The following is a 72089-nucleotide window of genomic DNA, read 5'->3' as shown; positions in this document are numbered from 1 at the left end:
TCCAATCCGAAAAAAGGCCAATCCCAGTCCCCTGTTTTGTTGCATTTCTGCTGAAGACCAGGAAAGGTTATCCATGTATTGCATGCAATCTGCCATCGCCATGTGTTGCTCTCAAGGCAGCGCAGTGAACTAAAATCCCCAAAGGAGCAAAAGAGATAACAGTGATGCATGGAGTGGACCGTGTGCTTGAACACAGCGAGGTCACTGTTGTCGAGGAAGGAGCAGCTTTCTGATTGTGTGGCATTGCTCCAGACACGGATTTGGATTTCTGCTAGTATCCGCCTATAACTTTTATCACGAAGAGCTTTGTTACAGAAGAAATAAACAGAGAGGAGAATACGTGGACTGCATGTTCCTGTCACCTGCGAAATTTCATCATTGCATGTGTGGCCCTACTTTGAAAAAATATCATGTCGGGGGACTTTTACATTATAAATTGTCTGCATATCTGATTTGGGTCTGAGTGGTGTGGTCTCAAGTGATTTTTGACATAAATACTCAGGTAGAAGTGGCATTTTTGACAAATTATCATTTTAGAAAAAAATCTTAACACGATTGCGGTACACTTTTTGTGCTTAGAATACAGGTTAAATCAGTGATTTCTCAGTGGAATTTCAATTTCATGCAAATGAGCCACTTCTCTTCTCAACGCCAAGTATAGCCCCCATTACCATAACAACTGGAGGTGAAGCAAAGGCGTTGTGTCGGATCAGGCAGCGTGTGCACACCGAGGCACACGTCCTTTTTCAAATCCAGTGGTGCTTAATGAGGGCAGCTGATGAGTGGAGTGGATTCCGAGCATTGCAATCATCTGTCAGGCCGTGTTCCGTTGCACTGATTGGTGGCTCAAGCAACACATAAGAACCACAATTCAACGAAGAGCAGCCGATCCCAGCCGAGCACCAGGACATATAATTGACAGACAAATTGCAATTTACAATTATTTTCACTAATATCAAATCATTCTTGGAAATTAGTTTGTGGATACAGGTGTGAGACAGCACCCAACACACCTTTCATTTCCTGAAAATGGCACAGCAAGCCTAGTCGGGGGTCGAGAATTTTGGTGTGGGGGTGGGAGGGGGGCGCTATGACGGAAATAAGCTGTCAGCCACAAAATTCTGACAGATTTGCTGTTTCAGAAATAGGCAGCTGACAAAAGATCCAGCTTGTTTAATTTCACACTTCATGAGTGTGCAGGCTCTCTAGAATTCCAACGGTTTGTTTACAAGCAATTAAAAGTCATATATTGCCGCCATTATACGTCCTCTTTTCTGAACCAAGTGTGCCAGACAACCTTGGATTGAACTGAAAGCAAGTCACTTTCAATAATAACGTGCCTTATTGTCAAATCAAGTCTTCAGTTGGCCATTTGAGAGAATGATGTCAATGGCTGGCTTGCACAGAAGGCTGCAATGAACAATGTGAAGTCTTATATGCAACGCTGGCAAAACAAACGACTTCGAGAGGTTCCTCGTATGAAAGCAGCATTTAATCCCAAAGGTGGTGAGTGCCATCAGCACACTAAATGGATTTGCAACCAACCAATCGTGCGATGAGCCGCTTACACTGGCAATAAACCGGCACCTCGACAGTGGCGTGGCTCTTCATGTGAAAAATCTCTGACCAGAGTGAATCATTCACAGCAAAGACAGAACTAACAGTGTTGCTGTGGACATTATTTGACGGTTTACAGCGCTCCCTTGCACTGTCATCTGGTCAAGGGCTTGTTTGTCCTCTGCCGGATGTTTCTCCCTCCAGCCTGACTCTCTTCATTGTATCTCCTTGTGGCACTGTCAGTCATCTAACCCCTTGACCCGCAATATTTCTCCCGGACCTATTCCGACAGCACTGCGCAGCTCCTCAAGACGTCATATTTCCAAGACAACTCGTTCCCTTACAAGTGCGGAAGCTGGCTTCTGACACCTGCGATTATTCCAGACCTTTAAACGATGTGCCATAGTGCTCGCAGACAGTGGGGATAGATTCAGCTTTATCTTCCCCGCCACATGGCACATCCTTTTTTTCTTTGTAGTGAATTATTTATTTTTTCTTGCAACACTATCTCCTGGGAGCATTTTGTCAATATGCCTTAGATTAAGATTGGGGCAGCGTGAAAGCTAATGGATTTCCATTGCTGTTAGCCTTCAATTTCACTCCTGAGAGTGCATTTTTACTTCATTCGGAAGAATATTATTTTATTTTTATGATGTTCAAAAGCAGGAGTCATTACCTGTCAACACAAAAATATGTGCCACGCTATTTTCCTTCAATTTTATTTTGTATTTTGTTGGTTACTGCGCCTGCATTATTACACTTAAAGGAACTGGAGTGTGCAACTTTAACGTGTCAGTCAGTGTAAAGTTTCCAGCCATTTTGAACAGAGAATTATTAGTATAAAATGAGAATTATTATTATTATTTTGCTGCATTTTTTTTTTCATTTGATGTGTCTTTCCTGTCAATTTTTTATTTAAAAGGTGGGTGTACAGTTACGAGTGAAGCCTAATGACGTGATAGAGAACGGCTGGCCTCGGAGTACAAGGTCCAGTAGCAACGTGACCACCGAGCCGTCAAAAGACTAAGAGGAGAAGATTCATTTTCAGCATCACTTCACCCGAGATGATCTCATTACTTTGTGTGAGTGGACAATCACAGCAATGAGCTGAGCATCCGCCCCTCAGAGGCGCTCCTCTGCTGCTTGCATATTGATTCCACGTTCTAATATCAGGACAGGACATGTACCAATGTATTCACGGCATTAACACTGTCAATGAATAGACTTGTTTTGTGACTACAACATTTATGATTGGGGTCATAGTTTGTGGTAGATTTAGGGCTATATTAATACAAGCAATTATTGTGGTTGGGCTTGGTCCCTAACCCCTGTGAAATTGAAATTGCGTGTGCGATAGTGAGTGTGAATGATTGTCTCTTTATTAGTCACACTTCTTAAGTGTGAAGTGGGGGAGACACAATCCATTGGGCATTTGTGAACTTGATCTGGTCACCTGATCAACTCTGTTGTATGGATGATAAGAATTTTATTCGTTTTTCAAGGACTATAAATGTCATGTTGTCTCTTGTCCTAGTCAGAATATTCCGCATATCTTCCTGTTTGATCCGTTAATTCAAAGCATCATAAAAACTACCTTGACATTCAGGTCCTTCCAGCACATGGGAGTTGACAGTATATTGCAGTTACTTTTCACACAATTTCATATTTAGTTATAGCTCCAGAAATTGCATCCACTAGTTTATATTTTTGCTTTAAAGCAGGGGTCGGGAACCTTTTTGGCGGACAGAGACACACATGCCCATTTTTTTACAAATAATTTCCCGTGAGAGCCATACCAAAAAAAAAAAAAAAAAAACGATAGGCTCGATACAATTAAATGCATGTATTTTAATTAAGACCAACGATTTTTTGAGTGTACTAATGTATTCTTTTTAATAACGTCACCAAAAGAGCCATGTCTGGCTCGCGAGCCATAGGTTACCGACGCCTGCTTTAAAGGAAGTAGTAGATATGTTTTACGAATTCAAAGTACAAAGTTCTAAAAGTAACTACTTGAACATAAGCCACTTTTTGACACTATTTTACTTGAGTGATTCCGAGAACTTTCCATCAATCTGACAGAGGTCATTCAAATGCAGACACTTCTGTACAAATAACCAGTGTAACGTGTAAGGGGTTGTTATCTTACCTGTCATCTTACTTTTTGACATTGAAAGGTGTCAAGGGTTACAACATATCCACTTTAAACAAGCAGACTCTCAGCAAAGGCCATCGAGACCTCCAATGTTACCAAATCCAATTACAGAAGTTCACCATACACATCTAGTGGACAGCCATCTGTTTGAACATATAAGCCCGGGGTATGGAACCACGGTCGTACGAGAGCCATGTCTTACCTGTTTTTCATCCCTTGGGATCGTTTCAGGTTTCTACAGAGCTTGCGGATGAGCTGATCATTTGAATCAGATGTGTTGCAGCAGAGAGACATGCAAAAGAGGAGGACCGGGCTTCCCTACCGCTGATGTAAGCAAAATAATCATATTAAATAAAATAAAAATAAGATAATATAATATAATATAATAAAAAATAATAATATAATATAATGTCATTTTTAATACATTTTTAATGTGCAACATGCAATGCTCTCCATGTCACTGTGAAGAGAAACCCTCCCAGCTTTACATAATTGAATTGCAAAAGACTGCTTCTGTCTTTGAGGTCACATCAATCTCTGTAGCGATTAGAGGGAATGAAGTTAATCTTATTGTCATTTCAATTGTCTTTTATTGAAAGCCTGCATCAAAAGTGAGCATGCTGGATGTCACACTCCCTGCTCGAAGTATCTCCTCCTAAGAAAAGATCCAATGAAGTAAACAGACTCTGATGGATGGGCTCTGCATGGTGAACTCCAATAGCCTACAATTTAATTCACACTGCAACTGCATTTGTAAGCATTTAAAGAGACATTATTGTTTTGTTTTTATGAGTGTGTATATTTTAACCATTGAATTTAAGTAGACTAGTAATGGCAAATATTTAAATCATGTGTCTCGATCCTATCTCACAATTTACATCTGAGCACTTTAAGACTTTTCCACAAATGGGTCGGTCACAGACTCATTTTGGTGAGGTTGTTTGCGAGGAATTTATCATCCGCGGTCAATATTCTCATCAAACGATTGCAAGAATGTAAGCACCAAGGCCAAAAACCAAAAAGCTGAAGACTTGCACATCTGTGAAGACACCATTAATATGTACACACACATTTTGGAGCAACATATGCTGCCATTTAATCAAATAAAAACATCTAAAAGACAATAAACATATGAAGATCCATATTAGTGTCCCGAACAATACATCAAAGTGAGCAAGACTTTCTGGTAATGGACCAACGGATCATTTAGTAATGATAATGTCACATTAGAGTGATGTCTCTGTGGGATTGCTTGCAATACTCAACGCCGCGCTTATCTTGGTATAGTAGCTGTGCCATAACACCCGAGAGTGACGAGAGCAGGGACAAATCTAAATTAACTCTCACAAGGCTGCTGGAGTTAATTTCTCATGTCATGTCTAAGCAATTATTCGGAGCATAACGAAGCGGAACATGGCTCCCCGTAGTTCACGAGACACCCCCAACACTTTTTCCCCTGAGCTCGAATGCTATTGTCGTCTGGGAATTCTCATTAAACAAAATGCCAGATGTACTGTACATCTATTTAAGTACGTGTCTTTATACGTTTGAATATCACTGCCTTGAATTGTATTTTTCCGTCGCTATCGGCATATCAGTGCCGAGTAGTAGGCGAGGGTGGTGTAATATAAAATCAGGGTGTTATCGTATTAGGGATTATCCTAGGTGGGTACGTTCCCTTCTGGGCATCATTAGCTTGGCCTCATCTCATTTGGCGTATCTAACACCTGCGACCACCATCCGCAGGGTAGAATAATTATTACCATTGTGTTTTTTCTAGGCTACATAAATTAACCATGGGGATCACTAGCATCTACTTTAAATTTCTGAACTGTGACCAAGAAAAACATTTTCCCCATGAATGCCATCGGCCTCTACATCATTAAAACAGAGCGCTGCTATGTGACAGACGAAAAGTGCAAACTTTTCTTTTACACCTCACGGCTTCATGATCACTGCAGGGGTTGATCAATGACTGTGGACAGCCTGGATGTGCCCTGTGGGGTCATGCATTGCCTTGGAAGATGATGGTGCCTTTTCACTTGATAGTGAGGCGATGTGGCACGAGATAATCAGTGACTTTGGGTAAAATTTTAAGATTTACAATATTTAGTCCCAAATGCAAGCAGATTGCAAGAGTACTGTTGCAAGGAAGATGAAGGGAAGCTATCAACTAAATTCCTTTATTGATCGGTCCCTCCATATTTGATCGACTCAGGACAAGACTCTGGGAAGGAGAACAAACAAAATGGCTAAAGGTTAAAAAAAGTGGAGACCAAATCAATAATGATGAGTGACAAGATAAAGCGTGGCAGAACGGCATTGTGACCTCTTTGAATAAATTTTGCTGGCGTCAATGAATATACTTCACGCTCCACACATTTGTTTTTCTTTTCTTTCCATCATTGTCAGTTATTTTTGCTATGTCCGCATGTCTGCTCCATTGACATCATGAGAAGAAAACACTTTTTCAAATTAAACACACTGTATCATCAAATCTGAATCAAACATATATATATTTAGCACAATAATTAAGATCGGGCATAAACAAAGAAATGAGTGCAATTATTATGTGCCAGGTGTAATTATAGCAATGTGATTTCAACGTTCGTATCCTCAACTAATAATACAAATTGGCTATACTTGAGCTTTTAAGGTCTTTTTGTGAGCTGAAGCGCTTTATCACTGTTGGCCTCACTTCAAGCCATTTGAGAAACTTTTTAGTATGACATAATGAGAATAACCCCACTGACCCACAGTTGCTTGCTTACTTGCTTGACTGAATGTTTATCGATGTGTAGAAGTGCTACTGTACACATAAAACATGAAAAAATATCAGGTCTGATATTTAATGAGCAAAAAATGTCTTTGCTTTCGCAACAGCTAAAACCAGCAGGTTTCATGTTTTGTAAATTCAGCTCTGCTATTACCTGTCCTGTTGTTGTTGTTTTGTAATTCTCCCCAGAGTAAAACTGAAGAGGTTTTGCCAAGGAAATACCCCACATTCTTTGGCAACTTGACAGCGAGGAGACTCTTTGACCTTGGAAAATGAAGAAGCTGTTGCTATGGAAACTGTTAATCCTTCTGTCACTCAAAGACTGGCTGGCTGGTGAGCCACCAACTCCAGTCGCCTTTATGGCACCCCTGATATGCATATTTCTCAAAATGAGCGTTTTCCTCTTTCTCATGCAAGCCCTTACAAGTAAATATGTTTCAATAGGGACGAAGCAACTGTGTATATTCCAATTTATCTCAACACATTTCATCCAATTGTATCTTCGAGTATCAGAGTATAGAAAGTTTCGAATAATATTATCGAAAAAATATATTTTCATCCAATCAGGTCAGAGGTCTTACCAGTCTTCAATGTCAGAGGGCTCAATGTTCAATGCTGTTTTTTTATTTATAACTAACTCATATGTTGGGGAGGATTTTTTGCAAGACTGTCAGTTGTCTACTTTAATCCATCATAAAACAAACACTTGGCAACATGATATCTTTGACTGTCTGTGTCGACATAAGATTTTAATGCATAAGAAGATGGATTGGATTAAGACTCATTAGATCCCTTTCTGTTATCCATCTCAGTGTGTTTTGATGCTCGGCAAAGGTGTGATATTCTCACTACGGTATTTCCTCGAATGAATTGCACCGAGCCAATGATTTGCCGATGCTAGATGCTCTTTGCTAATCCGTGTAATCCAAGGAAAAGCTGTACAACCTATGTACAGCCACCTGCACGGTCTGACATTTAATTGTCTGGCTTTGCCTCCCTTCAATGAGTCGCTAAGAAGACAGATTCCGGCAAGTTCCTTGTTCTCTCCCCCACGGCAACATCTCTGTTAATTTTGAGATGCAGCATTCCTTGCAATGTTGGTTACACTGCCTTGGGAACTGCAGTGATTCTTGATGTGATCCCCCCACCTCCCACCCTAGGCCCCTTTAAGTTAGGTCTTGTTGAATCAATCTCTCACAGTCTACTCGAGCAAAGCGGAGAGCATGAGGATCAGCAACTGCTCTGCTCTGCTCACTGCTTTAACAGTTATCTCAATCTACTGAATATGATCTCAGACCAAGCATACAAAACAGCCCCGATTTGGCCCCAGCAGCTCGACTTTTAACTGACTTTGCCGTATACTGTATGTTCCAGATAATCGGTGTCTGTTTTGCAAATCTTGCCATCATGTCAATTTACATCTGGCATTACAAATCTGTGCACAGTATGAAAGACAAGCAATAGAAATGAATTTAGGAATCCAAATCAAATCCTGGTTTTAAAAAGTTAGAAGTAGAACTTCTTTCGAGGACATTAAAAATAACAAGGCCAACCGATGCAACAGCAACACTTCTCGACAATTCCCATTTGGTGTCACTACAGGAGACACATAGTGCTGGCACTTTCACTTGGAGGTATTTCAAAAGGCAGAATCTTACATTCTGTGAGCGAAAATACAGTCCCCGAAATATATTCTGTCATGAAAACAGTCATGTAGCTCACATACTTTGACATATTATGTGAAATACTGCCGTGTGGTGAAATGGCAGGCGTGTTAAGAATTTCAGAAACTTACATCACTGCATTACACTAAAAGTCAGTTCGACAAAAAAAAAAAGCTTTAGCTGACTTTAAGCTGCTTGTTCTGCCAGTGCAGAAATTGGCCCTAAATATGTAAAGCGACTGGAAGAATCAGAGCTTGACTCACAGCTTGGAGCTAATCCTTTATTCATAGCAATCTCATGAGAACGTCAGCAACCAGGGACTTGCGACTTACCTTGAGTGGGCTCAAAGTGTTGTGCTGCTTTGCTCTGCTCGTCAACATGTGACACGTTATAGGCCTCAATCCAAGGAAAGTGCCTGGGTCAACAGATAGGCACTGCTTTCTGCTATTGTTAAGAAAACGGAAGTATGGTGATGGACAGGAGATCAGCTTGGAATTAAAAAAAACATGATCCCACTCAAAGCATCAGGGGCAACTGACAGACAGCCTGAAGAACTTTGATCCCAAGTCGGTTCGTAAGGGAAATGCTGGGTGAGAAAGAACAAGGTTGAAGGCTCAAATTACAATTACAGGTTATGTTAAAATATGATTCAAGTCAATTCCGGCATGCTGATTAGCTAGTGATTGTGATGTGAGGCCGCTGGCGTTAGAAAGCAGAAGCAGACACTGATGAGAATGGATCAAAATAAGCAAACAAAACAGTGCACCTTGTGAGGATAAGTAGATGGATGGAGTAACAAACAGAGAATCGGGCGTGGCAGCAGCTGAGCTCGAAAATACGAAATAAGTCTAGAAGTAAAGGTCTGGGAGAACCCAAGATGAAACTCTCAAAGATATAGCAAGGTAATTAACAGAGTCCAATTCCTTCATGTCAGCATATGAGCAGCTGTTTAGTGCGGTTTCCAAAGACCTGTCAGCGCATGTCTGTCATGCACCGGCATGTTCACATATTTTCTTTCATATAAAATGCTTGACTCTGGCTCGTTTTATTAAAAGAGACATGACATTGATTAGCCCTCAAAGCCGTTTAAAAATAATCCTAGTTAATTGCTGCCCTGATACCGTAGTCCTTTTCAAGAAGGCCAAGAACCGCAGTAGTATTTTTGCATCTTATAAACGTTTGTAGATCGATGACTTTAAAAAAATATCCAAATGAGAAAAGCTAATGTTGACATCATTTATGCAGTTCAGCTAAATCTTCTTACAGGCTATTACTGAAATACTATTAACAATGAATTTTGTTGTGGCTGATTAAAGATGTAAATATACAGAAGTGCAGTCTTCAAAAATCTTTCATTGGCAGGAGGGCCCGGTGACTCGCCTTGATTATGATTGATGAAAACCTCGCGGCTCAAACATAAAGCAAGCTGACACTGAAAAATAGCTTACGTAAAAGGATTTTATTTTACTGAATGGATCTAAATTAGTCCCATCATCTCTTTCATGAGAAGATACCAATAACAAATCTTGAGAACCAATTTGCTCTGGAAATGTGCAGTTCCTTTGTCACTGAACTGTGATAATTTGTAATTCAACAAGTGGACATGAATTATCTTGCAAATCTTAACCAATTGGGACCTTGTGGGAAAGATCCCAGGAATGGGCTGGGCGGGATTTTTTTTTTTTCAGTAAGAAACACTGAATTATTTAGTTGGGCATCAGACCCTTAAAATAGACTCAACAATCTCTCTGGCTAATATGTTCTCTCTAAACCAATGAAAATAATGTGACTTTTGGACAAATTAATTCTGATATATTTTTAATTATTTTTACCGTTTGCTTTTACTATATGGTTGGCTGGTGATTTAAAAGTACATTGTCAGAGGAATAACAAAAGCCGTCTATACTGGCAAAGTAAAAGGGCAACCAAGAGTGTCGGGTGAAAACGGCACTCAGCCTGCAAAGTTAGTGCTGTGTAAAATAGGGTGCTCCTTGCCAATGCCATTTGTCAATGTCATTTATGGTCTTTGCCTGCCTTTAAGTTGATATTTCCATGGATGAAAAGGGGAAAACACGAAAAAGACTACAAGGGCCAAAGTGGTCACTCATAAGACATCACAAATACATGCAGCGGCCCTCATTATGCAACTGAGAAAAACAAATTGTCTGACTACTTCTTTATGATCCTGAAGCTTGGTCCCCCTTTTTTTTTATTTTGCATAATCACTCATGGAATTATCACTTTGGATTGTGACTAACAGCCTGCTCTAACACAACTGGTCATCACGCCCTTACACTGCAAACAGTGTGGAAAAGAAGCAGGGGGTCCTTTTTGCAACGAGGCTCTCAAAAAAGGTACACGTCGAAAGTCTGGAATGCACTCCAACTCTAAGATATGAAGAAGCTATGGAATAAATTACCTGTAACGATCAAAGAAAGTAAACACATTGCCCTATTCAAAGAACACTTTAAATATTTTACACTGGAAAATTATAGTAATTGAAATCTTTTGCTTGTCTGTTTTCAGCGATATAATCCATATCGTATTTATTTATTTTTCTTTCCAGAATATTATTGTATGAACTGTTTTTCATTTCCAAAATTATCTTCCTCCGATAAATCAAGTTTCTGTACCTCGTAAAAACTAATCAGCAACCATGTTGAGAATTATGATGTATAAAAGGGGTAGGAAAAAACAAGCAATAGCTTCTTCTTTCTCCTTTTTTGAACATGTTGATTTATTTGTCTTATTGGCATAACATGAAATTATGGGAAAAATGATTTTGTTTTTGGTCGATCTCATGTTCAAGAATAAACTTCAACTTCAAGATTGCCGTAGCTTGAAATTGCCGAGGCATTTTCTTCTCTGCACAGCAATTACATTGCAACAAGCCCTTCTTGGCCTTTGCTGTTGAGGATGCCATGTGGCTTGTGTTTGCATGTCTCAAGGAAATACTTAAGCGCCTTTCTGTAGTTAGTGCCTGTCTGGATGAAAGAAGAGGCCAGTGAGGTTCATAAATAAAATTGACAGCAGGCACCTTACCATGACATGAAAGGCATGTTTAATGAGAGGCAGACATGTTCTGAGCAGCTTGGGAAAACAGCATTCTTAAAACATTTTCTATAGTGCTTGTCCTCATGTTCATATGTATACATATGTGTATGTGTGAATGTATATATAATGTGTACGTGCACATATTACGTCTACGTATGTGTGTGTGTGTGTGTGTGTGTGTGTGTGTGTGTGTGTGTGTGTGTGTGTGTGTGTGTGTGTGTGTGTGTGTGTGTGTGTGTGTGTGCGCGTGCGTGTGTGTGTGAAGAGGGTACTTTGTTTTTCTCTCCCTTGTCTAATCTTGTTTTGCTGCCGTAAGACCTGCAGCTCAGTTGTTGATCCCTTAGACCACAGGTGTCAAACTCAAGGCCCGGGGGCCAGTTAAAAATTGACAGAGTAAATTGATGGAATGATGAGTTTAGTTTTTCTCGACTGCCATAGTTTGAATTTTTAAGTGTTTTGGACACACACTATGGTTTTAAAAGTCCAATAGTATTATTTGTATCATGAAATGCAATAGACCACAGGTGTGAAACTCAAGGCCTGGGGGCCAGATACGGCCCACCACAACATTTTATGTGGACCGCGAAGACAAATTGTGCATCAAATTCGTGTGTCACTACTAGAATTGTAAATTGTCTTCACTTTTAATATTTCGTCCCACATCCCAAAAACATGCATGGTAGTCCGATTGTGCACTCCAAATTGCCTCTAGGTATGAGTGCAAATGCGGATGGTCGTTCGTCTCTGTGTGCCCTACGGTTGGCCGGTAACCGATTCAGGGTGTCCCCGCCTACTGCTCGATGACTGCTGGGATAGGCTCCAGCACGCCCACGACCCCTGTGGGGACAAGCGGTATAGAAAACGGCATAGATACGCCGCACCTGACTACAAGCCGCAGGTTTCAAAGCTTGTGCAAAAAGTAGCGGCTTATAGTCCGAAATACAGTACATTTATACATAAAGCACTTATACTATTGCGATGCACACGTTCACATTAATGTGTATCAATAAAAAACCGTTACATTGTAAGTTAAGCAGATTTTCACCATGCAAACTGAGGTTTAACATTCTGTTGAGATATTAACATTAAAGTGCAGCCTGGGGGATGAAAGCTCTGCCCGTTTCCCATCTGCGATAACCGACAGTAGTATAATTCATAAAAAGAGCGACATCCTTCCTCCTTTCGAAGGACACCAGAGGTTAAACTAGTCCCGCCCTTCAAAACTTTGCCTTATTGCCTTTGTTCCCATTGAATGATTTATACATGAAGTGCCAGCCCTCTCGTTGCAGTCCTAGTTAGGCAGATATGCTGCTAATACCGTGAAAAGAAGGGTGGCATCATTGTATATGCTTAAAGGATATTTGGAAATTATTGACAATGCATGCTATTTAAAAGAAATTATCTGTCAAAGAAAAATATCCAGGTAATTTTCAAGACAAGGCAAATGCATAGGTATTGTATGTCTCTTTGGGTCAGAAGAATCCCAAGATCTATTACTGCCAAGTACATTTGTCATCATCAGTTTTATCCAATTGCCTGAGCACATCCCCCCCTTGGGGTCATCGGCCATGGACCACACTCTTATCCACTCTGCTAAGGTTGCTGGGCTTCAATCTCTCTCTTTTCGTTATCTTACTTTTGTGACTCTTGAGTGAACTGGCAGAGGCTCCCATACAGTCAGGCAATCTATTGTTTAAGACATCATGATGGATCCCCTTTGCCGTCCTGACAAGCCATCTATTATTAGCCTTCAGTCCTTTGCTCCTGAGAAGAATTCAGACTGTGTGAAGTGACAACTTAATAGCTTAAACTTTTGTTTGTTTTTCTCAAGACACGACACATTTATTTCAATGCTTGTTGATGATTCACTCAGGAACTATACGTACTTTCATACCAAGCCGGGTTTTCGGAATATATTGAAGACAAAAGTGATGAATGAGTGTGGATTGGGGTGTGTCATGGCTCAAGCTCTATGTGCTTAAGGTAATTGGATCTTTTTGCAAATAGAAGAAGAAACGTGTGACCCAAAAAGCACATTTTTCAACCTTGCCTGATGGTAGGGCCACATGATAAATAGACGCTCTGTCTAAAAGGAAAGTATACAGTAGAGTATAGATACTTTTTTACTTGTTGCTGTGATTGCATTTGTGAGATGACGTGAACAACGTAATAAGAAGCCATCTTCACCTGTTGACGCTTTGGCTAACAATGCAGCAGTCCGTCATACAAATAAGATCTAATTAGATGTCACAGTCTGCCACGACAGCCATACCCAATCAGCCTGGCACTCACACTCCGCTAATCCCCCTCCCCAATTTAAGATTCTGTTGATGACGTAATGTTGGTCAGAGTGTTATTGATCTGTACAAGATGCTACAACACTACCCGGTGACTCCGCTTCCCGCCCACAAGCAAGATTTCTGTCCTGTCAACTATCTGTTCCTGTGACTGAGCCTTCTGCTCCCATTCTGAAGTTCTGCAATAGCACGTTTGTTTCCCGGTACACGTGCTCGTTGGGGACACAACAAAGTGTGAATCTCGGTCTTGCTCTCAAAGAAATGGGCAAAAAAATAAAATAATAATAAAATACATTTGAGCACTCCTGGCTTGTTATCCGTAACAGCATTAATTGACTGGCCCAAGACACTTTCCCATTCTTATCAATTTCAAAATGGCCGATGATGTCATGTCTTGTCCCCAGCCGTTCCACTATGTGTCTGTTGTCATGGTTTCTGTCTGTGTGCTCGCCCCTCCCCTCCTGTGTGCCCATGATAAGTTTGATTATTCTCACCTGCCTCTTGTTACCTGTCGTGTGTATATAAGTCCTGTCTGCCCCTCACGCCCCGTCGGATCATTAACGTCTTGATGTCTTTTGTCTCACGTCTCTGTTCAGTTTCTGTTGTTGGTTTTGTTAGTAAGTTACGTCAGTCTGCCGAGTCTATTAGTTTTTCCCTTTAATAAACCCTGGTCCAAGCTGCACCTTGGTCGCCCTGCTCCATTCCGACCCGTGACAGATGACCCCTGCTTTGAATGATCTCTCATCATTCAAACGAGTCAGGATTATCAGAGTAAACAGGTATTTAAGAATTTACAGAATTTGTTTCTAATTAAATGACCTGAGAAAGAAATCAGTGCAATATTTTTCATAATAATAATAATAGTAATGATAATAATAATTGGGTCATGCATTTGTACATCCATTCACTTGAAAGTATTCAATCCAGTGTTATAAAGCACAGCAATCAATACACTTTTAAGAGTGGTTGAAGGGCCTTTATTGTTTGTGGTGGCTGATTTGTTTGTGTAAATTATTAATCAGCAGAAAGTTATGACCTTTGCTGAGGAGCTCTTAGGAAAGGAGTTGCTTTCGCTTATCATGTTTAATCTCGCTGCAGTAATGCAGTTGCTAACATTTGGCTTTTAACGGGCTGCCCATTAGGTAACGTTACATAAGACCATTAGATCTGTTTTGGACTGAAATTCTAAAGGGCCTTTTGCCTCTTATCTCTACCACTGGGCGCTTCAGAAAGCCACAGGAGGTGTGAGAAGATGCTTAAGTTTAGAGTCGAGTTAGCAAAACAAATGGAGTTGGGTCCTCGTCACAATTTGTGACAATCGCCTTCATCCATTCACCGCACGGCCACTGTTGAATTCATATGCCGTTCAAAGCTTAAAAAGCTTTTTGAAAGAATAACTTTTCATGAATTACATTTACAATTCAGGAGGGAACAGAGAAGGTTAAAGTGAAAACTGAAAGTCATATCCACTCATGGTGTGCCCAAAGCCACACCAAACTTGATCCTGAAGTTTAACCAGCCTCGTACAAAACGTGTTACAATACTTCCCAAACGCGGGCACTACTCACCCTCCGTGTATCCTTGTTAACACGTCCTCTCGCACACGCAGGAGAGCTCTTCAAATGCTGCACCTGCCAAGGCGCGATAAGATGAGAGGTGTCGCATCGGTGAATTGAAGATCAGTACATCACAAGTGAACAAACCCCCCGCCCCACGCCCACTTACCTTATTCTTCCTTTAATTGCGGTGGGACTCTCAAGACGGTAACACCTTGAACTTTTTGAAATTTGAACTGCAGGCAAAATTTCCCTGAAATACAATATGCCTCAAGTGATTGGCTGAAGTCGGATCACTGAAGTAGCAGCCGATTAGCAGGCAAATAGAGGACGACCTGCTTGTATTTCTATGCACACAAGCAGCAAGTTAACGCGTCAGAATTTTTCATGCGTTTGTGATGACAGTCGCTATAAAAACAGCGAAGTGTTAACGGCAATTACTTCCCTCGTTCTGTTAAGTAATTTAGTGTACACTGTTGTCTGTAAATATTTTCCACCCCACAGCTTTTGTCTTTTAAGTGTTGGCCAAAAGGCAAAGACAAGAACGTGGTGGTGGTCGCAAAAGGCTATGTCACCCTATAAAACAAGTAAGTTGCTAATGACTTTTTCAGGAACTAATTTTCTGCTTTGTGGCACATGCCATAAAACAGGGTTCTTGTGCTGCAACAGGGGATGGATAGAGATTTAACTGTCCTTTCTCTTTATAGTCTCACAGTGGCTTTTGCATATGCTAGCGACTGAACGGCTCTTTGTTGAACTCGTCACCTCTATATGTTTTCTTCCCTTCCGCCGGGATTACTTTGCTGATGAATTGCCTACGTGTATCAATCTCAAATATTGAATGCCCTTGAGGTTAAACACGAATGCTTATTCTAATTCAACAAAGCGCTTCACCTCCCCGCTCTCTGCATGTTGCATGTTGCTGTCTTGTTATTTTGCCCAAACTCAGCACAGCAGCAGTGAACATAAAAATGACAGTAATGCTGAAATGAGCTTTAAAATGCTGAAGCATGGTTCTTCCACTTGCTTGCACTCTCATAATTTTGATCCAAACCCCAGGAGTTGGCAACATGATGACAGGTGCACTCGATGATTTTCAATCGTGTGAGGTCGAGGGGTGTGTTAAAAGCGGGTGTACGGGTTTACACAAGACTTACTTATGGTAAAATACCATTTAGCTTGGAAAACCTGACTACATAAAGCCTTTCTTTCAAGCTAGCCTGACTGATGAATGGCTGCAGAAGCATGACTTAATTATGACTGCACAGGAAATGCAGTCCATCCCTTGTAATGATCCACACAGCCATCGATAAAAAGGCTTGATAAACGCAGACTTCCTGAGCCGGGATGGATAAATACAGCCTGAGTAATGAGACACGGCTTGGCTGAGATGATGCGTCTGCTCTATATCATATGCGACCCTGTGGTTGTGGGGTTGGGCTGGATGGAGCGGTCCGAGCGGGTGACGGACAGACTTTAAATCTCTGACATGTGCCATTACGTTTGCAGCAGTTTTTTTTGTAGTTAAAATACAAAACAGAAAATATATTGAGATACAACTCCTGTGCTCTCATAATGTGAAAAAGGCAATTGCATTAAGCGTGCTATTGAATTTGATGCCATTCGTGTTGTTCTGAAGCATACATCTAATCATGCAATTTATCTTTTCAATTTGAATTAATCCTCAATCATCTTATTGAAGCCCATTCTCATAGAAATCTTACAGGCTGAAGGAAAGCTGATATTAAGAGCCAAGATCTGAACGAACACTCATCTCAGTCTGTCATACAATAGGCAGGCTTGACCCCTCCTTTTTCTCCAGAAAGACATCCATGTAATGACTCATGTGTCCCATGAGATGATGTAAGGAGATGACAGAGAGCAAAGGTCCAGAACCATATTCAAAATGTGTAATACTGCCAGTGCACAAAGGACGATGATTAGTTTGTTTCCCCCCACAGGCGCTATTTGGGGCTCTAGCTTTTAGTTTTCTTTTTTTTAGTTTTGCATAAAAGTGAAGCACAGCCAACTACATCCAATGGAAGCGTGACATCCAAGTGGCATTGACCTATACATCTGGTCCCCCCCCACCACCACACACACACACAACTATTGATAGTATGGGCACATAAAAATGCATTTATCAAGAAACATGAAATAGACACTTTTATTTCAATATTGTAAGAGTCACATAGACTACAGTTTGGAATACAAATATAAAAAAAACACCCAAAGTGTTTACATTTGCATTTAGTACAGTACCACACTGGAAGTAGATTTGGACTATAGTTATGATGTATTTTGAGACACCAACAAATATGAATCAGTGTGTGAACCTTGTTACAAAACATTGCGCAGTTGACCAGGTAAAAGGAACACAGACAGTGAGAGAGAAAAGTGCATGTAGTCGTTCCCTAAATGGTGTGCGCCTCGCCTTTGCCCCTCCACTTCAACGGCACCCACAAGGCAGCCCGAAAGTGGTCCATGACCAACTCGCGCTGCATCCCAGCATCAACAGGGGGAGGGGGGGAGTAGAGGGAGGCGTGTGAGAAGGAGGGGAGGGAGTCTGTTCCGCTTGGATGGCTGGCACATTGAGAGGCTGGTCCGGGGAGACTCCAAAGGCAGGGCTCTCTCTTTTTCTCTGAGCCCACCGGCCGCCATCGCGCGCCCCGCTCCTGCGCGACAGCACGGAGGTCGCCCCCTCGGCGCATTGAGCAGTAAGGACAAGCGAGACTTCACTTTTCCAGGCTGCAAGAACACTCGGAGATGCTGATGCAGAGGGATGGAGACGCACGGTAGTGCTGTCACACAGAGCCGCGCAGCCCATCAAATGTAGCGCACACGGAGAAGAAAGAGGATCTGCGCACAAGTCACCGATCATTGTGGCACTCGGCAGCGATGCCCAAGTCACCAAATACGGATTAAATAGAGGCTGGGCAAAATTAGCGCAAAACAGGTTGGTGACACATTTTCTTTTTTTTTCTTTCATTTTTATAAATCATCATATTCATGTGTTGTCATCTTCATTAAGATATGGTGTCGTGAGGTAAACATGTTAAATAAGAACTCTTAAAGGAGTCTGCAGACACGATTTGCTTTGTCTGGATTCCACTTGCTGCTGATCTGATATATGCCCATCCACTTTATTCAGAAACTGTTATGTTGGAAGTTAAAGGGAGAGAAAAAAGTCATCTGCGTCCAGTGCAGATGTTTACTAATCCCTGACAGTGGACCCTCCCAATTATAATCCCTGCAGATTTTCAGATTGTATTCCTGCCGCTGTTGCCCGCCTACTGCAAGCGGTCTAGTCCAGGATACAGTGGGATTACGCAGGAATGAATCTGAGCCCCTGATATCAATCCTGTGTGGCGGGCGTGAGGTCAGATGCCATTCATCCCTGAAAAGTGGAGGGTGAGCCCACCATCATCCAGTTTATACTGACCAGATTAGAATACAGTTTTTGGGGGACTGTGCAGTGTTTTCAAAATACTGATTTTGGAATCTTATGACCCTTACAAGTAACAGTAGCTGCTTAGAGAACGGTGCTTCTAATGAGCAAGCACAGTCCAAGAAAATGTGTATGAGGCACTAACCCTGTCAGAGCATGTGGCACACACCAGCATGGCGATAATGAGCCGACATTGTTCATTCAAGTCTTTTTGAGTCGTGGCTGACCGACAACTTGCAGTAACGGTGCAATCTGTTGCGTCGACTCACTGACTCAAAACGGAAACAAAGAATCGTGTCTTTGAGATTTACAAAGAGGACGATTTGTGATTTATGTCAGACAATGAAACGGATATTGTTGCTGATGTTTTCAAAGTTAGACACTTTATTGTGGCTACAAACATTTGACTGAATATTCTTCCATTTAAATTGGTTGTAATGTGAGCGTGACTACTCCTTTTGCGAATGACAAGCCACTAGGATGCACCACGCCTTTAACCCATTGTCAGCTTTACCTCTACTAGAATCCTAACAGGGGAAAAGAAATTGGATGGGTGAATGAATTTATCGTTGATTTCTCGGATTTTATGTGGGATTCATATATCTGAACTCTTTTTCTTTTTTCCAATGGGAACACTATTCAATTTTCCGTAGAACCCAGCAAACATTCGCTGAAATACTGTATCTACCCATCAATGTATTTTCGTGTGCATTCTGTAATGGCTTGAATTGGTACTTAAGAATACCACAGCAACCAGTTCCAGCTTGACTTTTACAAGGTCTGCAAAAATTATTCGAACACATGCTTCTTGATTGCTTCTGATGATGTGCTTTGTCCACTGTTGATTTTGGGTTCAGGGACGCACAGAATGTATTGTGAACGTTTGACTCGTAGAAGATAACACGGGGTGGGGGGGTCTGTTTACTACCTTTGCCTGAATCAAGGGTCAAAGACAAATGACTCCAAAGAAGAGAATAAATTATCATGCTTGTTTGAAAACAGCAAAGCTGTAAACTCGTTTGACCACACAAAAACCTTTTCACTTTACAAAGGCATCAGTTAAGATCTTTTAGTTGTCGAGTGTTGAGGGCAAAGAAACGTGCAGACTCAATATGTAATCCAGTATATGTGTTTTGGAGAAACAAACGTCATGGATGTGATTAATATGTAGCTATGACTGGGTTGGGAGTATATTGATGCACCACTGCAGTCGATTTGAGACTGAGAATACGTTCGGCTGAATACGAAGAGTAAGTACATAATAAGACTTGGATTGATGAAGCCTCGCCTCTGAAGATATGTAGAACTGCAGCTCTGACTCTGGGGACTGGAACACAGAAACATGAAGCGGAAATAGTACATGGACTCACCTTCAGCTACGGAGAACTGCTTGATTCCCCCAGAATATGGAAATAACTGACCTAAATGTCGTAGGGTTGAGGGTTTATTGTTTCTCTCTGTCGGATGCACCCAATGGATTTCTCTAGATTGCACCCTCGAGATTCGTAGTAGGCCTCCCCGCATCGCCATAAAGAAGTTTATAGGGTCAAGGTAGTATTCAGAATTCAAATGTGTGTTGGTAACAGTGTTTAACTTCTCCACCTGGGTCAAAAAAGACATCTAGCCCTAAAATTCTGACATTTTTATATTTCTCTCTGATTTGATATTAATCAAATGACAAGTTTAGTGTTAGCAGGGGGCAGTCATCATGCATTTATTCAGCAGAGTCACAGAAACTGACTCTTTTCAACCAGTTCTGAAGGTTTTGGCCTAGTTTTAAGGCTAAGTTTAGGTTAGGCTTGATGAAGAAAATGGCAATCATCTTATGTAACTTATCCAACATTACATTACCAATTAAAATTTTCTTGGATTTTATTTGTTATTCCCATATCATCATGAATAAATGTTTTGAACTTAGCATAATTATGTTAAACTAAGGTCAATTCAGAATGTTAGTGTTTTGTTTCCTTACCAAGGAGTCATTATTGTTCTTGGCCAAGAGCTCTGCGCTTTTATCAGATGCACTCTAATACGCATAAAAATACTCTCTAGGAGTTGGTCGTCTTTGATGTACCAAAGACGGACTCTGACAAGGTTCTTAATGATGTATGAAGGTAAGAGGCATCTTTTCGAGAGGTGGATGGAGGTCTGGGCTGGAAGGTGCAGAGTACATTGTTAATGATTAATGGCACGTTCCAATAAGTTCTGCTACGTTTCGTATGCGCTTCACATTGGTTAGGATGTCATTAGCAGATTGAGTGCAATTAGCCACTATGCCAAGTGACTCAAAACAAGTGTGGATAGAAACAGGAAAGAATTTTGGAACATCTTATTTGTTTTCATGTTGCCGAGATCATTAACTGTGTCCAACTTTTGAGATATTGAGAAGGACGTGAGGGATTGATGACATTGGTGATATCAATTAATAATGATCAGCAATGTTTCAACTCATAATAGTTCATTATGACTGTTTTACCCGTGACCGTCGTGAGGATAAGCGGCTAGGAAAACAAACGAGTGATAGTTTTCCTTTTTTGCTTTCAATCATTTCTCATTCACGTAGTTTTATAAGTGCAATGTCATCATCTTACTCATAATAGTTGTCTGTTTTTGTTTGTAGATTGATATTGCAGACAAGTGTAAATTGGATTCCATACGTTTGTGACTGGATGTGAGACTACCTTGACCCTTGAAAATTGAAGATGACGTTACTATGGAAACTCCTGCTGCTGCAGTCACTCATGGGGTGCCTTGCAGGTAAAGTATCTCATTAACAACTTTTGATGCATACCCAAGCTGCTGTTGTGAATTGCAAGTCATATTTTCACGGATATGAGCCAGCTGAAAGGATTTAAGATAAAAGAAAAGAAAAAAATCCCAGTTGTATCAAAAGGAAACACAAAATGTCAACAATCTACCTGTCGAATATTTGATGGAGGCTATATTGACAAAAACATTCTACCATGACATTAAGAAAATAAAACTCAGTCCAGAATGTACAATGTATGGTAGCCCATAGTTAATTAAAAACAAAAAAAACTTTGCTCTCTTTCTGTAAGCTGTGCTGTCCAATCTATTCATTATTTTGTGTTTGATTTTTCTGTTGAACGCCCGAAACGGAATTCTTTAAACTATTTAATTAATGGCCATTTGCAAGTGGAGAAACCAATGTGGAGGTATCGAATAGTTAATTAAATTGTTGCAGATGGCTTTATAATGTGAGGATAGCTTTGGTCAGTGATTGTGAAATGGATCCTTGCTGCAAAACCATCCGCCATACATCAGAGTCTTATATACAGAAAATGAGTGCCAGCCCAGTGAAGTACTAATGAGATAGAACGGAATTGGCTAGTGTATCATTTTCAAGGAAGTATGTGCGATTTGTGCAGCCTTTCTTTTCAAACTTGATATCTTCTATCCATTCATGACATATTTCAGATTCATTCAATCTGTCCGAATATTCGGAGAGCTAACAACATCACTGAAACGAGACAATTTATTCGATCATTCTGTTACTTTCGTGTGTGTGTGCGTGTGTGTGTGTGTGTGTGTGTGTGCGTGCGTGCATGTGTGTAAAATTGTCACCAATGAAGATGCTAGGTTATGAGGAAATTAATACACTCTGATGTCTTTCAATTGCTTGCCTTGTAGCTATTCCCCCCATTGTACAACTTACAATTTGTGGAACATAAAAATTTTAAGGTCCTTTTGATAAGATCTAGTAAAAGGTAATGAGCTAGATTTATTAATGGTTGTTCTACCGTTAATGTTCAATGTTAGCAGTGTCGGCTTGCAAAATACATACAAAAGCTCTCTTGCACAATATCATTAAGCAATTGGGCCGTTAGGATCTACATTCAGGGTGGACACCTTTGGGCTTCAGGGCCGTATTTGATTTTTAATACAGAGTAAGCCTGATAAATAATCTCTATGTAAAATAACAGACTCTTATTTTTTATGTAGTTATTTTTAATTCAAGTGAGGATGCCACGGTACATCGATGTGTGCAAAGGATGCTCTATAACATTTACTGTTGCCTTCAACCTGCCCATTCCTATTACGGGATACGGTGAAATCAATCCAATAGAGGGGGGTAAAAAAAAAACAATGCCCAAATGCATCATGCTGGAAAACATCCTGCTTAAGAGCATTGTTCAACAAATCCCCCAACACTTTCTGAGAGGAATCTCGTGAGCCCTTCTTACAAAACCAACTTCAACGCAGCCTTCAACTTGCCCAGGAAAGCTTGATGCAAAACAAACACAACAGGAGATGTGACAATATGCACAAAATATTTTATACTACTTTAGACTAGAATAACCAAGTGCCAATGTAAATTTCGGACTGTATATAATATGCAGCGGAGAACAGAAGGGATGGAGACTCAATTTTGGTGTCTTTTCCAAGATTTCATTTGAGCAAGACATCATGGAAATCCTGGAGCTCTGTGAGCAGCGTAGCAGATTTAAACACGGGCTGAGACAGCCCTAATGAGGAGAAAGACGGAGCGAAGAGCTGGGGCAATTGTGCAGCCGTTTAGCCATGTGTCACTCAAACACTGGACACGCAGAGCGAGTCACGGCAAGCCCTTAGCGGGGAAAAGTGGGCACCACTGCAAGTCGACTGTCATCACAAACAGGAAAAGAGGACAAACCTTGGAGGTCATGGCAGAACTTTAATGTAGACACAATAAATAATTTAAAGAAGTACTGCAAATATCTTGATTTTTTTTTTTTTTAGACCGGTTATTGGACACATAAACGGTGGAAAAAGTTCATTCTTGGTCTCATTTGAACAGAATTGAACAGGGGTGTGTAGACTTCTTATATACACTGACGATAATGCGTTGTGTGATACTGTGTTGTATATTTACAACGCATTAGCAGCAGTTTGTCATCATCGAGAATTAGCATTTGGCATAATTCCATGAGTCGAAGGAAGGTGAGTCCATGAATAGCGCATTAGTAGAATCGACCTCCATGGTGGACAATCCGAAACACATCTGTCTGATTTTTCTTCTCTCGATTGTACTAGAAAATTAATCTTGACTTTTGTGGGTATTGGGAATAGATTTTGGATTTTTTTTTCTTTTTTCCACAGATTCTAAACGTAACAAATTGATGTAAATAATGATTTTCTTGTCATTGTGGATTTGGAGTTCATGTAGTCTCTCACGACAGCAGAGCTGCTGAATTTTGCAAAAAGTGACATCAAACACGATGCGCTCATGATGTGTTTGCATCATCGTGCTCACTGGCCATGAAGGGCATTTCATGTATGTCAGATGGCCTGAAACTATGTCGAGGCCCCCTGATCTCTTCAGGCCATTTCCCAGCGACAGCATGAACATTATTGACCTCTGTCACTCCACCGGGTGAACAGCCCGTAGTGAGCCGGCCAGTGTCAGACCACCTGACAGTCTCCTGTCAGGCAGACCCCGTGGCCCCGAGACCTGCGAGGCTTTGGGCGATAACTGTCCCATCTGTCCCATTTCATACTGATTGTGAATATGAAATACAGGTGGGGAAATGTAAAAGCAATTCAGTTGGCTGGAGTATAAATCGATCGAATCAGCATTTATTCTTTCTTTCACACTCTTCAGCATGCGAGTAGTTTTCCTCGTCTTATTAATACTTTCAATCAGGGTTGAAATTTGCTTAATGGTAGCATTCATAAGAGCCCAAGTTTTATTTCTAAAATTGTCTCTAGACATCTTAAGGTGAACTCACCTGTTCTTCCTCAGAAGAAGCAATTATGTCAGGGAGAGTGGGGGGAGAGAACGAGGGGGGGGACAATACCCAGATGGCCTTGCCGCCGAGCCCTGGTTAATTGGCAGTGTTAGGGATTCAGAGGTAGTTCGAGAAAAAGCCTCCCCTTTTGCTTTTCCACCGGTCCAACATCTTTGTTTGTCTTTGTTTTGCTTTGTCAACACTTCCCTTTCATCTGCATCTCTATACATGATTTATTCATGTCTGCTTAGACTACCTTGTTGCTGTGCGTGTGCGCAACCAGCACATGGAGGTGTGTACGCCGTTGGAAATTTCAAGTGCGTTTTGTGCCACAACCCCTGGCACTCCCCCTCTCTGTGCCATGTCAAAGAAATCAATGATTAATGTGGATAACATGCTGTGTGCGCACAGCCACCAGGATTGGGCGGCCTTGTCTATTCTTGCACCTCGCAGGGGGGTTAATGATAGGAGGATGCTAATTGAGAAAAATTAAAAATACTTCTCTGAGATTGTTTGAAAAAATATTCAGAAGATAGGTGGTATCTTAAAATACATGTCTTTTTCAAATTATATTCAGCATTACAGTCAAGAATGTGGCTTCACTAGATTACATTTGAGTAAAGGGTTGATAAATATTTCTACAAGTTGATCATTATGTCAAGTGTTGGTCTCCTTGATGAATCGAAAATTATTCAATGTATTGATTTAGTGAGCATTAATTACTTGTCGTCAATAAAGAGGACTTCTCGTCTCTACTTTATGTTTTTCAGCATAAGTGACTGAATTTAGGTCGTGACATACAAAATGCGTAAATGCCGTAAATCTTTAACTCTGATGTGTAAAATATTGTAACTTGTCCTTGACGTTTCTTACGTCTTTAAAATTTCAAATAACGTTTCATGCATCAGACGCACAATGCAGTGCCGCTACTACTTATCTAGGGTCACATGTGTTGTTTGCTTAAAAAGAAGAGATATTGTGGAATTTTTTTCTTACGGGCAGCACATCTTCCATCCTGGTTGTTATGTGCCAGGCGTGTTGCATCACAGGTGTTGCATCATATGGGCTCTGACTTGTATACCTGTTTGTCACTTGTCTGGGGAATTTGTGGGTGAGGCAAAAAAACATGTTGATGTACACAAGTGTTCTAATGACAGTGTGATGAAACAATAACTTGTGCTTTAATTGCGTTCGGGGGAAAAAAAAAACATTGTGAATGTTCTGTTCACTGACAATGGCATTCAAATCTATTGTGATTCTTTTCCTGATGATATGTTCATTCCAGATGAGCATCAGATTTTAAATGAACCACCTGTCAAAGTCAATCTACGCTATAGTGCATCAACATGAATAAACAACTCGACTGGAATGCATTAAAATGAAATTCAATGCAAGAATATCTCGAAGCTGGTGAAGTGAATGATGTATAGCTCAAAGCTTTTTTTTTTGTTCCCTTGCACAATGTTCACCATGTTTGAGAGGAAAAAAAACAACAACAAGTCGCAATATATTCCCTCCGGTGTTAACCTGTTGGTTGAGCTGACTTTGTTCCCTCTCGAAGGAATATGCAAATGAGCAATGTTTTTACAGTGAGGGAAAAAAGAATCAGCTTGTCGCAAGTGCGTGGTCCACTGGGAATCCTGGTTGGGGGTACCTGTATGTGTGTGTGGGGGTGGGGGGGGCGGTACTATGACCTACTTTCGACTGCAAGAATCAAGCCGGCGAGTGCATGCTGAAAGACCCACTTGTGTGATAAGAAGAAAGTTTCCTGAAACGTCTGTTCAGGCAACTAGAACAAAGCTTTGGTCGCCTTGAGGAAACTTGAGATGTTAAACATATACGTATGTTATGTTAGATGAATTTTCATGAGTTATACCATTCTGACTCTTGTGTACGTGTGTTTTATATTCATATACGTACTAGCAGTTCAGAAAATGGATGGATGGATGGATGGACAGAAGGCCGGCCGGCCGGACGGATGGCTATTAGGGGTGTAACAAAAAAAGTCTTGCAATGGAAAAACATTTTTTTTACCATTAAAATGATGAGTACATCGAAGAAATCTAAATCAAATTATTCCATTTTTAAATACATTGGTGGCGCACCTCGGATAAAAAATCAAATTATCACTTTACCTTTGCGGAAAGAAGTGCACACCATCCCTGTATTTAAAGAATAAATAAGAATAACCCAGCCTGATGAACTTTACACTTTATACATTCTACAATATCAAAGCATGTCAACTCTTGTGACAACAAATCAGACTTCTGAGACATTCCATCTCATTTGATGTAACACTGACATACTGTAGGTTGTACACACCACAACACACACTATAAAAAATATAAATTCACTTTGCCGGGGGCAGAGAAATGTAATACACTGTTTGTTTAAGGGACAATAAAAACTAAAAGCTTCGGGTTTGTCAGCTCCCAAATGACACGGGGTTGTTTTCTGGCGATTTTACTGTCAATAAATAAACTTGAATGGTCATGAAAGTAGAAAAGTTGAAAGACAATAAACCTGTTTGTAACCACCATATAAAGCTGTGTTTAGAATCAGAAGTTTGACTTTTGTGTTCATCCAGTGAGCACCGTCCTGCAATGTCCGGTCTTCACCAAACAGCCTGGTAGCATCGTGTACCCTGTGGAATCGACAGAGAAGAGCCGAGAGGTGATGTTCAGCTGTGAAGCTCAGGCAAGCCCACCTCCAGTGTATAGGTGAGTGGGGAAAAAAAAAATCATGTTTTATGAACATCAGATGGTGCCTTTCAGTTTGCATTTCCAAACAGAACTTCAGGAAAAAAAAGTCATGTTTCTTTTTTTTTTCGATTGATAGGAATTAATGCATCAAGCGAACAGCCCGCCCAACATTTAAAGCCTCATAAGCCAGATGGTGTTGTATTTATGCCACTGTGTACACGCTCTGTTAGATGATTGCATAAAGCATGCTATCAAGTGGAGCCGCTGTTGTTTCCTGCTTGCCTGAATAAAACACTGTAAATACACTTAGGAGATGATTTCATTCAAACTGGTTGACTTAGTCAGAATATGTTGTGATGGCATTCCAGGAGCCAAATAAACAATTCCTTGGTTGCTTTCAATTGATCTGGGATCTCATTTAAAAAAAATAGCGTGCAAGATATGCGTATGTTCATGAATAAACTGAATAATCGGACTTTGTGCAAACGATGCCTGAAAACAACAAAGCATTTTGAATTTATGACATTGAAATGGTTGTGATATTTATTTCACTGGTTTCCAAATTCTCGTCGGTGACCCTGTGCAAGGACACACACCTACAAACAAGCAATATTTGCTACACAATCTTAAAATGTGATTTTCATTTTATTTTCTGTTTTAGATGGAAACTTAATGGCACGGAGATCCATCCCAAATCTGGATCTCACTACAGCTTATCAGGAGGCAACCTCAGAATTAGTCATCTGAACAAAGACCAGGATGCCGGAACATATCAGTGCCTCGCCTCCAACGCTTTTGGGACCATCGTGAGCCGAGAGGCCAGTCTAACTTTTGCATGTGAGTCTTAATTTCTCATCATGGGTGCTCATTAACATTCAAACAGTTTTAAGGATTCCTCTTTTGTGTTTCCTGGGGTTAACCCAACAGATCAAAACACATCTGCACTCAAAGCGTTGTTTACGCGCAAAGTGTACTTTCTATTTGCATGAGTTATTAGTGCACCGCTTTACATAATCAGCAACTCGGATCAATTGACTAATCAAGGGCAGCGAGTATTGAGTGGGAGCGACCATCACTTATGGTCGCCTCAGGAGGTGGACAGCCACAACCCTCGCGAGTAGCATCATTCATCAAAAGTTTGTGACACCGAGAAGAAGAGGGCAAACCATTTGGAAACGGGCCAATTTCAAAGAATAACCTTGGAGGCATTGTGCCGCATGTGGACTGACGCCGTTGCTGTTGTTTTGCTGAAAAATAAGTTTTGCAAAACAGTACGCCGGTAAGCAAGAGCAGAGCAATTTCACACAGTCTGCTGATGATCATTTCTTCCCCATGGTGGCTTAAGTTGATTTTAACACTAAGTCGTTATGCACACATCAAAGTATCTGGCTGTTCCCCAAACATACTAGTTTAAACGAAACCGTTTACTGTATTGTGCTGTGAAAATAGCCCGTGACTTAACACCCTAACATCTTTTAGAAGAATTAGTCATCAACAACAAGATTAAGAGCGCTCTGATATCTAATTAAAGAGGATGCCTCACTCCCGGAACAAAATTACTTTTTTAGAAGGCAGAGCATGTGCTTGGAAAAGTACTTTGCTCTCCCGAATACACAAGTTATGCTCAGAAGAACTCATCAGGATCTTATGATGGATTTAATATGACCGTCCAAAATCACGTCATAAAGAAAAAACACTATCTATGAATTAAATATATATACAACACTGAGTTAACAGAGAAAGAGATACTTTTAGTAAATGTCATTATTTTGGAAAGATGTTAAACAGTTAGGGCAAGACATCTTGTCAGGTTTCAAATTGAAATCTGTTTTAACTTCATTTTATATCCGCACATCTTACATAATTAAATTACGTGAAGAAAAAAAATGTAAAGCAAATGCAGCCAACCAATCAGCCAATAATGTGCTCACCTTCCTAAATGGCTGCAAGCGATGAAGGAAATCATCGCTTGTGTATTTATAGCCGGAAATGATTGCCTCCATTTTTTAGCTGCCGGAATTAACGACCTCACGGTTTATTAGAGAAGTAAGTATGTCTTCTGTCAAATCAAAAAGTCAAATTAGAGGGAAAGCTCATTTTTAAGCAAAAGCTCACAACGTCTAATAAAGAAAAATGGGTTCACACCGGGTTTTTTTTCCCCCTGTGATTAACCGGCAGAGAATTGCTCTTCAAAATTAGAAAGTTGCTACTCAGATTATTATTGATTACAACTGCTCCTCACAAAACCATTTTGAACCTTGTATCATTTCCATTAAGGAATGCTTTTTTTTTGTTCTCTTATATTTCTATCAAGGATGGCATGACACGGGCGTGCAGTCTCAGTTGCCCTTTATATTATCGTCTGAAATGTACTCCTTTCCATCATGTTAATTAAACCAAAGCAAGAATAAAAAAAAGAAGACGGATGACACTGGCCCATACATGTACGCCTCTGACTACAGCTGAAGGCTGCTAAGGTCAGAGCAGGACAATTGATGGAACTGTCACGGAAACCAACCAACACGATCATCTACATCCGCATTGACTCTTCACCGGGTTCCAAATATAACTGAAGAATTATGAGTGACATTGTCAACAAATGACCAAACCTTAGAATCTAATCTGAGCAGACCATCATTCACTTGTCGTTAATGTCATCATTTATTCTTGTCTGATAATTGGAAAATACAGTGGGAACTTATTGACTTCTTCTTGCTGGAGGAATATTAAGCAGGCCTGTCATCCTCGTCAATGCTTGTCGTGTAATTTATTATCAGACGTAGACACTTGCCTCAACAGACTAATGCGGATTGATTGGCATAGTGCAACAAGAGTGTGAGATCTCTCCCTTTACCAATATATATGTACACATACACACACATATCAAATGTCATTTTTGGATTTTTGTTCATTTTTTGGGGGGCTGTTGAGAGGCAATTGTTTAAGTGGAAAGGAACGGGGGAGTTGAACTTCTTTACGCAACAACAGAAGTGAGACTACGTCTGTCTCAATGAGTCGAGAAAATCGGTTGTTTGTTCCACACACTTCACAAATCACCAGACTTTGATGTTGGCCAAAAACCCTCCAAAATACAATTTTCTGAATAGAAGTCGCTTGTTCATTTCCACTTTGTTTCGGGAGGCTTTTATCTAACCTTCTATCAGGCCTCCAGATGAAAGTAAGTGGTTCGGATCCTCCAAAATTGTGCTGTTGCTTGGTATTGAGCGGATTGTCTCGGTAAGACCAAAAAAAAAAAAAAAAAGTGCAGCGCTTTGAGCTTTGTTTGATTGAGATTTAGCTTTACTTTTCCTTGGCGGTGAGCACAAACATCTAATGGACTGAAAGAGTGAGGTCAATCTTACATTTGCTGAAAACATTTTTGTTGATACATGTTTGAAGTTAGCATCTTTGTTTGTCACATTTGGCCAAACCCAATTTTTATTTTAGCTGAACTATTGAAATATGGTCGTGCCAAGTGTGTTTTGTTGGCTAGTTGTGTTGATTGCGTAAACAGTTTCAAATGCGTGTTTTTCCTGCAAAGAATATGTTTAGACTCTTTAGAGGTTTCACTAACATGAAAGCAAGAGAGCTCACTGTAGCTGAAAAAAGAAGCAAATGGGACACACCTTCATTATGCAAAAAGATACGGACCCAAAACACAACGCGAAAACAACAAAAGAGTTCATCAGGGACAGGAAGCAAAAGATTAGATTTTTCCTGCCGAAGAGCGTAAGCCTCCTCGAAACAAGCAACAAGAAGAGAATAATACTATGAAAGCCTGTAAAAGCCTCACAAAGTAATACGGTAATTTGGAAGATTTGCCGTGGCAGTTATTGCATGGAAAGGATTTGCATGGAAATAGGAAGACTAATTCGCCATTCCGGTCCAGTCCTAAAAAGAAGAAAAAAAGTAGCATTACCTTATAAATAATAATCTTCAAAGTTGTGTAGCAGATCCAGGCGTGTTATAATAGTGAATACTTGTGAAGGGTCATGTAATGTTTAATTGTTTTTGTGTCTTTTTCAGACTTAGAAAACTTCAAAACCCACCGCAGAAATCCCGTTTCAGTCCGGGAAGGTCAAGGAGTGGTTCTGCTATGCGGCCCGCCACCACATTCAGGAGGTAACACTAATCTAAATAGGTGTGTTAGCTTTAAACAATGCAACGGCGTATATCTATTTTCTCCAATTCTGAGGGCACATTTGAAAGTATTCCTAATATTTGAATCCCATTCTGTAAATGAATTGCACATTGAGGGGAACGCTCTGCACATCCCTATTCAGCGCCATATGTTTGCAGACCTTCCCGTAGTGGCCCAGAGCTCAAGTGGGTTTCCACCTGCCAGTGGGAGGTCTCAGAGGACACATTATGCATGGCAGACAGCTGTCTTGGCCTCTGGATGGAGCATGTGCCCATCCAGGCAGCAAGACGTGTTTGGACAGAACTAAGAGATGGAGAATGACGGGAGGGGATGGGGCCAATTTCTCGGGACTGACAATATTTTTCGTGCTCATTGGAGGGAGTCACATCTGCTTATTGTTGGCTTATGGCGTCATTTCTACCTGCATGGTTGCTGTGGTATAAATGAAACCTGATAAGATTATTATGAGGAAATCTCAGATTTCCTTCTTCCTCAGCCACTTCTTCCAGCTCCTATGGGAGATCCCAAGGCTCTCCCAAGCTAACCGGAAGAAATCGTCTCGTCGTGTCCTCCCCGGTGGAGGGACTTGCTCAGAACACTTCACCAGGGAGGGCTCCAAGGAGGCATCCCAATGTGATGCCCGAGCCGCTTCCTCAGGCTCCTCGTTGCAGAGGAACAGCGGCTTAACTCTGAGCCCATTCCGGTTGACTTCGCCTCTCACCTTATCTCTAAGGGAGAGCCCAGACACCCCGTGGAGGAAAGTCGTTGTGGCCGCAGCGATCTTGTTCTTTCAGTCACGACCCACAGTTAGTCACCGTAGGTGAGGGTAGGAACGTAGATCGAGCGGTAAATTAAGAGCCGCATCGCTGCGGACACTGCACTGACACAGCTCCTGCTCTATCCTCCCCTCACTCATAAACGAGACCCTCAGATAGTTGAACTCCTCCACTCAGACCCGGGGAGGGCACTCCGCCCTTTTCCGACCGAGGACTACGATATCATATTTGAGGGTGTTTATTTCCATAACACAAGATTAAAAATATAAAGTACGCAATATATTCTTAAAAGTTACTGTAAACTACTATATTATTTCATTTACATTTGTGTCCCTCATTTTTTTTTCCGAGGATTATTTAGTCTGATTATGAAATGACACATTTTTGTAATCTGTCACAATCCCTTTTAGTCGTAGTCCCATGCCTGTCTGAATGTAAAAACATCACATCACTGTCACTCCATCCCCTCCACACTTTTGGCGGCTTTTCTCCCAAGCATGTTCAATTTTGACATCATACAGCACAGGCCATGGTGACAGGCAGCCGGCAACGTGACAGCACCATGAAATGGGATATGCTCATATTCCAGGGAGTGACACTCTTCTTGATTAGAGTTCCTAATCATGTATGAAAAGGTCACAGAGGAGTCTGAGTGGGGCGCGCACACATTTCCCCAAGGAGACGTGTGAGTGACAGTCCTCCTAAATCTCCTTTTAAGCCTATTTTGAGTTTACACTGCACATTGGTGCTGTTTTATCACTTGTATTGTCTGCACGTGCGCACGTGTGGGGTGTGACAGGCACAGCGAGTGGGAAAATATGAAGCGCTTCCTTATAGGTTCTTCTCTACTTGTACAAAAAAAGAAACTGGGGGGGGAATATGTTTCATTTTGGCTATGACACCTGTATCCAACTTGTTGGGCTTCAATTTTGCAAATGCAGTTATATTTCTAAATGCTTGGCAAGGATTTGGTTGGGTTCTATTTAACGACGTGGTGTATGGTTGGTACAGTAGCGGTCCGATTTCCCCTCTGGCTGCCACAGTGGATCAGTGGCAGCAAAGTGAGAGTATTTCTGACTCCGGCTTTTTTGAGGGCATTAATGGGCTGCAAAATGTGACTTTGCTTTGACTTACATTGAGGACGTTATGCCTCTGACCTCTATTTTAGAATGCTCAGAGACCTTTGAGGAGCACTCAAGACTGAAATCACTTTGCTTTTGTTGTGAATATTTTTGCTGCTACCCGAGGCTTGATTTAAATAAAAAAATAAAAAAGAACCAGTGCATGTACATCCAGTCCAGCCTTTGAAAAAGAGACAATCGACCGGAGACGTCTAGGAGACCAGAAAAGATATGACAATTTTGTGTTTGGTTACACAAAGAAGCTTTTAAGTCCTTCTGCAGACTACATAAGTGGAGCGTCTTGGCTTCTTTTTCATCATTTAGTTTGACGTTTTTACATTTGTTTAAGAAATGGTTTAGCTATTTTGATTAATGTTATGTCACTCTAGAAATCATAAAACTAACTTGAGTTGCACTTCATTTCCATCATGTTCAGGCTTTGATTGCTCAAGCAAGGCCATTCAAAGTTGCTGATTAGGATATTGAACATGTTTAATTCACAAGGATTGTGTTTTGACCTTATTTGAGGACATAATGCTTCTGATCTCTATTTTCTAATACCCAGACCTCGGAGGAGCACTCAAGACTGAAATCACTCATTTCGGTGGGTGCTTTATGAATATTACCAAGATACTTGGACCTCCCCGAGTCTCTAAAAACACAAGACATTAAATTCCATCCATTTTTCTTTCAGTCTATGCAGTTTGAAAAATGAGTGGGAGGTACAATGAGCAAGGGGAAGATTTGATTGCCCATCTTGACGCTCTGAATATTCAGAAAGGCTTCTCTTTTGAAGTTGATCCTTGAGACAGGTGCTCTTTTTTTTAGGCACTTGTGTAAAATGTGCTTAGTTTAAGATTGAAAGAGCCATCAAAGCTCTCTGACGACCAGAGTCATCATTCTGGGAGGCATCAATGAGCTTCAATGACAGTTTTAAATGCATTTGAACATGCAGTGGATATAAAATGTCTATGCGCTGCTAGTCAAATGCCAGTTTTGGGATGATATAATAAAAAAAATGAGACAGAGTTAAATCATTTTAAACCCTTTTCCAATTTGACTTAGAACATGTATATGAACTGTGATTGCAGTTCTGTTTCCCATCGTGTTTGTTTGCTTAAATAAAAAAAAAGTCCTGTTTACAGCTCTAAAAATTCCACTGAAGCGAGTTAATGTTTGCAATATCTTGTTTTTTTGGTAGACTGACGCGCATGTTGTGTGCCCTGTAATCATTTGGGAGCAAGGGCAGTTGCCACCGTAGTGTAACACATCCCAATGGACGTCTGCTTCATCATCACTTGATGTTCTTCTGCTCATGCATTGCAGTCAAATCATAATCCCAAATGATGAGGATCGGCCGCTTACATTCCCAGCTGTACAATAGTTGTACCCCCTTTGCTGCTTGATGTTTTGCGTCATGCTGTGATGAATGGCCAATCATATGGGAGATGAACAAGGAAAAGGGTGCCTATCTGTTTGTATAATTGCTATGCCGTTAAAAAGTAGAAAGGTGCTATTAAGCTCTGCAGGGTAGTAAATAGGACATTGCAACACAAACCAAAGAAATAAAGGAGCAGGTTGCATGTCATTATTAATGTTTGATGATTTGAGATAAACAACATGACAACCCAATATTTTTTTCAAATGCACTTTTAATTACGTCAAGGGCATTATATCTTGTGTAGAAAATGTGTTTGTGAGTATATTCACCCACACATCCACCTGATTCAGCTTCAGGAAAATAAAAGATAACCTTCTCTTCACATCTCATCTTGTAACTGTAGAATCAAAAAAGAGAAGGAAAAAAGTGAAGCCCTCATTCATACTTAATCATGCCCCCACCAGTTGCCAGCAAGCCAGCTGTTCCTGTGGCCTCTTGTACATATCAAATCCAGAAATAAATATGCTGATTGCATTACACACACAAAAAACTCAAATTAATATAAAGAAGTATTAGGAACTGCAAATGCTTAATTTTGTATATAACGCCAAAGAAAAAACAAAAATGTGAGACTGCTCCTCAAAAATATGACATATTTAGTTCTGTGCCCCCCCCTCCCCCTTAAAAAAACAACCTACAATTAAAAAAAGAAGAAAGTTTTCTGAAAGTAAAAGTTAGCTTGTCAAGCATAAATATAGCGAATGTTGTTTTCAATGGATAAAATGAGGGTGTTTGGCTTGTCACCCTGCCACAACCTGGATGCCAGAGAAGACACCCAAATGGTGCAGAGTCTTCATTAATGTCACATCCACTTGGGGTGCTTTCATATTCAATGGCATTTCTCTGCGCTAGAGAGAAAAAGGATGTGATTGCTGGGGAGACAGCCGTTAGTATAGAACAGGTGACATCTGCATTTCACAAAGTTTTGCAGGAAAACGTATCCTAGTAACAGGTACAAAAAAAGAACCTCGAAACAAACGCAAAGGGTGTTAAATGGCTTTTTTTCAGTTAAGGAAGTTTTCACTAAGCTGTGTGTCATCTGCACAATTGTGGAAGCAGATGTCTTCACCCTTGATGACATTCCCAAGGGGAAGCACATGAAAAAAAGAACAGAGCCCCCCAACACTCAATTTCATGTGTTCTTTATGTGTATGCATGAGCTGTCGAATGCGAAATGTAACTTTTTCAATTTCATTAATAATATTCTATGTATTCTGTTATCGCCACTGAGTCATCCAAAATCTTTCTTTATATTTACAGATCTGGAATTCTCCTGGATTTTCAATGAGTACCCGACGTTTGTGAAGCAGGATACCCGTCGCTTCATCTCGCAAGAAACCGGCAACCTCTACATAGCTAAAGTTGAGCCCTCTGATGTGGGCAACTACACTTGTGTCATTGCTCACCCTGTCACGAAGACTCGAGTCCAGGGCCCACTCACGCCACTCGTGCTGCGTAATGACGGTAAGATCTGCTTGCTCCTCACTCATGACGCAAATGCCGGATGGATGGAGGGATGGAGGGATGGGTGGATGGGTGGATGGTTTTGCTATGTGAAAATTACCCACCCACTTCTCCCTGTCTACTTGAACATGGATGATTGTGCTGTGGTCACATTCCACTGTGAGACATCTGTGATAGGGATCCAAATTAGCTTTCATAGTCACTCAGGGAGCCATCCTGAAAGCACATACCTCTCAACAAAATCGACACAAACACAAAATTGCCTTGTTTCTTCCATTTCTGTGGCTATTTGTACACCGGGACTTTGAATTATAGCATTATAAGGGAAGCCTATTGCTTCACACTTGGATGAAATACCATTATTATTTCATTATTTATTTATTATTTGGTTCGGTAATGAGGCAGACAGTTTGAATCTTGGGTAAAAGTGACATACAAACGGTAACTACTAATGGAATACACAATATACATATCCATCTGTGCATTCCTCTCTGCACTTGACCGCAGACACCAGATTGTTTTTTTGGGTATGAGGTGTCCGTTCTTTTTGGTGTTCTCACTTTTTTCCCTTCTGCTTTTCACAAAGGACCAGCTGGAGTAATCACAAGTTTGGAGGGCCTCCCGCACGTGACGATAGTTTTTCTCTTTGGCCTGTGGGCTGGTTGGCACATTATCAGCTTAGTATTTGGGATTTTAACAGTGCTCAACGCCCCGTTTGTGTTGCAGCAGGTGGGATGCAGAATACGTATTGATCAGTGTTTGGAAGGGGGTACGTAAACACCTACACAGAGGCCCCCTGTTGTCTCCAATTTGATCATTTTAAAAATGAAAGTGGAGGAAACAACCCAAAACAAGCAATTACAATAATTACACACCTCAGTTTTGATTGATGGGTATGTCTCACTTGAAAGCCACATCCTCAATCCTCTGCTCATCCCAAAAAGATTCAGCGGCACAATAGGAATATTTTTAATCCAGCAGAGCCGCTTCACGGACGGTAAATGAGATGCTTTGTAGACACATTGACAGCTCCCACGGGGTTTGATTGGAACATTGTCTGGTTCACAACGGTTACAAGTACAACAGAAGAAGCTCATCTGTATGCAAAAGCTCAAATTGTCCATGAATTGTCAAAGATGTGCTACATCTCCGCCGTGGAGTTGTATTTTGGTCTGGTTTTTCTCATTACGTTCAATGGAAGCGGTTTTTGTGTCAGCGCTGTGAGCAAAGCGGCTCTCAGTTGCTCTGATCACAGTTGGAAGCTGAAGAACTTTCCATTTTGTCGAAAACAGAGGCTGCATATGAACATTCTCAGAAGCCCCCAAAAAGCGATCAAAGCTTGCCACTAGAGATTATGCACTTGTGTATTTTATTTGGATCAATCTTTCAAGATTATTTGCAAACAGAAAATGTGCAATTCAAGTCACAATTAAAAAAAAAAAAAACAACACAAATCATGTTTGTAATATTTCTCTGCAGGTGTGATGGGTGAATATGAGCCAAAGATTGAAGTCCAATTTCCTGAGGTGGTTCATGTTGCCAAAGGATCAACTGTGAAGCTTGAATGCTTTGCACTGGGAAAGTAAGACAACACTTGCACATTATCACCTGAACATAAAAGGAAAATGTTTTTTGCTTGTTTGTTTTTTGCATGTTTCACATCTTAACTGAAATTCTCATGGACCTGAAAAAGAAGTAGGAGTTTCATTTTTCACTTGTGAATGCTTTTTAGAGTATCATGGATCCCACACTGCAGTGCGAGATAATGTGCTTAAAGTTAAAACTCCTGACTTTAACTCCCTGAGGTCAGAGGTAATTCCTGCAGTTTTAATTTCAGCAGGGAATAAAAAACCTTCTAATCCTTTAAACCTTTTGTATGAATAGAATGTTAGTGGGAGCAACTTAGCAAAAAGCCCAAAAATGCTGTCGAAAATCCTAAAATGTGCTGTGTAAAATGTTTCATGCTGCACTTAAGTTTTTTTTTTTTTTTAATTACTGACAACTAAAGAAATTAGGAAAGTATATACATAGGCTAAAAAATGACATAATACAATAATACATACGTTTGCATACATATGTATTCCCTCTTTGGATTTGATTGTCTTTTAAGATACTCTAATTAGTGGTGAAATGTTCTATTCTGTATTCTATATTCCAAAAGTTGTGTATGTCTTTGACTATTAATTCAGAAACATCGCATGAGTTTGACTATAGCGCTCCAGACGTCGTGTGGTAACATTGGCAATAAAGCCCTCCAATAACTAGCCATAAAACTAGCATTTATCCGTGAACATTTCGTCCAGGTGAATTCACATCTCACTTTGATGGAAAAGACACAGACAAGCTGAGCATGATATTGGCTTTTACCGATCGATCAAGCGCCAGGAGAATTTTTTTTCAAACATGGCGACAGCAGTTAGGGTGAATGTGTACGGTCTGATCGGCAATTCACAGAGCGCCACAATTTTGTCTTTGAGTTTCCATCTCACTTCATAGGTGAGTGCTTGTTTGCAAAGGTTTATACGTACAAAGGCTAAATGTAGGTTACGGGTGTGACTTGCATGTCGTCCATTGTGGGATGCATGACGTCAACGTCCAAAGCTCTTTTAGGAAATTCATGAGTGATATATCTTCCTGATGTTTCTATAAACTGCAGTTTATAAATGAATAGTTGCTGAACATGATTTCATATACTGAGTAAAATCCATCTGTCTCTTCCCACCAGCCCAGTTCCGTCCATAAACTGGAGAAAAGTGGATGGCGTTCCTTTCCCCAGGAAAGTGGACATGAGGAAAACGAGTGCCATTCTGGAAATCCCATACTTCCAACAGGAAGATGCTGGCACGTATGAGTGTGTAGCTGAGAATTCCAGGGGAATGAACACAGTGAAAGGAAAGCTTTCTTTCTACGGTGGGTTATCTCCCAGCACGTACTTCGAGTAGTCGTAGCAGACCTGCATGCATCACTTCTGAGTGGCAGCAACAGTCGTGTCTCACGTGGCTTACACAAGAAGAGAGGTGTGTTTTAACGGCACATCAAAATGATTAAAAACTGCCGGTCATGATGCCTCTAATATTTTGATCCAGATTAAAAAGGAGTTAGTATGTGGATGAAGCTGAGCCCTCGCCTACGACCTTGATGATGATCTTTGTATTGGGCTGGGCCAGATGGCATCATGATTGACATTATTCCAACTTCAATGGAGATAAAAGCTATGAAATACAGTGTACATAGACCACTGGCACATATGTCGGGGACATAATCTTGCCCAAAGCATCTGGAATGACAGGAAGGGGGTCAGCGGATCCACTCGTTGCTGTGGTTAGTCCAGTAGTTGAACCCTCGTCATCTATTGAGCTCAGTGGTGGGGTGAAGATTAGCTTGACTTGCTATCTTTCTAGTGCCTCCCCCCACCCACCTCAATTTGGGGTATTAAGCAATTTGCCATTGTTTACAACCTTTTCTGAAAGCTCTCGGTCTTTTCCCCTTTAACGAGCCAGGAGCACACCATGATCCATAGTGGCCGGTCATAGTAAGCTGCCAGGTCCTTTTTCATTTTGATGTCTTTTGTCTCCCTCTGTTCCTCTCTCACTCTCTCTCACGCTGTCTGCAGTCAGGTGATAAAAATCAGTAATCTTATTTTGAGCCTGCTTTGAATTAAGCTTTTGAGACATTTGTCAGCAGTGTAAACCAATGGGGGGATCGATAAGGTATATCTTGTTCATCCAAGCAGGCTGCAAAAGTCTGTCTCTGAGAGGGAAATAAATGAAGGTGGTGCTATGCAGTGGGCCATGATTAAAACATTTGCAATCATTCATGTCACATAAAAAAGGTGGCCATCGTTTGGCCAAAACCATTTTTAAAAGGTTTTTCTGAATTGAACTTTCATTACTTCTTTCGAGACGTTTTGTGCGTCCAAATAGACAACAATAATAGCAATAATAATACATCACAATTAAGATATAGTAGTGCTTTCAGGACACAAAATTCATCATTGCCAAATATTCTGACATAAATTTAGTTCTCTTTTATGAATTGATTACACATATGCTGTTTAATCACCACATCTCAATGAATGTGTTTTCCTCTCTGATGTCGGATGAGGAGAGGAGTGTGACCTCTCTACATCGACATTCTTAAAATATAATATCAACACAAAATAACACCAAATGACCTGCATGGGTCCTATAAAAAAGAGAAAATATGAATTGAGTATTCATACAGGAATGTGGATATAATATATATCTTATCTTTATGTGGACTAAGGAAGTACTTCACTATAAATATTACAAAGTCTCTTGCTGGGCAGCAGCTCCATTTCTTTTCATCTTTTTTTCTCTATCACTAAATCCTCCACATACATGCATGCTTTATCACAGATTCACGATGTGCTGTTGTGTGTGTGTGTGTGTGTGTGTGTGTGTGTGTGTGTGTGTGTGTGTGTGTGTGTGTGTGTGTGTGTGTGTGTGTGTGTCTGTGTGTGTGTCTGTGTGTGTGTCTGTGTGTGTGTCTGTGTGTGTGTGTGTGTGTGTGTGTGTGTGTGTGTGTGTGTGTGTGTGCGCGTGCGTGCGTGCGTGCGTGCGTGCGTGTGTGTGTGTGTGCGCGTGCGTGCGCGTGTGTGTATAGAGTGACTACAAGTCATTGACTTTTTCCTCATGCCCTGCATGCTTTAAAGCCAAATACTGAAAAGCAGAAGGCAATTAGAACAAGGTTTTTACTGCTATGGAAAAAAACCTCCAAAAGGTCAGTCCTTGAGAGTGGCATTAGTTGAGTTTTGTGAAATGGAAAAGTGCAGTCTGCCATTACTCTTTCCTTGCCACCAGCCCCGTGCGATAGTAGCTTGACCTCCGCACCATCCAATATGTATGGAGAGCGTTGTTGCACTTGCTTTATCTTTCCACGACTGCACGCTTCCCCTAATCGTTAACAGGCCTTGAGTTACCTGCAAGAGAAAATTCTGTTGAAATGTTTATGACTTATTTGGATGAATCAAGCAAACTCGAGGTTATGCTGTTCGAACTCATCATTCTCATGTAGCGCTTTACGTGACAATCTATCGTGACTAATAGGTCACTCTTTTCGGAAACATTTCCAGCTCCACCTCATATCATAGAGAAGCCTCAAGATGTCCAGAAGCTCATTGACGACTCCTTGGCATGGGAATGTAAAGCCACAGGGAAGCCGAAACCCTCCTACAGGTGGATGAAAAATGGCGAGAACCTGGAGCCTGCAGAGGTGAGCCTTGCGAGATTTGCATCGTGGTAGAATTGTGGATGCTCATTTGGTTCGATTTAAAACCGGAGCTTTGACGCTGAGGTCTCGAGCAGGGTTGTTGGGTAAAGACCTTCTCACACAGTATGCCCATATTTAGAAGAGCTGATGTAGCAGCCAACAAAAAGTTCTGCTGTTGGTTTAGACAAGAAGTAAACAAGATCTTCTTTCAGTATTTGCAAAGAACAACGGACTTTACTAATTTTAGGAAGGAAGTGCAGCACAAAAAAATGGGCATGAGCGCTCAGTTATGTCTATTTTTAAGTACGCCAAAATACTGTCCTTGGTGCCACCCCGTCAACACACAATACTTGGCTGTGGCACAATGGAAATAGGTCATTTGTTTGTTTTTTTAATTTATTTAGCACACACAAAACAACACAAATGTCATATGAAGAAAAAATTTAAAGAAAATAAAGACATGCGCAAGGAAGACTAGAAACCCTGACGGGCTTATCAGGTGTCTCCCTCAGATTTCAAGTTAAAATTAAAGAAAGTTTTATAAAAAATATATAATCACTCAATTAGCCTACCATTTTAAGTAGGATTGAAATCAATGTAATTACAAAGGGATGGTAATAATTAATAAACAAATAATGTTAATAAATCCTTAGTAAACAAATAATAGCAACATCAAGGCAAAATAATAACAGTAGCCAAGGTAACAAGCAACATAACTCAGGTAATCCTACTATAGTTCATAGTGCATGTGTGATTTGTGAATATGTGTCGTTTAACAGCTGTTTTAAACATGTTGGACGAAAGGTCAAAGAAATGGATAGGAAGTTGATTAAATACTTTGGCTACATTTGGACAGGGAAGTTCGTGCTTACAGAGCATGTGTTGCTCATTCAAGGTTTTACGTGCTAATTTCCAGGAAATATGTACTGCACATATTTTTATTCATCACGACACTGCCTTTGCAAAAGCATTGCGTTATCCACTTATCTAAAGTAGCATAGCGCTCAAGTGAATTGCTGCATTTTCTCTTGCTCAACCGGAAAGAAACGACAATTAGCATTACATTTTAAGATACTCTTGAAAATAAAGTGACATAAGAGAAACATTGACAAAATCATTCTTTTACACTCAATGATGGTTGCCTTTGCACAAATGCATTTTTATTGTTAAGATCTATCAGTAATGCCAATTCCTGTAATATGCACCTACATTTTTTGACATTAAAAAATGAAGAGATAACATTTTGTAGTGCAGCACAGACCTGATGAATAAACAGCTGCTTCATTATGCAAAGCTAGCGACACAAACACACCAGAGGATATTGATCAGTGCTACATGTTGTTGGAATGAACCCAGTGTGGCAACACGTGCATAGCCAAGCCTGTCTAACAAAACAGCTAGCAATCATGCTGAATCATCAACAGCATCTGTAAACAATGTCTGTGACATTTTTATTAAATTTTGGAGCAAAGTGAAAATATTATAATTGTCATAATAGTCCTATCCATTCATTGGCCAGCTTTTGCTAGTCGAATCCCAATCCAAACAAGTTGTATACATTTAGCCTTCTGACTGTTCTCTGGGGCATCCTGCCTTGTGGAACAACTCACCAATGAGGCGTCGTGGAGATAGACTAGCCTTACGCCTCATCTAGCTCCTCTCCATGCCGACCAACAGCGGCTCTAATTTGAGTCCATCTCGGATGACTGAGCTTCTTGCTGTATCTCTAAGGGAAAGCTCAGACAATCAGCGGCGGAAACTCATTCTATCCACTTGTATCTGCAAGCTTGTTGTTATCACCCGCCTCACCATAAGTGAGGCTGGGAACGTAGCCCAGCCGTTAAATCGAAACCGTTTCCTTTTGGCTCAGCAATGTATATATGCGGATCCAGCCCTAATTTGTGATAACATTATAATTCCCCAATTTTATGTTTGGGCTGCAAAGAGATTCAAAAACTGTAATCCACAAGCACACTATAAAAGCATTTCATGCACTTACAAACATCTTTAAACATTGCTGTGCTCTTCAAAATGCAGTAATGTTCGATTTGACAGCGCCCAGTACATTCGAAAGGTAGTTCTTAGAGTTACGAAATGCGCGTTAAAGTCCAGTGTATTTTCAAATGTATTACAACAAAGGAATTTTTCAGTGCCCCAGAGAAAAAATATCAACATAAAAAAAGTACAGTACTCCTTTGAGTACCCACTCAAAATAGCCACTAAATGAGGATATTCAGACTGCACGGCTGAATGGATTTACCTTATTTGAAATGCCACCGTTAACCGCCGCCGTGCAATGAATGGAACGGCGAAAGGTCAACCACATATAACAGGGAAGCTCTGTTTGCTGTTTAGGACACATTTTGCTGTCTGTCTGAATGTAAACTCGTTGCTAAAATGTTTATGATTCGGATGGACAGAAATGTTGCATATCAGTTACATCAATATCAATGTCAGTCACATCAATATCAATGTCAGTCACATCCTGTCTGAGTCATTTGTTTTTATCTCTACATTTAGAATATGTACGCAAATAATATTCCTAAAGCATCCTCCGCCTTGCCTCAGTATTTCAGAGTTGGGTTTTTCAAGAACAAAAAAATAGATGCTGGCACATTCCAGCATGCACCAACAACCTTCACGCTGTGATTTGTGTGCACTGTTATCTACTTTGCACAGGCACAGTGAGAGGAAGGGTCAGAGTTTGTGCAAGATCACTCGCAGTCAAACCAAGCTTGCTACTCCCCTGCAAACTGCACCATATAGTCAAACTGAAATAAAACAAATAAAAGAATTGACATGACTGTTACAATCATTTTACAGGGTATTATAAATGAAATATAAGTTGAAAATAAATTCACTGTTTGCTCTTTGTAAATAACCTTCCCATTTATTTTCTTTCACTATCACCGGAATACTGATTTGACTTTGTCTCATGTTTAATGAATAGCAACCAATTTGACACGCCTCCACACAGCTTCTTTGAAAATGAAAAAATGCAGCTTTTTTCAATACTTTATTAGTCTTTGGACCTTCAGTGAGTCAGTCAACCTTGTTTTGTATTCTGACTGTATCTTGTTTTCTTTGAGTGGAGTTAAAACTATTCAGACACCCCTCCAATAGAGAGCTTACGTTCTGTGTGAGCCCTAATTGAATATCAAAACCGAAGGGCAGCTGTAGGCAGTCCTGAAAATGAGCTTGGAAATGTATTAAATGAATGAATAAATCAAAACCTTTGTACCGTTTACCGTCAGCATTGTAAAGGTGACGATAAAGAAGTTGAGGGATTCATATATTGCTACTACAAAGGTTTTATTTCTTTCTGCCTAGTCATACATACATACACACGCACACATACATATTGTATATATCCATCCATCCATCCATCCATCCATCCATCCATCCATCCATCCATCCATCCATCCATCCATCCTTCCATCCATTTTCTGTACTGCTTGTCCCCACGGGGGTCTGCTCCCAGCAGTCATCGGGCAGTAGGCGGGGGACACCCTGAACCGGTTGCCAGCCAATCGCAGGGCACCCAGAGACGAACAACCATTCGCACTCGCAAAATGTCCCAATGCAGTACACCCTAAAATATTCCGCTATACTTATGCCCCTCCTGCTGAAGGGGAAACGGGCCCTGCGGTGCACTCACCGATATAAATAGGCCATGGCTTTATTTCACTCTCATAAACATGCAGATTGATTAGGGTCATTTTCTGCTAGCCTGCCTCCATCCACCCAAGCCTTCCCCTCCATTAGTGATGAAATCTGAGATTTATAGCCACGTCTGTTATTTTCAGAGCATAATTCACCGGCCCCGTGGCTGTTTTTATGTAGATGAGCTGTGGGAACTTGGCCTATTAATGGCATGTGTCTATGTCCATAGGAACGCATACAGGTGAGCAACGGGGCATTGTTAATCAGTCGCTTGACCCTGTCGGACACAGGAATGTACCAGTGTGTCGCCGGGAATAAGTATGGCGACGTCTACTCCAATGCCGAACTGCGAATCATAGGTAAGATCACGTCATTGTGAGCATGTGTGACGTGTGTGCCTGCATTCATTGCGGTTTGCACCAAGCTCTTTATTGGGTCAATTTTACCAGATGACCTTTGCCCCCTCAGTTATTGGCCACCAAAAGGGATACGGCATCTTTCTGACAGTGATTTACAGTGCATGCTTTAGTGTCTCTGTTTACAAGCGCAGCTCATCTGACCTGCGAGGCTTGTGACTCGTTCCTTTGGCCTTGCACTCGCTTTTATTTGTTGACAATCTCGCAACGGGTTTGTTCAGATTGAGGGAAAATCGGCTTTTTTGGGTATCAGATGTTGAAGCCCTACTTTCCACACATCATTTGCAAGTGATCAGAAATAATTTGATGCTTCCCCACATCAGTGGGCTGTGCTGACTTGTCTGAATGGGTTGCCATGGTGATGAATTGTACATATGGGGGGCGAAACCAAGTAGTGATACTCCAGAATGAGCCATAAAAAATGTGCAAAAACATGAACATATAAAAAGAGAATAATATAGCCTCAAGGTTTTTTTATCGTCTATTTATTGACTTTTGCTGTGCAGTACGCCGTGCGCAGGCTTGTGCAAGCTCGGTTTATTGCTTCTCGCTCACTCAAAAGTTGGAACATTTGCACCTCCTTTGTTTTGCACCAAAATATTTCACAGTTTTTTTCTCTCACCACTGTGTACTTTTAGCTTTAAGAAAGAAGTGAACCTTGGCAGGAATAATTTATATCTGTTATTTCACTGCAGTCTGGTGGCCAAGTCACTGTAACAGGCTGTATCTAGCCTGAAAATAGATTTGGGAAAAAACAGAACATCTGTCATGTGTCACAGATAGAAATAAAAGACAAATCTAGACCACAGTCAAGCTCAGTGACCACAAAAAAAGAAAGACAGATGCCATCAAACCAAAGTGCAATCTGTCTAATTGAAATTGAGCTAAAAAAAATGTCCTTATGTGATGAATTGTCGAGAAGCCAGACATTTAATTTTGTGTATTTGATACAAAACCTGTCCATCCTGTTGCAGCTGTTGCTCCAGATTTCTCTCATAACCAAGTGAGGAGCCAGACGTTTGTCAAGGTTGGAGGAGATGTGCTCATTGAGTGCAGACCCAAGATGTCTCCGTGGGGTGTGATCTCTTGGAGGAAGGCCAGTCAACCGCTGGAAATAAGTCAAAGGTAACCGCATTAGTTTTTACCCACAAAACAATACCGGCCTACTTTTTGCAAAGAGCAGAACGTTGACTACGGCAATGAAAATTGGTGCCATGAAACAGTGATGTGGCTTTTCTTTTTTTTCTTTTTTTTATTATAATGGGTCCACAACAAAGACATAAAGTGTATTTGCAATAATGGCTGTCTAAGCAAAGCAATTGTTTGTACTCCAGTCCAAGGACAAGCTTCCCTAAAGCTTCAAAATGTGCCTCGAAGCATTGCATTTGCATATTTGCTTTAAAATCAACACAATTGTAATTTAACGGCCAATTTAGCCACAAGATTTTGACCCGCTCACATCAATTATACTCGGTTCCATGAAAGTCTACCTTTTATTATCAACCATCTGCCCAAAATATTACATTCATTATCCAAGAGTGCCGGCACGTGATTCATTAAAGCAAAAGGACAGAGAACGCCTTTCTTCTTTGCCACAGGTCATCTCATCTCTTGTCTTCAGTTGGAAATGCGCTTTTTTATCAGACAGCAACACCATGCTACCCAAGCAGCGCACGTCAACAACATATTAACGTGACGATGTGTATTTGTTTGCTTTTACACAATTACGTGACTCGATGACAGATGGATTGTGGCTAAAATGCTGTCAGTTGTAATTGGTGGCAGTCATAGAATGAAAAGTGGCTAAAAAGAAAAACCGCAACAGCATCATACCAGTTGTTTGTGTTTGGCATCACGTCTGTTACAAAAATGCAGCCTGAAATTACACTCCAGGGTGCCGTCAGTCTTTTTGGTTTTTAGTGCTGAAAAGCAAGGTGGTAAATGGGGCGGATTTATGTGGCACATTTCCACCTTCAAGGCATTCGCGCCACTCACACAATGATGATGATGGTGAAGAAAAGTCAACAACTCATTGGCACACAGATCACGCAGACTCACAAGTAGCTATTACCCAAATAGCGAGACAATCGCTCAACCACGAGTCCCCCAATGGAATCACTTGGAAAGTGTCTGTACACTTGGATCCATCCATCAATTTTCTATACTACTTATTCTGATGATGTGCTGGAGCCTATCCCAGCTCAGCGTGGGGCAGAGTGAACCCTCGTCAGCCAATAGCACAAGACAAAAACATTTGCATAACATTCCAAACATAATTTAGATAAATAGGCATTTAACCTATTTTTCACTTTATCCATGCTTCATCTGGATTTACACGCAAAGGTTGAAATTGTATGGGAATTTAGGAATTAAGATGACTAAGGCTTATACGTGACTAAAATTTCCCTAAGGATAATGATAAGAAGATGTCATTAGTTCTATTGGAGGGAATTCTTTTTCTTTATTTTTTGACACCGTCGTATAGCATATGTGCAAAACACTGAAAACACGCATCAGCATACGTGATCCTCGTGGACCTGCAGAAAGGGAGAGCAGACACAGCAAATGGCCTGAAGCTTCTCCAGCAGCCACTCCCAATATTCGTAGCGAATTTCAATCAGCCGCCATCTGGGCTTCACGGGATGTCTGTGTGGCTCTGTTACACATCAACAAGAAATCAATTTGACAGAAATAATACCTGATGAAAGTGTTTGTCACGTCAAATTATTAGCATAAAAGTCAATGTTGTGGATAAAATATCTTTTTACAAAACGCTTTGTTTTTTGGGAGCCAGAAATTGGTTATTTGAGTGATACCAATCCACGTTCGACTGCTGATTACTAAATTACTAAAAAAAAAAAAGAGACTATAGTAAAAACACATTTTTGTTAGTGTGATGAAAGAGCGTCCTTCTGTGTTTATGTAGTCATAAAACCTGGAAAGATCAGTCAGAATGCTCAAATAAGCTTTTTGTAATGGCTGATATTGAAAGGGTTATTGAAGGTTGGGCATAATGGTGATCAGGTAAAAGTGCTTTAAAGCTATGAATAACTACATCTCTACATTTCTTAACATAATGATATTACATAACGAAAATAATACCTGTGATGACTGTAATGCAGTCCTTGGATGTGAGAGATCATTTGCAAAGCTGCTGAGTGAAAAAGCAGCGTGAGACCAAATTTGTGGTTCATGGGCTAACGCCATCTGCTAACCCCCTACAAAGTGCTAATTAAGTTCTTTTCACCTTCATGGGGATGGTCAGCCTGTGAGATCAAATTTCTCAAGATCCTCATACCAATCCAAGTTTTGCAAATGACGTCGGGCAATCATATGGTTTTCTAATGTTCATTAAGGAAGGTGTGACATGTTTTGTGCTCCGTGGCCTAGTTGCACACGGGGGTCACCCAGTTGCTGACAGCGCCCAGTTGTGGGTCATGCCAGCTTTTGCATACATACAAAGCAGTGTTGTTACTTGTCAAACAAAAGGTTGGGGTATTTGCACAGTGGTTTCATTTCTGATGCCCTTCACTCACCTGTGACAGCTTGATTGCACGTTTCAACGCCGCTGCATCGTGACTATTTCAATTCAGGTATTAACATAGATACCAAGCTGCGGGTTTCTTTGAATACAGTGGTTTGGTTTCTCTCCTCTAAAGCAGTGGTTTCCAATTTGTGTTTGACCAAAACAGGAAAAGAAATGTCACAAATAGTGGATGCTCATTTCAATGATGTACCTTCTGCTATCTAATGGAAAAGCATTGACATTTTTCCGCCTGTCACGACACGTCTCTGGCATAGATCCATGAAATAAAAAGCAATATTTGTTATCAATATACAGTCATTTTCGGAGCAATGAAATAAAACTAAATCATTTCCGCACCATCATTTCTAAAATCACACAGCATGCTGGTTGTGAATCACTGCAAAAAAAAAAAAAAAAAGGCATTCTGTTTTACTGCAAGCCATTCAATTCTGATGTTTAGCACCTCTTATGGAAATGGCTACCCATAATAATCAAACCAAATCACAAATGACTTCAAATGATATCCATTTATTACAAGTGCTCATTCTTATTGGATTTGCACACACAGAGATTTTGTCTGTGCGCGAGTATGGGAGCAGATATTTTGGGTTTGCACCTGCGTAGAAAGAGGCCAACCCATACGAGGTGGCAGTGAACCCCTATTGCCGAAGATTAATTGCCTTAATTGCGTTAACGCTCCATAGTGGCTCTGGCAGAGAGGGAACGGGTGTCACCAGTTGGGTAATCAATCTTCACAGCAGCAACCTCCCCTTTATTGCTGCAGTGGAGCAAGGGGGACGTCTTATCTACCCCAGACAAACCTACAGAGACACAGTTTAGATGACATCAGCTGGAATAAAGCAGCTGAGAGTGCAAAGTGGGGTGTGGTTAGTAATTGGGCCATGTCAGCCAAAAAGAGCAGCAAAAAAAACACCAAAAGTAACACGCCATTTCAATATGTCACACGAGTGTTGTGTTGGTTCTAGTGCCTCACACCTAAAGCACTCCATCAGCTTCCTTTCATGAGGTGCGACAGGCTGTGCTGCAGTCACACCTTCCCTGATTAGCGCTGTCAGCAGCAGCAGTCATGCAAATATTTGCACGGGACCAGTCAAAGTAGAAGATGTTTGCGTCTGGAGGAAGGTATTAAATGCTTGGGTGTGGTGCGGGTCGACTTTTTAAATGTTGGATTTTTGCCTAGTCACTTTCACAGTTATGTCAAGATCACAGTTTGTTTTTTGAGTTTTTCGTCTTTGAGAGCTCTGGGGTCAGAGATGACGCAATCACTGTGCGTGATGTAACCAAGCAACATCTTGTGTTATGTATAATTTATATAAATTAATGTCTTCAAATGCATGGCCAATTTGAAGTGGTGAGGTGAGAGGATACAAGAGCATACCTATCTGTGTGGCCTGAATTTTGATGGCTTGGATGAGTCTTTGGAGAGAGAAACCTTTTCTATTGCCGGATCGGGCAGATTTTATCCGTAGCCGTGACCTAAAGGTTCTCCATCCCTCTCGTACGTTATCCACCACCCTTCCCCGGCAGCGTAAATAGTCATGATGGTCACGTAAAAGAGGAAATGTCTTGTAGAGTGATCAGCATTTATGAGCCCACCTGTTCTGCTCGGGGCGCTCCAGAAAAAAATATCAGCGCCGGGAGAGCAGCAAACTTTGCATTCATTTACTCACGGCATATTAGAAACTCTTTCCTTGTTAGTTTGGTCTGATTTGAAGAAGATTTAAAGGAGATAATGTGCATTCTTTTACACAATTTAGACATTTCCCAAGTGTCGTCGTTAAAAGTCTTTGGAAGAAGTCTGATTTGAAGAAGATTTAAAGGCGATAACATGCATTCTTTTACACTATTTAAACATTTCCCAGGTGTTGTTGTTAAAAGTCTTTGTAATTATTTGTTCAAAATATGCAACGGATAATGAAATACAGCATACCTAACATCCACTGAAATCGTTCTTCATGGGGGGGCGCAGTTCTGTTCCATGCAAATAAGCCACTGCTCGCTCCAAACCAAATTTTCGATACTTTGATTAGAAATGTGATGACATGCAAATTTTAGATGTATTCATACCCGATGAATAAAATGCGGAGTTGAATGGACAGCCCCTTGCTCCTTGTCAACTCCGAGGCAGTACAAATTGTCCCCCCACTTCACAGCCGCATGCTATTAACATTTTTTATTATGCTTAAAGTCTTGCTAACCACTTTTTTGTTCTCATCAAACCTCTAATTGCATCATCTGGAGTCTAATAGAACATCTGGTCGTGAAGTGGAGTCCTGCCTCTTTCTCAGTGGAGCTTTGCAATGTTCAGCCCAAACACTGAAAGCAGATGTGTCCAGAAGGACTTATTCATTACTTTGCTTGGAGAAAAGCTTTACAACCGCCAACGGCTGTTGTGGACCGCTGACTCTTGCTTTTTTATTTTACCTTTGCCAACAATTCTCCACCTTGGCTGTAGCCATATGGCTCCGAAGGTCCCCCGAGTCAGAACGGGAGCAAACCGAGGATTAGAGAAGCTGGCAGGTGCAGACGCTGCTGTTCATTTGTGCCCGCAAGCACACACGTCTATGTAGCAGATGAAATGATTTATTTCATAAATTGTGTATGAGAGTTCCTCAATAGTCCCAGAAAACACAAGGGCCATTGCCCCCATTGTGTAAACCCATGGTTGCATTTTTGCAATTGTCTGTATTCTCGTGTTTTCATTACTATTTTATTCAACATCATGTTGCAGTGTGAGCACCAGTGTGAGTACACCAACATTAAATGTTTACATTGAGACTTTCCAGTCGTGCTGAGAAAATGAAGCTTCGAATTTGCTTCGTGAATCAGTTGTATTTTCAACTCCTCTAGATGGCTTTAAATAAAGCGGTTTACGATAGTGGTAACAAACTAAAGAACCAATTTTATAACAGAACCGGGTAAATATGCAAATCTAGAAATGTATTCACAAGTGTTGCAGTAATCCACAAAACTATCAAGGCAAGAATTTGTGACAGTTGGCAGCCACTTAGAGAATAATGTCTAATTAAATCTGGCGATGGAGTAGAACCCTTTTAATTATTCATCTGCCAAGAAATTTTGTACAATCTGTTGCTTCCAACTCTGTGGGCGGACTCTTCCAGCAATCTCTTTCAAAGTTTCATGAATCGTTTTGTTAATGGGGAGCATGATGAAGCATGTGGTGAGCACATCTGCCTCAAAAGGACCCGCTTTTTATTGATCAATGTGGATTCTGTCTGCTTTCCTTGTGCTTACATTGTGTTAGCGTTACAGCTAGGTTGAAGAATATGAGCTGATATGAGTCGGGGTTAGTGTACCCTACCTCTTGCTAAATGGATGCTGGGATAAAGTAGGGGATTGGATGTAAAATGCCCAAACTAGAAAAAATATCATATATAAATCTAATCTGTCATTTAAATTAGCTCAATTTGGAGTTAGTTTGAGCTTTTGATTTTTTGAATGTCTTACCAGATGTAAACCTTCGCCATAGTTCAGTGCATAATAAATTCCTATTACTCTTTTAATGTAATCCTGCCTCGTAAAATGGGTGTACATTACTTAGTATAATAATTTTTTTGCTGTGTCATTTGCATTTTGTGGAGTTCTAAAAACATATTTTTGGAGTCTTATGCTGACTGACTAAACTCTAATCTCACAGAGAAGATCAAATGAGTTGTGAGATGTTTCCCAAGATAAGGTCAGTGTGCGTCCCTCGTGCCGCTCACTAGGATTGTTTTTATCGGAGAGACTTAGGCCGATATCATTTTTCAAAGCGAGAATCCACCAGCGCAGCAAGAGTAATCCATCTTGGTACCGCTGACAATTTCCTGTGGAACACGTGCATGCTCTTTATTCCTCAAGGAATACCTCCGCACATAAGAGATAAATATCTGTGAAGCAGGAGAGCAATTTGTGATTAAAAGAATCCTCCGGAATAACATTCACAAACCCTTTGTGGCCCGGGGCCGATAAACTCTCCGTCCTCTCCGAGGCAATTACCGGCCGGCGCGATCTCATAAGGTTCCGTTGAATTCAGGCTTTCTCGATGAGCCCGCGTCATTGAGATAACTTGCAATAAAATACACAACATTATGTCCTTGATAGCTTGTTTACACTCAGATTCCAAGCTAAAGATTAACATGATGAATATTGAGGCTTAAAATCTTTTGAGGCACACTAAACCACTTCCCGGAATGAAGCCATTAGTTAAGGTCTAATGAATTGTTTTTCGGATGTTGTGAAATGCTAAAACATCAGCATTTCATGACGTGAGGGATTATTGCTTTGAGTCCAACATTACTCTCCCCGGGGATTGTTCTGACAAAGCATTAGCAAAGAGTCAAATGCTGCCATGCTGTCCCAACTTGGAAAAGAAAGAAGCTGTCACACAAAACCATGAACTGCATAAAGTAATTTAAAAATATTTTTTCACAATTAAATCAAGTAAGAAATGTAGAAATGATGAAATGAGAAAAAACGGTACAGTTTGATTTGATTTTTCCTCTGTAAACTGAAAACATTTTGAATTCGTCAAGTGGTTACACACATTTATAAATTATCTGAATTTACATCTATTTTAAGTAAATGTATTATTTACTCTAAAAATTCATCAGGATCCAGACGATTTTATTTCGTCTATTCAGCAACTGCTCGAATTCTGTAGCCTCCTACAAAAGCATTGGAACATTGAGGTGATTTTTTCCTATATGCTGAACTTATTTCTACATGAATGAGTCCCATTAATTCTGCACCTAATGGCAGTTTCTTTTTTATCTTACCAAGATTTTAAATTGGTCTACGTCTAACTTCACATGTCACTGATGACCTCATGCCCATCAGAGTGCCTGTGATCATTCATTGCAGCTAATGACCCATGTGGCAGCCTAAGAATCATCAGTACAGTTCTGTGTATAGTAAAAATCAATATCAATTACACCTGTATTGAAGAGCTGTCTCAAGTAGAGGTCCATATGTCTTTTCATTTATTTTTTTCCAACCACCATCAGACAATCTCTTTGTTCACTGAAAGTGCAATATCAGGAATATACTTCTAATTGACCTTTAACCTTGATGTTGACAATTTCACAATGCGGCAGACTGGCCATGTGTTGGCCGTGCTCCTGACTTTGGCTTAGTATAGCGTCGAGCTGAGCGGGCATCAGCATCTTAGGGCCGTGCCGCACAGCTGGACCTGATTTATGGCTCGAGTGGGGTCATTTCTCATCGGCAGCACACACAATGGAACCCATAGGAGGGGACAGCCTTTCAATTTGTCTAAAACGAACCCACCCCAAACACAAGGCAGGGATTTGGAAACATTCAAGAGCATCGAAAAGCTGATGGCGACTTTCAGGGTCACTCACCTCCATAAAAGGTTTTGAATCAATCGCGTAAAATGCAATATTTACGTCTAGTGAACTGATCAAGTCGAAAGAATGTCTGATTTTGTTGTGAGCTGAGCATGCTGTGTCTGTGCATCCAAGCAAGGAGGCTCTGTCCAAGGTTTTTGCTGAGACTAATTACTTGGCGAATCGGCCTATAAGCTTGTGACCATCTTGCTTCCTCCGCTGTCATGGCTGAGTTATTCCACTGATAGAATCTTAACCTCAGCTTTCACAAGCCGGGGTTATTTACCCTGTTAATTAAGTAGGCACACACGCGGGCCCGCGCCTGGCGGCCACACCGCCACTCAGCCGTGGCATATCAAAGTTAATAAGTATTCATGAAGGGTCCCGCTCAGAACTCTCAAAAGTGTGATTATGCATATTGTTTGCATGTTGAATCCATCGGCGTCTCTTCTTTAGCAATGTGAGCAAACATTATCCCAGAAAGACCCGACCTGCTGTCACCGCCCGATATTCGTGCCTTTTGGGGACTCGTTATTGGCACTCTCGCAATCTCCTCTTGCAGCATCGAATTGTCTCCAAATGTCCAGTGACAGGTTTCAAGTGTCTTTTTGATGAGAGGAAAAACGCTGTTAACATCTGTTAACGACATTTCAAAGAGAATTCAAGCAAATAACGAAACACGGCTTTTTATCTTTTTATTTTTAAATTTGGAGTCGGCCCTTTCCTGTGATTTCCACTTCACAGTGAGCGTGACGGCGGCTCTGACTGATGTTGTGTGTCTCTTTCATCTCGTCACATCCCGAGGAGGATCGGCACCGCACAGCCACTGTCCTCCGAGGCTTGATCTACCCCAAAATATACACCTGTGTTTTCACTCGACCTTTTCAAAATAATCAATCTGATAGGACCAATATTCCTGTGTCCATTAAAACGCAGAGACAGGGATGAAAGGACCATGTTAGTGTTCATCTCACCTGCATGTGAATTATTGATACCTGCCCCTTTGCTGACGTCCGCTCGGACGGAAATGGGAAACGTCTCCTTGTATAATGGGCACACTGACCAGACATTTTGTCTGGGCTGTGAGAATGAAATGTAGGCAATCTTTTATTCACAATTGGCATGTTCTAACTGAACCAGGCAAGGATTTGGGGGGAACTCTCAAGCAGAAGTCAGCAGTGCTGTTTTGTGGACACACGTCATCATAATCACATCATCAAATTTGCTGTTTTTTAGATGGTCCCCCTCTGAGTTGCCACAGTATCTGATTTTCAAAGGCACAGATTTCTTTTCTTTTGCCTATTATTAAGAAAAAGGCCACTTTCTTCATCTTTTTTGACCTTTTTAGAAGCACTCTTACAGTATGGCCGTTGTATAAAGGGCATGCATTGCCATTTCTTAAAGTACTGTGTTGCATTATTTACCACTTTTCTTTTCTTTACTTGAGAAGACAAGTGTTTTAATTAGATTTATTTTGAGGTTTATAACAGGAGTATATGTCACACTGAATACAACGTTTGTTTCAAATTTGTGTCAGTGCTGTACTTGAACAATAACTTTTTTAACACCCCATTTGTATATTTTGACCACAGGGTTTCCATTCTGGATAATGGTAATCTTCGCATATGGAACATAAGCAAATCAGATGCCGGGCTCTACACGTGCATGGCGAGGAACCAGTTTGGTGTGGCCAGTAGCACAGGAAGCATCACGGTGAAAGGTAAAGGCCATTTCTGACAATTGTTTGCTTTGACTTGGAAAAAAATGTTAAATATGGTGGCCGTGAACTCAACGAAACTCAGTATTGTGCAAAAGTACAATATTAGAGAATGCCATTTTTCTTTTCATTTAAACAATTTTGTTTTCTGAATGGGACTGATGAATAATATTTCATTTTAATGGGGAAGGTCATTTGAGTGCTTTGTGTGTTTTGAGTTATGAGCATGGAAGTGGAACAAATTTAACTCGGATCCTAAGACACTGTACTTTGAATTGCAGCTCAAACCAAGTGTCTGGGCCAATTTATTGATCTATTGATTGATTGGTCCTTTTATCTTGTCCTCTCTCCTTCCATCAATCCATCCATCATTTCTGACAATGCCATTTCAAAGAGAGAAAATAATGTCTGTAAATGATTGTTCCTAACTATTCTCAACCACAGCACTAAAAATAAATTTTTGAAAAGGAGGGCGGACACGCGGTTGCACTACAGGCACAATATGCAAATCCCCATGTCTTCAGGCGCTTTTGCAGCTTCATCTGAATGGGAATAATTTACAAAAACAGCGCCTGTATGGTGAACTTGAAACGGATAAAAAAATCACAAATGAACCAACATTCGCCTTTTTAATAGGTCACCCTTGTCGTAAAGAGCAGAGCTGTCTCGACAAGTGAAGCCGAGTCACCTGGCCATGCATGCATGTTTGCAGAGGTGTTAAAAACACCGAGCAGACGCCCTCACTGCCTCTGCTCGTGTCTGTGTGGAAGAAGACCTCATGTTGTTCGATCATCTGCAGCGGGGATTGCTTTCCTGCTCTGCTGCTGTGACTTATTATACTTCATTAAAAATGAATGCGAACCGGCTATCAAGTGTTATGTATTGAGTGCACACTGCTGATTTTCTTTTCTCCTTCCACTGGGGACATTGTTATCACCTACTCTACCTTGTAGAGCACTTGTTGACATTGTTAGTCAGCTGTAGCCTCACTACAACCCGCTTTTTAAGGTTGCCGGTTCAAATATAATCTTACTATTTGTTTCACTTCGAGCTTCCTTGTCAGTGTTGTGTTTTTTTTAGATAGCTCACATTGATAATCTTTACATGCTGGCCTCAGGGAATTTATTTTTTTGGCTAGTAATCAAAATGGTTTGCTGTTTATTTATCGACATTCTTTTGAGATTTTGTGAAGACTCAACGGATCAATTCAGCGAACCTGCGTGGTAAAAGGTTATGTTGTTAAGTGCCCCATCCCCCACTGTAAGCGCTCCCTACAAAAATGAAACCTGTGTAGGATTTGACATAAGCTACAATTGGGCTAGAGACTTTTGAAAGAAATCATAACCAACTCCTTTTTTCTTTTTCTCTGTTGAGCACACAATCTTTATTTTCCCCCAAGAGCATCATCGGATTGTGTTCCTGCATCCACCCTCGGGCAGGTTGAAACGTGCTGCTCGCCGCAGGTTGGGCTTGTTGTCTGCATGTGTGATTTTCCAATGAAGCTGCGAGGCAGGGTGCCCAGTAATGTCTTCTCAGCATAAACAGACGTCGCCGTTATGGACTTTATGAGACAGGCCCATTCCCTCCTTTTGTACAAGCAGCTGATGTACAAATATTGGCCAATATGATTTTGTGCCTTTCTGTCACATTTGATATTGTCTCATAAATGTGATGGGGTAATTTACATGCATTATTTGGGTGAGAATGGGAAAGCTATTTAGCGAGGGACAAATGTGTGTTGGGAGCAGCTCTTATGGGAGATGACAGTATTATATTCCAATTGACTTTGCTGATGTGAATGCTGAAAAATACCTGTCAGGAAGCATTCAGAATATGAGTCACGTAGAAAACAGCTAAGGAGGAGCAGTCACAATAAATAAACCTTGTTATGGTCCACATTATGCCAACGCTTGGGGGATATTACCAGATTAATTGCATTTGATTAGACAGGTACTGGCTGAATTTAGATTTCACTGGGCCTGAGCCATCGCCAATTAGTAGTTAGTAAATATGTGTGACAACGGGTAATCAGAATTGACCTTTTCTTGCTCTAGTTTCTTTCGGATAGCATAGTGCAGAAGTGATTTGGCTCGGTCTATCTCGGGTTTTATTTTTATCTGTGAAATACAGAAAAAAAAAAAAGAAAAATCTAGCATTTTTTTTCTAATGTTTGCACCACTGTTCCAACAGGACATGTGGCATGGCATACTCTCAATGGACAGTAATACGTAAATAAGTCCAATTTAAATACATACATAAATCACACTGGACTATAAGAGGCTTTGACAATTTTTGAGAAAATGAAAGGATTTCAAGTCTGCAAATGAGAAATGTGGCTTGGCATTGTCTTGCTGAAAGAAGCTGCGTAGGCCTATGTTCCCCCAAATCCCCTCGAACAACTCTCAGTTGTTCTACTTCATTGCATCACTCTGACTCTCTTTCTTGTGTCAAGGAAACTTTGACTCAAGGATTGTTCTTAGAAATGAAACATTTCTTTAATAAACTCTGATTATATTGTAGAATTATCAGCAAGCTGCCAGGTGGTCGATTAAAATGGACAATAACCTTCAGTAGTAACCTGGAAATGGAAAATGAAAGTGGTAAACATGTGAAGTACGTTTCCAACGATGATTTGTGAACATTCATGAAAAACCGCAGTCTGGGGAATAACGATAAAGACTTTTACGATTGTAAGATTATAAATTGAGAATAATGAGACCAAGCAATTGATTGATTTTAGTTAGGTTAGCATGTTTGATTTAGTTAAGTTAATTACAGTATAATACATTTTGTGGCATTTTACTGATGGATAAGGATAAATGGGAAGGAGTAAAAAGGGGGAAATACTCAAATGGTGTGAGTGTCTCTGATTAACCAAGCTAACTAAGGTTACTATCGTTTCCTTTGTTGAGGCAATAAGCCATTTTACATGTCAAAAATCAATCAAGTTGTGCTTCAAATCCCACGGTGTGGCCATGTCACCGACCTTCCTGTCCACATAATCTGTCAGGAATGGTGAGAGAGAAGGGCAATAAAGCAAGCCACTCATGTGTCAACGTGAATTCCGTGAGCTGCTTACCGAGATCAGGTTACGCGAACTGTGATGGGAGCAGTTCATGTGAGAGAAGAGGCGGATGCTACAACCCCACCGGAGAGATTAAAACGGCAGATGAAGCTTTATTGCATGTTAGCGGGTAGCGTAGGTAGAGGAGTAAAATACTCCTGACACTAAGTCTGTCCCTGCAGATTCTTCCTGAGCTTTTTATTGTGTTTCGATCCTACTGCTTTGTTTACGTATCTGACTGCAAGGCGGATTCCTAAAAAATATATACACAGCGTATAAATACAGCACATTGATTTTTTTTTTTGGAGCATGATGCCCATTTATTTCAGGGGTTAGAGTTGTTTTTATATAGGAAGAGGAGCAACATTGCTGAGCTTTTTGTTTTTTATTGAGTTTCATTGCCACCCACGCTTCGCCTCCCCCATTTAAGTTAATGGCCTTACAATGCAAACTGCAAAATACGGCGGTGGTGGCATCGTCCTGACACTTTTGTTTGCAGATGGGGTTTCAAATGCTTCATGTATTTATTAGCACCACCAAATAAGTTTGCTTATTTTGTAGAGCTGGAACAAAAAGACCACAAAAATTGAAACTACTTATTTATTTATTTATTTATTTATTTATGTATTTACCTATTTATTATGTATTCGTTCATTTGTTCATTTATTTATTTGTGTTTATGTGTTTTTATGTGTTTTATTTATTTATTTATTTATTTACAATATTGACAAAAGCAATGACTTGCCCAGACTTTATAATCTACTTTGCCAAGGATCATTGGACAAGCTTAGCTGACTCTTGTGTTCAGAGTGAGTGGCAATTTCAAATAATCACAAAAGCCACCAGAGGGTGAGGTTGTTGTTCACTTGATGAGCAAAGCCTCCTTCTCTGATCTGGCCTCTCTCATGTCCTTCACCCGCCTCATCTGCGACATGTGCCCGAGTGCAGTTTTCAGAAGAGCCTCTGCTCTCAGAGATGTTCACCGGTGTTTACTGTTTTTCTTGCGGGGTGCTTTGGGAATGTCTCGAGGAGTTCCGGGCTGAGTTGACAGTGACTCACTGTGACTACTCAGAATGCAGGAGAGACATGTCTTCAAATCCCAGCAGACGTAAAGCTTGGGCTAAAACAAATAGTAGCTTTGCAAGTTACTTCCTGTGCCATGTGCTTAGTCCCTTATGTCTCCCTATTAAGTGTCTGACACTTTCAAGTAGATGATGGAATGCGCAGCTTTTGGCGGAAGCAGCTTCTGTTCCTGTCGTAAATAATTCCAACGGCCTATAAAAGCAGCATCTTGGATGCAACTGTTGTGTTCTTTTTCCTCCAGAGCCCACCATCATCACCACTCCGCCTGCAACGTTAGACGTTACTGTGGGCGAAAGTGTGGTCCTACCATGTCAAGTGAGCCACGATCCCTCTCTGGAACTCACCTTCACTTGGTTCTTCAATGAGCAGCGCATCCACTTCGGCAGCCAGGGAGGATTTTTTGAGAAAGTGGGCGGTGTAAGTTAAGCTGTGACATTTGACATAACACACGACAAAACTTTCTGAAATTTTCATCACCGCATGACTGGAAACTGCCATTTCATTTCATCTCAAGAACAAAATGTAAATAAACACAACGTAGCACGTCACAATCAACAAACAGATTCAAGGCAACAGCTTCTACGTATTTGCATTCCACCTCATCCTAAAACGCTTTAACTGAATTAGTTTCAAACTGGACTCTATTCCTCATTGCTTTCCTCCCCCAATCTTTCTTCTTACTAGTCGGAGTAGAGCACGGTAATTGCATGTCAAGGAAACAGGAGTATCGATGCACTTCCCTAAATTGCAGTGTGCTTGCTGGCTTTATAAAAGACAATTTTGCTTGTGACCTATCCAAAAGATTTGTTGGTCTTTTCAGAAGTATTCTCCGGCCTCTTTTAGCAAAGTCATAACAAATTCAGCTGCAGTGCAGAGGGAATGTTAGTATCGAGTTTATTATTCATGATGCCTGTAGTTTATTTTAAACATAACAAAATTACAGGAAATGAAATTTACATACCCATCCTCCATCCACACTCAAGAACCCATGTTGTATTTCAGAGGGCATAAATGCACCATGCAATGCACATATTTAGCGTATTGGCTTATTTTTGAAAGTCTAATCTTATTTAGGAATAAAGAAAAGCAAACCCTGGAGCTGAAACCCATCAATTCTCCCTTATTATTCAGCTTCTGTAGTTTCAAAAAATACACAGTCCAGGGTTGCAGTACTGAAAGATTGCGTGACACACCTGGTACACAGATAAAAGCACTCCACTGAATTGTTAGTGTCATTGTGCCACAGCATTCCACTGTGTCCAATTTATTAGAGGAGCAACTCGGCTCCACTCTGTGATATTGAAAAGGTGGGAATTGCTCCCTTAAAGACCAAACGGCTTCTTGTAACTGAGAAAGACCTATAAGGGGATCAGGCGCAAGCGGTTTGTGCTGCTGCGTTTTCTGTAATTAAAATTGCAGGACAAATGCAATGCATAGTGTCTGCTTACGGAAAACGGGAGAGGGAAACTGGTTGATAGCGAAATTACAGATTCAATTTTCAAATCAAACACGGAAATGAGGTTTGTGCTCCCATGCGGCTGCATTGTGGAAATGCTAGCGTAATGAGATTTACCTTGCATATATCTGTGTCTGTTTGTGATTTTCTATTTGAATGGCAGCAGCATTCGGCAGGAGATATTATGATTCGAAACATCCAGCTGAGGCATGCTGGGAAATACACGTGTGCCGTGCAGACCAAGGTGGACAGTATCTCTGTTGCTGTCGACTTGGTTGTCAGAGGTAAGCAAAACTAAAAGCATCCTCTCCAAGAATATTCCTAATTGTTTTGTGGGGGGGGGGGGGGGTCGTGTTTGCTGGACCCCCAGGAGTGAGGCTTATGCCTCACAAATGAAATGGAAAAGTCGAGAGGAAGGAAAAACCAAATAGCAATTTATCTGCTTTAGGTTGAACCATTTTTACCGTCTAATTAGACAGAATAGCTCCCAACGTTTGCTGAGCGAATTGACTTTGTGACAGTGGCCGTAGGTGCTAAAAACCAATGTGAGTCTGGCCGTCATCTCTCTGTGGCTTCTTCATTTACATTCCCTCTCCCTCTCGCTTCTTCTCGCTTGCTCCCAGGTCCCCCAGGCTCTCCCACCAGCATCCAAGTCGACGAAATCACAGATACCACAGTGACGCTGTCCTGGAGGCCCGGTGCTGATAATCACAGTCCAATTACTGCCTACACCATCCAGGCCAGGACACCATTTTCCCTGGGGTGGCAGGCTGTCTCCACAGGTAAGCTCTCTCCAACCGGGCGTGGCCTCTTCTAATCACACCGAGGGAGGCCGCTCTTCATTCTGGCTCCCCGCTGATGTACTTTTTATCCCGAGTCCAAATGGGGCTCTATCGTAGCGTGACCGTTGGCCACCATTTTATCAGTCTCCTGGGAATCTTGAAACAGGAATCCCATCCCGACGATAAAGCCAGCGCAGATTCTGTCATGTGATGTTAAATGATAGCGCTGATGGATTGTGTTTTCCACCTCATGTCCTCTTGAGCAGCACCTCTTAGTATCCATGCCTGGATGCAATCATGCGGTCGTACTGGACTGTGCATCTTGTTCTTCTGATATGCTGTGAATTAAGGACAGTTTAGCCAAAAGGTGGGATCTGCTTGGTGAATTAGTCTGTCTCATGGTTTTCTTATCTGTTGGGATGGGACGTATACTCTCCGGCAGTCCTTGTGAGGGATTACACCTGGTCAATGTTGGCTGCGTGCCGTGGATTGTAATAAGCTTGATGGGTCTGCCTCTTTTGCTTTTCAGAACACATTTATATTACGGATCGTGAGTCAAAGTTTTGTTGTGAAAATCTGTCTGGATAAATTAATACACCGAAGCTTCATAAAGTGTTACTCCTCCTCGTCTGTCAACTTTCAGCACAGTTTGAAGCTGACGCACTCCTACATATACGCAAAGTATCTCGACGCTGAAGGCAGCCTTTGTTTTATGTTTTGTTTTGCAGTTCCCAAAGTGGTAGGTGGCCACCGTCTGACAGCGACTGTAATTGGCCTGAGCCCTTGGGTGGACTATGAGTTTCGAGTCCTGGCGAGCAACATTGTTGGGACTGGCGAACCCAGCAGGCCATCCAAACAAGCCAAGACAAAGGGAACCGGTACAGAAGAAACTATTTGCCTGTCTTTTTGATGTTGCTTTTGTTCCCCACAAAATAATTGCATGTTTTTATGTACCGTATTTTCCGGACTGTAAGGTGCACCGGACTATAAGGCGCATCTTCAATGAATGGCCCATTTTAAAACTTTGTCCTTATATAAGGCGCACCGGACTATAAGGCGCACCATTAATGCATCATGTCAGATTTTTAATCCAAATCAAATCATTCTCCATTTTATCTTTTTTATTTCAACTTCAGATGCAACAAATTACTTTATAATCACAAAATAATGATCCATAGTCTTTTTGATTCATGATTCAGAGTCTTATGATTGATTTCATGACACAATGCTTCGGGCCAGTTTAAATTTAGGAATTTGGTCCATATATAAGGCGCACTGGACTATAAGGCGCACTGTCGGCTTTTGAGAAAATTTTAGGCTCTTAGGTGCGCCTTATAGTCCGGAAAATACGGTATATTTTTCCACTCTTTCCAATTGTCTCTCTGCTCATCACTGAATTTCCCAGAAGAGATTTTGTTCAAAGATGGAGATCAGATGTAAAATTATAATCCAGACGGCCACACACTTAAGCAATAGGTCTTCCTCTCACTCTTACAAACTTTTGTCCCATGTCGGTTTTCAACATCACATCGGCCAACTGCTTTTTTGTTTTTTTCAACAGCTCCAAAGGTCACTCCGGCTAGTGTGAGCGGTGGCGGTGGGAGTCGTTCCGAATTAGTGATCACATGGGAGGTAAGCAAGCACGCTCGAGACCTGTCACCCAGTGGTGGTTTCTACCAGATGTAATCTTTTCAGACACTATGTGTGTGTGTTCTGTAATGAAGAGAAATGACTTGCTGTCAGTGATGAGAAGAAATTGTTTCATGGTTTGGAAAAGATAATTACATTCATTGTGAAAAGCATCATCAAATTCAGCCTTTTTAACCTTTTCCCTAATTGTATTATTTCATTCTATTTTACACCTTTCAATCCTGTAATAAATCAGGCAGTTGAAAGTAATAAAGCACCAGCTGTAAAACTCCTCCGAATCGTTGCTAACATTTCATTATGTGGAAGATTAATTTTAGGCATCTGCTTGGGCAAAGCTTTTCTTCTAAGAGCAGCCCTAAAATTAACATGACATTCAACACCAAAAGGGCAAAATTATGCTCTGCCTTCCAGTAATCACTAGGAAGAAGAATCAAAAGAAAAAGGAAAAATTCATGTCTCTCTTTGTTATTGATAATCTGCGGCGACTCAGATGACTGACTGACCACATTTTTTTTTCTTTCCAATATGCATTATGCTTTATTTATCATATTGGAGTAATTCAGTTAATGTCTATAAACAAACCTTAAGAGTAATTCCCTTCATATGTCTTGCCTACATGTTCCTGCTCTCTGTTCAGGGGCACAACACGGTATAATATATTTATAATATAGTTATAATATATATGCCATTTGTCACTGGCATATGGGGCACTTAATTAATAAAAATAATTAACCTCTGTGAGCTCAACCTCACCATTAGTGGTCGTGAATATTTGCGGCATGAGCGTGTGTGGCATCAAAGCACTGTTGATTCAGTCAATGGCTGCATTTTGTTTTCGTAGCCTGTTCCCGAAGAGCTCCAAAATGGACCGGGCTTCGGCTACGTTGTGGCTTTCCGACCTCACGGTGCCACAGGCTGGATGCAGGCTGCCGTGCCCTCCGCAGAAACCTCCAAATATGTCTTCAAAAATGAAAGCATCCAGCCTTTTTCACCTTTTCACGTCAAGGTGGGCGTGTACAACAACAAGGGAGAAGGTCCGTTCGGACCCGTCACCACCATCTACTCTGCAGAGGAAGGTGAGAATTCTGCCTTCGGTCCTATTTGAAATGCTGAGCGGTTTTTAATGCATCTGGTCAGAAGAGTAGCTCTGGTTCTGAGGAAATGCATGTTGCCGGTCCTCTGAGAAAAATTAGAACGAAAAAAAAAGATAACAGGGATTTTTTTTTTAATGTTCCCACTTTGAGTGGTCATCAAAAAAACAGAGCCGCTTGTGAAGTCTTTATACTTCAATTTCAGAACCCAGCCGAGCACCCACGAGGGTCCGTGCCAAGAGCCTCTCGGCGTCACAGATTGAAGTTTCGTGGAAAGCTCTTCCCTGGAACGCCAGTAAGAAACGAGTGCTGGGCTACGAGGTAAACAACAATCATATATCGTGTCTCGTTTGCGCTATAGGTCTGCTTTCAGTCCGTGTTGGTAGACTTGAATCTTGTTCCCTTCCATTATTGATGAATGGCTTCGGCTAATGTACAATACCTTGGGCAAAGGAGATAATAGCTTGCTGCATGCATAATGGACCAAGGCTTTGGGGTTCATCTTTGTTTTTTCCCTTGTTGCTTTCCCAAGTGATGTAACCCATACTGATTATCGTTCTTCCGCATTGCTTCAAGGGAAAGAACGTTTCACTTTGAATCCAACGTTCAGTTCTTTTAACTCTGCAATCCGGGATGTGAACAAAGGAGCCGTTTCTTTCTGCAGAGTGCATAAAGTGGCAGGAATAGAAAATGTTGACCGCTAAAAGTCAACACTGGAGCAGGGTCTGAGCAAATCATCCTTGCAAGGAAAGTCAAATTATATTTGGGACATGAAGCATGTCTGCTGTTTCTGCCCTGACAAACACGGTGACAAAGAAAACCTGTTAGCACTATTTGTGTGCAGCAATTTGTTGAATATTTTGCTCCTTTTATTTCTTTACCCTTATTTTCACATCACTCATCTTAAAGTATCCTCCGGGTGGATCGTATTGCACAAAGATGCACAAGCTAACACACTGCATCCATCCAGCTGCTTTGACATCTACCGGTTTACTGAGAGGACATGGCAGAATCTTTTCAAAGTGTCTCTGTTGGACTTGTTATGCCTTGTTGATTTTCAGCTGAGGTACTGGACCCGAAGGGAAAAGGAAGACACGGCCAGCGTGCTACGAACTGTGGGGAATCAGACATTGACTATTATTCAGGGTGTCAAAGGCAGCACCACATATTACATCTCGGTGAGAGCGTACAACACAGCAGGAGCCGGTCCGCCCAGCACCACCGTCAACATTACCACCAAAAAACCACGTATGTAGCAAATCGTTCAACCGCTCGAGGCGTTGACACCTTTTACTCGGCGTGAACAAAGTTTGTATTTTTTTTGTTTTTGTTTTTTTCCTCAGCACCGAGCCAGCCTCCCGGTAAAGTGATGTGGAACACATCCAACTCCAAGATCATATTAAACTGGGAGCAGGTTAAAGCCCTGGAGAATGAGTCGGAGGTCACGGGTTATAAAGTAAGCATCCTGTTACCTTTTCTCTCGATCTGTGGATCATTTCTTTTCATTTTTGGGTCTTTTTTGAACTCATGACCTGGTTTAACTGTGTTTAGGTGCTGTACAAAAAGAACCAACACAGCCATCCCAATGTCATGGAGACAAACACCACCTCAGTGGAGCTCTCCCTGCCCACTGATGAGGATTATATCATCCAGATCAAACCCTTTGGCGAGGGAGGGGAAGGCAGCAGTAGTCGGCAGATCACCATCCCAAGGATAGCAGGTCAGTGGAGAGCTAGTTAGTGTCCTCTGAGCCGCTGAGCTGCATTATCTGCTCCCCCGCTGACTGCCTGAACAGGAGAGATTAGTGATCATCATCTGGAGGAGAGAGAGAGAGAGCGAGCGAGTCCTACATGAGACCTTCGTGTCATTAAAGACCATAAGGAACAGCAAATTATTTCACTATAATTGTCTTTTCTGTTGTAGCTTTTAAGTCTGTTAGTAGACATGTTTTACTGTAGTACTTTGCGATTTGATTGGCGATGGTAAAGTACATCAGAATTAAAATGTACTATTATTATTATTGTTATTATTATTATTATTATTACAAAATATAGTGCAACCTCTAAAGTCAAAGGCATTCCAACTTAGAACAGATCTTAAGGCTGTTCTTACTCCCACTGGAAAAATGGAAAAGAATAGTTTGGTCCTGTGTGCATTAAATTGTTTTTATTACTGTTATTAATATTGTATTAAGATGTGTTTGAGTATGATTAAGTTAAAAGAAACTGGCATACATATGGATAATATCGTCCCACTCTTGGTGTAGACCATACAAATGGAGCAAATCTAGCTCAAATAAGCTCTACAAACAATAATTATAAAGAGCCATATATTTTTTAAACTTTTGCATAAATTGGGGGAAATATCTGTTTTTACTTGCCACCCCACCACCACACCTCTACATTAAATGTAAAACCAGTAAAACCATTTCTGTAAAAGCATGCAATTAATGCTAATCAAAACATAAGAGACAAAGTAGTTCTTGAATAAGATAAGTAAAATGTTGAGCATATCTGGGTTTGGTTTAGGGTTAGGGGAGGTTAACCCTTTATCTTCTCATTATATTTTCAGGTCTCAATGCAGTCGGCTCAGCGTCCAAGGTCTCCACTCTCTCAGCCCTCAGTACAATAGCGCTGTCTTTCACTGCACGGACATCTTTATGACAAACAGCCCCAGACAGACCTTGCATCTGAAGTGGAGACAGTCTACCCGTTCATTCCGTTCTAGAGACGAACGGAATACACCCATGAAAATACAAATACAAAACATGCCACTGGGACATTTGCGAAGGTTTTCTCTGCAGCGCCTTGTCTACATGAGGAAGATGTACAGATGTCATGACTACGATGTTACCAAAGCAGCTTTCATAAGAACGGGAGAAATAAAATGTTGTGTGCGTTTGTGTGCATTTTTTGTTTTTTTTTGGTACGACATCCCAAGCTTTACATTTGTGTTTGAGCAATTTAGGCATGTTGAGGTGACAACTAACAGTGCCAGATCGAAATTTTCCACTAGGCGGTGAAGATATTTAATAGCCAATCGGACCACTTGATTTTGATCTTAATGCATATACGTTTTTTATGGTCACGTGGAACTGCCAATGTGGGGTAACTATTTTTGACCGAGCTGTGTGGATCCTGCAAAGCCGTCCGAACGTATTGGTAAAGTAGTTTGGCGTACGTATTACCAAATATGTTTGAATACCTTAGGCGAATATGTTCCAACAACAAAGACCAGTCAAAGATATTTACTCCATGTCTACAGTTCCACGCTTTCAAATTTTTGCCCTGTATTATTTGGTCATCCTTTGCTATCATATGAGATGACTTACATCTCTCTTTTCTTTCTCTTTCTGTTCGTAAACAAGACATGCTAATGCTTTACCAAACCAGTCAAGTGTGCAATCCAACAATATGGTGTCAAATTGAGAGGAAATAATTCACAATATGAGCATTTTGTACTGAACAAACGATGTGCGTCCACTTTCATAGCAATTCATGCAATCGAGTTACGCACACATTGACAATTGCTTCAATTTTTTTATTTCAGATACACCTTTGAAATACATTTTCATAGCAGAACTGTTTTAAGCATGAATGAATATTTGAGGTCCATCTGAGGGGTGGGGTTAATAAAAAAGCTGGACGTAAAGGATTAGCATGCAAAGATTGTAGTACCAATTCGTTTTGCTAAATGAACCCCTCTTCAAGTTTAAAAAAAAAAAAAACATATTTGTGACCGTTGCTACCACCACCAGTGGCGTACTGTCCACTGGGGGTTCTCTCATTCTCTGGTGGCTGTTCCATGCTCCCCTTTCTTTGGGTTAGCCCCCGTGTGAATAGCGATTCTTTGCCTTCTGTGTGCCTCATCATTACTTCAAAATCCTCAGGTCCTTCAAGAGCCTTAACTTATGATCATAATGTATATCGAGGACAGTAGAATGGTAGAGCTACGATGCAGCCGTGGTGATGTTTTTGTGCTGCTGTTTTGACAGGCGTCCATGTTGTCAGCTTCTTAAGAAGGAAGGGTGGCAAGGGCTGATCGGGAGCTAAGTTCAGTTGAGGGATTGTGTGGCAATATGAGGCCTCGTGCAGTGCATTTTTAGAGTGGTGTGTTCGAAAGACAATGCTCAATGACAATGCTGCTGATCTCTCCTTTTCTCCGCTCATAGTCTCCTGACGCCACGTGGGACGGCTGTGCACAGGTGCTATACAGCCTGTATGTAGCTCTTAGGGAAGTGTGACTGACTGTAAGCTACGCAGAATCATGCATCAGTGGATATGTAATATACGGTTTTGTACACTTCAAATCATTTATATATGAAAAAAAACAGTTTCTAAAAAAAGAGGCCGTACTTGGTTTTTATGTATAATTCTGTTTCATACTGTTGCTAACTGTTGCTCAGCATGACTGCGCATACTAGTTAACTTGCTCCTGACAAAGTGACTTCAATTCAGGACCGTGCGGCATTCATATGGTTCGTGCACGGTAGAGTTTTGTGTATATTGTACGTGTACCTCGACATTTGAACAACCATTGGCGCCAACTCCACGCTTCAGTAAGTCAGCCTCTCGGACATGTCCTGTCTGCTCAACACGAGGGCTTCCTCTCTTGCTTTGTTGTTTATATTGTGTTAATAAAGAATATTGATTTATATAACAACCCGACTCTTGTTTTTTTTCTCAGTGTGTACGGATCCAACTAATTGTTGATAAACACCCGAGGCCCTATTGTTTTGTGCCCAGAGCAAGTCTAGGTCAAAGCATGGTCATACTGTGTGCACGGAAGAAACTCGAGGCCCACAGTATACGCGAAGAAGCAGAAATGACTCGGCAGAGTCCATGCAAGTGATCGGCATGTGCAAAGTACATTTAGAAGGAAAAGGTTGGGGACCACTGATCTATTACTATTTGCTTGTGAGCTGCTCCATAAAACCATATATATTCCATGCAATGTGAGCGAGGGTACCATAGTGTAGTGGTTAGTACTCTGGACTCCCTCCCTAGTGACCTGGGTTCAAATCCCAGTAAGACCTAAAATATTTTATCATAGAAAGATTTGCAACACAGTTGCTCGTGCGCTGCCCCATATAACCATTATAAGTATTTGCTTGTGAGCTGCTTCATAAAACCATATATATTCCATGTAATGTAAGCGAGGGTTCCATAGTGTAGTGGTTAGTACTCTGAGCTCTCACACCAGTGATCTGTGTTCAAATCCCAGTGAGACCCAAAATATTTTATCATAGAAAAAATTGCAACACAGTTGCACGTGTGCTACCCCATTTAACCATTATAACTATTTGCTTGTGAGCTGCTCCATAAAACCATCTAAATTCAATGCATTTTGAGTGAGGGTTCCGTAGTGTAGTGGTTAGTACTCTGGACTCCCGCCCCAGTGACCTGGGTTCAAATCCCAGTAAGACCTAAAAATATTTTGTCATAGAAAAATTTGCAACACAGTCGCTCGTGTGCTTCCCCATATAACCATTGTAACCATTTGCTTGTGAGCTGCTCCATAAAACCATCTAAATTCAATGCATTTTGAGTGAGGGTTCCGTAGTGTAGTGGTTAGTACTCTGGACTCCCGCCCCAGTGACCTGGGTTCAAATCCCAGTAAGACCTAAAAATATTTTGTCATAGAAAAATTTGCAACACAGTTGCTCGTGCGCTGCCCCATATAACCATTGTAACTATTTGCTTATGAGCTGCTCCATAAAACCATATATATTCCATGCAATGTAAGCGAGAGTTCCATAGTCTAGTGGTTAGTGCGCTGGACTTGCACCTCAGCAAACCGGGTTCGAATCCCGTTGGGAACCAAAATATTTTATCATAGCAGATTTTCCCCATATAACCATACACCTCCCTAAAGCTTAGGGCTAGGGCTGGGGTTAGTGCTAGGTTTTGGGTTAGGGTTTGGGGTTAGTGTTAGAGTTAGGGGTTTGGGTTAGTGTTAGGGTTATGGTTAGAGCTAGGGTTAGGGTTAGAGCTAGGGTTAAGGGTTTAGGGTTTAGGGTTAGGGTTAGGGTTAGGGTTAGAGCTAGGGTTAGGGTTAGGGTTAGGGTTAGGGTTAGAGCTAGGCTTAGGGGTAGGGTTAGGGTTAGGCTAGGGTTTGGGGTTAGTGTTACGGTTAGAGCTAGGGTTAGGGTTAGTGTGAGGGTTAGAGCTAGGGTTACGGTTAGAGCTAGGGTTAGGGTTAGGGTTAGGCTAGGGTTAGGGTTAGGGTTAGGGTTTGGGGTTAGTGTTAGGGGTTAGTGTTACGGTTACAGTTAGGGTTAGGGTTAGGGTTAGGGTTTGGGGTTAGGGGTTAGTGTTAGGGTTAGGTTTAGAGCTAGGGTTAGGGTTAGAGCTAGGGTTAGGGGTTAGTGTGAGGGTTAGAGCTAGGGTTAGAGCTAGGGTTAGGGTTAGCGCTAGGGTTAGGGTTAGGGTTAGGCTAGGGTTAGGGTTAGGGTTAGAGCTAGGGTTAGGGTTAGAGCTAGGCTTAGGGGTAGGGTTAGGGTTAGGCTAGGGTTTGGGGTTAGTGTTACGGTTAGAGCTAGGGTTAGGGTTAGGGTTAGTGTGAGGGTTAGAGCTAGGGTTAGGGTTAGGGTTAGGGTTAGGCTAGGGTTAGGGTTAGGGTTAGGGTTAGGGTTAGGGTTAGGGTTAGGGTTTGGGGTTAGTGTTAGGGTTTGGGTTTGGGGTTAGTGTTACGGTTACGGTTAGGGTTAGGGTTAGGGTTAGGGTTTGGGGTTAGGGGTTAGGGTTAGTGTTAGGGTTAGGGTTAGAGCTAGGGTTAGGGTTAGAGCTAGGGTTAGGGGTTAGTGTGAGGGTTAGAGCTAGGGTTAGAGCTAGGGTTAGGGTTAGCGCTAGGGTTAGGGTTAGGGTTAGGCTAGGGTTAGGGTTAGGGTTAGAGCTAGGCTTAGGGGTAGGGTTAGAGTTAGGCTAGGGTTTGGGGTTAGTGTTACGGTTAGAGCTAGGGTTAGGGTTAGTGTGAGGGTTAGAGCTAGGGTTACGGTTAGAGCTAGGGTTAGGGTTAGGCTAGGGTTAGGGTTAGGGTTAGGGTTAGGGTTAGGGTTTGGGGTTAGTGTTAGGGGTTAGTGTTACGGTTACAGTTAGGGTTAGGGTTAGGGTTTGGGGTTAGGGGTTAGGGTTAGTGTTAGGGTTAGGTTTAGAGCTAG

The 72089-nt window shown here is 41.1% G+C and overlaps 1 protein-coding gene and 1 long non-coding RNA gene across 4 annotated transcripts; one reads left to right on the top strand and one right to left on the bottom strand.

Annotated features, from left to right (window-relative positions):
* The first annotated feature begins 17524 nt into the window (after window positions 1-17524).
* On the top strand, window positions 17525-68642 carry LOC119122963 (contactin-4-like). 3 transcript variants are annotated; one of them, XM_037251691.1, is made up of 23 exons: window positions 17525-18015; window positions 21128-21264; window positions 26824-26956; window positions 27600-27775; window positions 30965-31060; window positions 35678-35881; window positions 37361-37463; window positions 38607-38791; window positions 40977-41116; window positions 45006-45135; window positions 46167-46317; window positions 55680-55807; window positions 60193-60368; window positions 61574-61691; window positions 62031-62189; window positions 62918-63067; window positions 63751-63821; window positions 64681-64915; window positions 65136-65251; window positions 65992-66178; window positions 66274-66386; window positions 66482-66650; window positions 67502-68642. In XM_037251691.1, exons 2-23 carry the CDS (start codon window positions 21210-21212, stop codon window positions 67591-67593), a joined length of 3087 nt encoding a protein of 1028 aa, XP_037107586.1. In that variant the 5' UTR covers window positions 17525-18015; window positions 21128-21209; the 3' UTR covers window positions 67594-68642. The 3 variants fall into 3 exon arrangements, with proteins under 3 accessions (XP_037107586.1, XP_037107584.1, XP_037107585.1); XM_037251689.1 differs by having other exon boundaries at window positions 17526-18015; window positions 61571-61691; XM_037251690.1 differs by lacking the exon at window positions 17525-18015 and adding an exon at window positions 18305-18470 and having other exon boundaries at window positions 61571-61691.
* LOC119122964 lies at window positions 64729-66494 on the bottom strand. Its single transcript, XR_005097978.1, has 2 exons — window positions 66403-66494; window positions 64729-65018 (listed from the first exon to the last, which is right to left on the bottom strand). It is a non-coding gene; the product is annotated as an uncharacterized LOC119122964 (long non-coding RNA).
* Window positions 68643-72089: the final 3447 nt, after the last annotated feature.

The sequence above is a fragment of the Syngnathus acus genome, chromosome 5, assembly GCF_901709675.1.
Source record: "Syngnathus acus chromosome 5, fSynAcu1.2, whole genome shotgun sequence".
Classification (NCBI taxonomy): Eukaryota; Metazoa; Chordata; class Actinopteri; order Syngnathiformes; family Syngnathidae; genus Syngnathus; species Syngnathus acus.
The sequence above is the reverse complement of the archived record's forward strand: the minus strand, read 5'-3'. Positions and strand labels throughout refer to the sequence as shown.

Bases quoted from the DNA above. Each gene is read 5' to 3' on its own strand.
- LOC119122963 (XM_037251689.1), top strand. From the start codon at position 21,210: ATGACGTTACTATGGAAACTCCTGCTGCTGCAGTCACTCATGGGGTGC. The intron at 37,464-38,606 runs GTAAGACAACAC...TCTTCCCACCAG, and splicing joins GAATGCTTTGCACTGGGAAA to CCCAGTTCCGTCCATAAACT. The intron at 65,252-65,991 runs GTAAACAACAAT...GTTGATTTTCAG, and splicing joins AACGAGTGCTGGGCTACGAG to CTGAGGTACTGGACCCGAAG.